Source organism: Medicago truncatula, chromosome 7 (assembly GCF_003473485.1).
Source record: "Medicago truncatula cultivar Jemalong A17 chromosome 7, MtrunA17r5.0-ANR, whole genome shotgun sequence".
NCBI lineage: Eukaryota > Viridiplantae > Streptophyta > Magnoliopsida > Fabales > Fabaceae > Medicago > Medicago truncatula.
In genome coordinates this window covers 7153962-7226050 of record NC_053048.1, presented here as the reverse complement: position 1 = coordinate 7226050, position 72089 = coordinate 7153962, and the positions used below count along the sequence as shown (strand labels likewise).

Below are 72089 nucleotides of genomic sequence, written 5' to 3'. Positions count from 1 at the left end.
GTATAACTTAAATCGTGAAACTTTATTCTAAATCACAACAATAATGAGTTTGAAAGAGACCATACATACCTCACTGATGGATAATGTAAATCAAGATAGAAGGCACACACAAGTGAAAGATGAATGAATGATGGTTGATAATGGCCTTGGAGAAACAGTTGTCGAAGGTTGATAATGGCCTTGGAGAAACAGTTGTCGAACTCGTTTAGGCTGGTATAAACAATAACAGTGGATAGAGAGTAGCCACAATGAACAATGATAAGGGAGGGAGAATAAGGAAGAAATATGGAAATAGGGTGTGTGGGTGCATACAAAAAAAGACGACATAGTTTATTTTGATATAGAGGCAAATCTGGTTGCCAGTGGCGGAGAAGAGTGTAGGCAGTGGTGGTTATTGGTGCTTGGTTGAGACCAGGCACAGATGCACTTGGTTGTAATTGGGGGCAGCTGACCCCACTTCAATTTTTTTTTAACCAACAACCTAATAATTTTACATGTTGACCCATCTTCAAATTATAAATTGTCCCCACACAAACTTATTCAATCCATTAAATTATATTGGCTGGAAATATCCTCAAGAGGGATGGATCAAACTCAATTGTGATGGAGCTTGCAAAGAGAATGGAGATCGCTCGGGTTGTGGAGGTTTACTTCGGGATGCTAATGGTAGATGGATCAAAGGTTTTGTCCGCAAGATTGGCGCGTGTGATGCTCTTCATGCAGAGATGTGGGGTATGTACCTTGGTCTAGAGTTGGCTTGGAGGGACGGTATTTCTCAGCTTTGCGTTGAAAGTGATTCAAAATTGCTTATTGACATGATAACAAATAATTGCAAGATGAATGGGACAATCCCTGTGCTCATTCGGCGTATTCAAAATATTTTGAATCGTAATTGGCGGATTCAGGTTCATCACACTTTGCGAGAAGGCAACAGAAGTGCTGATTGGCTTGCCAACTTCAGCCTTACCATGGATTCATGGAATTTTACTATTTTGGAGACCCCTCCTAGTGAGCTCAATAGTCTCCTCTTTGATGACATCTCTGGTGCTTGTATGCCTAGAAATGTTCGTGTAATTGTTTAGTGTTCTCTTTTGGGCTTCGGCCCTCTCTTGTACCAAAAAAAAAAAAAAAGACAAACAATTACACAAATATTATTAAAATACTAGGTCTACAAAGGGAAGGGTTACGAAAAAGTGGACGAAGTGTTTGCCAAAGAACAAACAAATAGTGGATGGAGTGATTATGATTAGAAGGCTATATTTTTACACAAATTCCAAATGCTATTAACAATTTAGCATTAAAATAATGCATTGTTTTAAAAAAAAAGAAAAAAAAAGAAAAATCGCAGTGCGTTGGTTTGGTTTGAGAATTTTAATATGTTTTCTCAGCATCACATTTTTTTGACTTCTCACTTCATCCCTTCACACAATAACATATAAAATGTACACCCTTATGCGAAATGAATATCCCGGTACATATATAGAAAGAGTGATATGTTTTTTTTAGGTTTAATAGCAGTTTTAGCCCCCTAACTTTTCCAAAGTTGCGATTTTGGTCCCCTAAGAAAAAAAACTACAAAACCGCCCCCTAAGTTTTGCAGCCGTAGAATTTTGACCCCCCAAGGCCAATTTGGGAAAGTTAAGGGGCTAAAACTGCTATTAGGCATTTTTTTATTAAATAATCTAGTGGCAAGAAATTCACATATAAGGTTAATAAGTGGGGAATTTGAAATTCAAACACCGGTCTTTATATATATATATATATATAATGCGGCAAATTCTATGGTACACCCAATATATTTGAGTGTATCGGTACACTCACTCTTTAAATTAATGGTTAAATGAGTTGTTTTTTTGAAGAAAAATATTATTTTCTATCATTTATATTTGTAATAACTAAATCTTATTCATCAAAAGTGTTAACGAAATAAAATTAATTTTTTTTTTTAAATTTTTAGCACTCAATATTGATTATATTTTACGATAATATGTAAAAAAAATACTATGATTCTTATAAACAATAAACTGATGTTTTTTCTTGTGAAATGATGTTCTATAAAATATAAATATTGATAAAAGCTATTTATTTCATAAAAAATGATCGTTACTTTATAAAATTATGAAAAAAGAGTACCGGTACACCTCATTTTGTAAGTGTACCGTAGAAGTTCCCATATAATGCAATGTGTCTATAAAATGAGCTAATCTCACACTGACGAAAGATGATATATATATATATATATATATATATATATATATATATATATATATATATATATTTGATAATGTTGAAAATGATTTTTTTTACAATACTTTCAAACTATGGTGAATATATATATTAGTATAAATATTTATGATAGCTGACCTCGACCCCACTTATTAGAATTTTTGGATTCGTCCCTGGTTGAGACAATGATGAACACGAGTAAATGGAATGAATTGATCTAGAGTGTTTGTGTTAAAGACACAAAAGAGAGGATTTGGCTAGTCTTTTTATTAAAAGGATAAAAACATAGAAGGACGAAATGAGTTGAAAGTCTGATCATTTGCTAAATGACAAAATAAAACCACGTGTCGAGTTTTGGTTGGATGGGACCGTTGCACGACCCCGTTCATGTTGAAGGAAACCCCTTCATGTTATTCTTTCACAAAGTTTATAACATATTTTTTTTAAATATAGTTATTGTTTCTTTGTTTTTGGAATAATCTGTAGTTTCTTTTCAGATGCCTACTAGTTCAAGAGTTCAAGTAAATCTTCTATCTTTTTTTTTTTTGAGGGAAGTAAATCTTCTATCTATAATTTTGTAGCGTACCTCTTCCATAAATACGTTGAAACTTCAACCGTGTTTGTTGGCATGCATTTTGGATTTGATGATGAAATAAAGGTAAAGACGGTTGAGTTTTCAAAAACAGAAATACTATAATGTTTCATTAAAAATTAATTAACTTCTTCCTAATCGTTTGACTTGTTTTTTTTTCTTCTTCCAGCTTCTTTGTTTACTTGACAGTGACAATGGTGAAAAAATACGAAGGATGTGCTGTGGGAATAGACCTGGGAACAACATATTCTTGTGTTGGTGTGTGGCTTGATGAACACAATAGAGTTGAGATTATTCACAATGACCAAGGTAACAAAACCACACCTTCTTTTGTTGCTTTCACCGATGACCAAAGGTTGATCGGTGATGCTGCTAAGTATCAAGCTGCCACCAACCCGCAAAACACTATCTTCGGTAAACTTTTCTTGTCCTATCTTTGAACATTTATTGTGTGTTTGCTAGTTTGTTGAATTTTGGACGGTTTTGGAGAGGAATATTTTTTAGGGCTAAATCTATATTTTAATATATACTTGATATTTAAAAAAAAAAATGAATCAGCAGCATGATACATGAGTGTATAACATCATGTTTTTCTTGTAAGTTTTTTGAAATATCAAAATATAGACGTAACCCTAGAAAATTCTCCCCTCTAAATGAATGAACATAAATAATTATTAATGTTATTTTTTCAGATGCTAAGAGGTTAATTGGTAGGAAGTTTAGTGATTCTGTTGTTCAAAATGATATGATGTTTTGGCCATTCAAGGTCATTGCTGGCGTCAATGACAAGCCCATGATTGTTGTTGAGTATAAGGGTGAGGAGAAGCAACTATGTGTTGAGGAAGTTTCGTCTATGATCCTCACCAAGATGCGGGAGATTGCTGAGAAATATTTGCAGTCAGAGATAAAAAATGCAGTTATTACTGTGCCTGCTTATTTCAATGATTCTCAACGGAAAGCCACTTTAGATGCTGGTGCCATTGCTGGTCTTAATGTTATACGAATAATCAATGAACCAACAGCTGCTGCTCTTGCATATGGCCTTGATAAGAGAACTAATTACGGTGGAGAAAAAAATATTTTCGTCTTCGACCTTGGTGGTGGCACTTTCGATGTGTCTATCTTAACAATCAAAGATAAGGTCTTCCAAGTTAAGGCCACCGGTGGAAACACTCACCTCGGAGGAGAGGACTTTGATAACCGATTGGTAAACTACTTTGCAGAGGAGTTTAAGAGGAAGAACAAAGTGGATATTACTGGAAACTCAAGGGCCTTAAGAAGGTTGAGAACTGCGTGTGAAAGGGCCAAAAGGGTACTCTCTTTTGTTGTCGTCACTACTATTGAGGTAGACTCTTTATTTCAGGGCATCGACTTCATTTCATCACTTACTCGGGCCAAGTTTGAGGAAATCAATATGGATATTTTTAATGAGTGTATGAAGACCGTTGAGAGTTGTCTTGTTGACGCTAAGATGGACAAGAGTATTGTAAATGATGTTGTCCTTGTTGGTGGGTCTTCTAGAATTCCCAAAGTGCAACAACTATTGCAAGAAGTTTTCATGGGAAAGGATTTGTGCATGAGCATCAACCCTGATGAGGCTGTTGCTTACGGTGCAGCTGTCCAGGCTGCTTTGTTGAGCGAAGGCTCTAAGAGTGTTCCAAACTTGGTGCTGCAAGATGTTACACCGTTGTCTCTTGGTAAGGCAGTAATAGGAAATGTCATGAGTGTGGTGATTCCTAGGAACACTTTGATTCCCATCAAGAAGAGGAGAGAATATTATACAGTTTGCGATAACCAATCCGAAGTCTTCATTGAGGTTTATGAGGGTGAAAGACCAAGAGCCAGTGATAACAATCTGCTCGGTTCATTTTATCTTTCAAACTTTCCCCCTGCTCCTTCCGGCTATCCTTTTGATGTATATTTTTCTATTGATGAAAATGGTATTTTGACCGTTTCTGCTACTGAAAAATCCACGGGCAATATGAATGAGATTACCATAACCAATTACAAAGAAAGGTTGTGTAGTGACGAAATTAAAAAATTGATTAAAGAAGCTGAGAATTACCTCGTTGAAGATAAGAAATTCCTAAAGCGGGATGAAGTAAGGAATGTTTTAGATTACTGCATTTACAAGACACGGAATGCTTTAAAGCAAACAGAGCTTAATTCAAAACTTTCGTCTCAAGATATCGACAAGATCAATTCTGCACTCACGACAGCGTCAAATTTGCTTGATAGTAACCAACAGGTTGAAATTGATGTTCTTGAAGGTCATCTGAAAGAGCTTGAGAGTATGTTTGAGTCCATTATTTTAGCCAAGAAGGAATAGTTTTCTTTCTTTTTTCTTTAGTGTTTCTTGCTGTTTTGGTCTACTAGTGAATGGAAACTGTCCTATGATTATCAAACAGTTAAGTTACAACCAGGATTTGGTTATTCCTGTTACCTTGTTTCATTTGTTTAGTTTACAAGTTTCTTTGATTAGTTTCATTCGTTGATTAACTTGTTGGTGCATGCGAATCTTTAAATGCATGATCACGAGCTTATGCATTCTTTTCTCATTTACTTTGATATGCTGATTATTTGCTTGTTTTCCCTACAAGTTGACCACAAGAGACCCTTTTTTGGTACTCATGTTTAGACACTTGAAAATGCATGTATAGCTAGATGCAAGTTGCCAAAACTATGTTCAGTTTCACTACTAATAATGTGACCATATCAATATGTAGTTTCTTCATTGATTAATTGTCACTATCTTAATTTATATTTCTCAAGATCCTTAAAAAAAAAAAAAACTTTATTCTCAAGATTGATTGTAGTTTTATCCATTATACTCAAAATGCAGTGCTTGTAACGGAAACAATTTATCTTTCTATGTGCCAAGTATGAGGAGAATGTTGAGAAGTCACTAAACAATTATGGTTTTGCATATGTAAGTGCTTTTTGAACCTTTAGCTTTGCCCTGATGATCAAACTCAACTCAGCTAAAAAAAAAAAATCCGAAAAAGTTCTGGCCTTTCCTTGTGATAGGAAGATGAAAATAAATTCAGTTTATGGTTTCAAGATGCACACAAGATTAAAGATCTCACATTCATATAATTTTCAAATTTTCAATTTGAATTGTAACCTAAGTATTCATGTACCGAAACCAAACACAAGACTAGATTCAAAACCAGTGGGCCGAGGCCGTAGACGATGTAGGTGGTGTCGACGCTCTAAAAAGTTTGAAAAAAACGTGTCGGACACAATGCGCTTGTGAGATGGCTGTCAACGGTGATCTTTTGGGGGTATGCCAGTATTGAGTAGGTGGTTAGTGCTGTGGTTGGTTTCTAGGATGGTCACAACGGACAGCTGCATGTGGCCAAATATTGACGGGGAAAAAGCGATGCCAGTACCAAATGCTGCCTCCGGCTGCGCTAGTGAAGTATTGAGATAGGTCACATGCTCAGATCCTTGTATGGTATCATGCTCTATCGATTCGGATCACTCACTATTTATATTCACGCACCAAGCTCAATAGTGTTGGGCGTAAGTGAGTATATTGTGAAAAAAAACCAAGTCTAACGTAGAATAAAGATAAGGTATGACATGAAGGAGAGGATCCGTTTTCCATGACATGATCGTTTATAAATAGAGAAACATTTTTGAGTGGATTAGTTATGTCCAATATAAAAACTTAATACAATAATATTCCTATATTTTCTTTCTCTTCCAAAGTCTAATTTCAGATCATATATGGCCAGAAAATATGAGGGACCTGCTACTGGAATTCACTACTATACCTGCTTATTTGAATTTTGAACTATTCTCAGCAGAAATCCACAGATGATGTCATTGTTATTGCTGGCCTCAATGTGAAGTTGATAATCAATTAATGAACCTACTGTTGCTGCTCTTGCATATGATCTTTATAAGAGAGCAAATTTTGTTGAAAATAGGAATATATTTATCTTTGATCTTGGTTGTAGAACTTTTGATATGTCATTCATCACACTCAAGGATGGCAAGATTGAAATAAAGGCAATGGACGAGGAAACTCTCTTTGGTGGAGAAGATTTTAATAATAGAATGGTGAACCACTTTGTGAAGGAGTTCACGCGGAAGCACAAAATGAACAATAGTTTGCATTCAAGGGTGCTTATGAGGATGAGAAACGAGTGTGAAAGGGCAAAAAGAACACTTTCTTACGAATCTAAGGTTGCAATTGAAATTGATTATACATTTCAGGGTAAAATAAGATTAAAATAGACAAGTGTAGTGTAGATGATGGTTCTTCTAGGATTCTCAAAGTGAAGCAGCTGTTGCAAGATATTCCAATGGAAAGGATCTATGTATGTGCAACAACACTGATGAAGTTTTTGCTTATAGTGAAGCTATGCAAGCTGCTTTGTTAAACGGAGGACTTAAGAATGTTCCAAAGAATGTTCATCAATATCTTACTAGGTTGTCTCTTGCAGAACCAGCACAATGAAATATAGTGAATGAAAAAAAGTAAATGTTACGATTGATGATAACAAACCTAATGTCATGATTGATTTGATTTTAAAGTGGGTCCGGGAATTACAGTTAATGTTCACGGTTAGTTTAATAGCTCAGTTTCTTCTACTCCTCAAGGCCTTCCATTCAATGTATGCTTTGCGACAGATTAATTCTGATGGTATTTTAAATGTCTCTGCTGAGGTACAAACCATTTCAAAAGAGATCATAATAACCAATGAAAATGTAAGGGTAGAGGTGCGAAATCTGTGTTGAAAGCTTTCTTAGTTCTATGCTTCCCACACTACCACATGAAAACAAGATCAGTTCTGAAGTCATGAAGGGTGAATATTTTCTTGATGGCACTAACAGGAAGTAACTTATAATGTTTGTGCACTGTTTTGGGAATATTGAGAATTAACATGTTTAAATTCGCTTCACACCTGATCAATAATGGTTGTGCTTGAGGGATTTAAGTATTAGTTATTTGATTTGCATTCATGAATTTGAGCTTTCTCATATACTATGTTTGAGCTTTCTTATACCTAGCTTGCCTAGCTGTCTCTTTTTCCTTTATTTTCTGTTTTAACTTATGATCATTGTATCTCCCTATATAATACAGCTATTTGTTCATTTGTTGTTGTTGGTTCACCATGAGGTGCTGCAGAAAATAATACACAACAAACAATGCCGATGACATTATTGTCATGTATTATAGGGGATGGGTTTATGCTTATTGATGTAGCCACATTCTGATCGCCGAACCAACTTGGTATTTCACTTCCTGGAATAACAATTTCAATCCAATGACAGGAGGTAGATGATTCTTGATTTGCTAGAATGAATTGTTTCATCCATGAAAAAGTTATGTCACTGCAACGTTCCGTCTCACCCTCATGCAATTCAGGACAGTTGAAAATATACATTCCCACGCTCCAATATTCACCGTGCTCGATGAGAGCAGGTACAGGAAGATCAGGCAAATATTTCAACAACTTGCAGTGATCCAAGTTTAAATATACGAGTTTGGAAAGCTCCTTCAGGCTAGGCAATGTCACAAAATGGTTTCCCCCTAAATTTAATCTTTGCAAACAACTCAGAGATCTAATAGTATCAGTGAGTTGTCTTAGACCACAAAAACTAATATGGACTTCACGCAAACAAGATAAGCTAGCCAAGGAAGGTAACTACAAATGACTTTCATTCGTAAACGCTTTAGAACAACTGCAAATGTTTAAATATTCGAGAGAGTTGAGATCAGATATGTCGTCCGGTATGCATGTATTGTAAGACTTTTGCAATTTTTCATATTCAAGAAAACAAGCTTCTTTACAAGACCAATATATTGATCCAACTCCACAAGAGTTACACATCCTTCAAGGTTTAACCGTTCAAGATTGATGGGAACAACTTGGAGAGTGTGGATTTATGTTGTCATCATCTTTGAGAAGATTTTGAGGATATGGTGTGGTCGTTGCAATAATATTGATAAACTCGAATTCATACTTTAAACTTTAAAGTATTATCTTTGGTCCCCCTTTAAATAAAAATTAACATTTTGGTCCTTCTATTAAAATAGTAACAATTTCTTTTTGGTCCCCCGCCATTTGAATGATGTGGCGCTGACTTGCCATTAATGATTTGGAAAATATATTTTTTATTTTATTTATATATTACAGTATATATTAAATAAATAAAAAAATCCTTCATCATCTCAATCAACAGGCACACAACCATGGCTTCACACAAGCAATTCGAGACCTGGGATTTTAGAAATATGGAACCACAGCTTTCTTGCATTCAACAAATAGAAATAAGAAAAACATGAGTTTCACAAGAAGCAATTTTACTAAAAAAAAATTGAATATATGGCTTGGTAGCATAGCTTTGGCCACTGCATTTTCCTCTTCTCTCATTGTCGTTTAACAATTTTGTTTTCCGCATACGAGTGTTTATTTCTTTCTTTTCGCCTTTTCTTTTTAACTTTAGTACTTGCAAAACTTCTAATAAATGAGAAAATATGTGTCTTTGGAGAATACAATAACTTTCTTGATTAACAAATGTAAAAAAAAAAAATTGCATTGAAAATGTTCGCTTTGTCTATAGTATAAGATAAGATTAAAGCATAGACAGTGATGAATATTTTACATGTTTAGCATCAAACTATCTTTATTGGTGGCTTACTACTTCATCTAAGACAAAAAAAAAAGGTAATTACAAATTAAAATTGTATTTAATGGTTAGGTTTAGGGTTTTGAGAAATTTTGTTTTTCTTTTTTGTCAAGTTAAAGTTGCAGTTCTTTTTTTGGGACTAAACAGTGAAAGTATCATAAATTTGGAACGGAAAGATAAAGTGAAACCTAGCCGCCTGTCACCACACTCACAGACAAGTAAACGACGGAAGTATTTTTCATTCCATTCCTAAAGCTAATAAAGTATTTTTCTCTATCTCTATCAACTTCATACGTCAATCATCATCATCATCATTATCATCAACAGCTTCAGAAGATTACCAGTAAGTTATTAGTGTTCTTAATCTAAATTATTAGCTGCATTGTGCCAGGCAGGGAATATGGAACGTGCTCGCTCTTTGTTTGATTTTTTCATCGGGAGAGGATTTACGCTCGTCGTTGTAACTTATACAATTATGATAAAAGGTTATTGGTTGAATGAACCGCTTGCAAGAAGCTCGTGACCTCTTCCAGGATATAAAGAGGAGAGGGATCAAACCTAAAGTAGTTACCTACACAGTTCTACTCCATGGGAGATTAAAACAAGCATATTTGAAAATGCATTCCTCTCCTGAAGAAATAAAAGGAAATGATGCAACGTACAATGATTCAACTATATTGAGAGACATGGAGGAAATGAAAGTTAGTCCAAATGTTGATATTTACACTGTTTTGATTGATGGACACATAAAGATCTATAACTTTGAAAAGGCAGTTAGATTCTTTAATGAAATTATTGACCAAGGACTAAAACCAGATAGAGTAACATACACTGCTCTAATTTGGGGCTTGTTAAACGGAAGGCAAAAGGAGATAGCAATTATATACTATGATGAAATGTCTTCCAAGGGAATGACAAAACCCTTGCTTATCCCAAGTGGTGACAAAAAGCTTGCAAAGTTTTTTTTATGACAGAAAAAAGCTTGCAAAGTTAAAACTGTTGAAATTTGGGGCCTAACTCATCCTTACAAAACCGGCTTGTAAGGTGAGGATTGCCTCCTCTTTATAAACTCTTCTCAAGAGTCTTATCTATCCGATGTGAGACTTGGGTTTTTCCCAATACACCCCCCTCACGCCCAGCACTCTTTGGGCTTGGTGCGTGAATAGGTTTAGGCGGCCCTTGAATTCGACAAGCTCTGATACCATGTTAGAAATCGTGGTTGAGCCTAACACAACCCCACAAAACCGGCTTGTAAGGTGAGGATTGCCTCCTCTTTATAAACTCTTCTCAAGAGTCTTATCTATCCGATGTGAGACTTGGGTTTTTCCCAATAAAACCGTCGAATTCTACAAATTATAAAGGTGCACTTTTGCCTTTCAAAAAGAAAAACTGACTTGGGATAACTCAAAGCACTAACAATCAAAACTGACTCACTACTTTTGAAATCGCACCTTTCTTTTTCTTTATGAAAGGCAAAAGTGCACCTTTATAATTTGTAGAATTCGACAACTTTGGTGTTAGGAGTGGCCCTAACAAGTTTGAAATTCTATCAGATTGATACCTAGAGGTAAAGGATAATCAATATGCTTTGGATTATTTTGCTAAGACTTCAAACTGAAACATTGTTTTTTGTATTATTTCATGAAAAGACTGTGTTTGTTTCTTGTACAGATTTGAAAGGGAAGACAATCACAGATAGACTACCAGAATGTCATAGTATGTAGGTATGCATCTTCTTTATATAACTTGAGAGTATTGTATTTGAACTTGAGAAGTTTGTGTTTGTGGCAATTTAAATTCGGATATATAAAATAAAGTAGCAGTGCTGGGATTCAACCGATTGTTTGAAGAGGTAGGGAGGTCCGCCTGTTTTGGCGGGGTGGGGGAGCTGTTGTTTTTTGCAGTGCTGCTGATCAGACCTGGAGTGTTCTGTTTGTTCGGGTTTTTAGTGGCTGGTTTTCTGTTGCGGCTTCTGCTGTGCTGTGCTGCTGCTGCTGCAGAAGTTTTCTGCCTGGCAATTCAAGCGTTTGCTGCTAAAGTGCAGACCTGTTGCAGCCAGGCAGTTTTTCTGTAGTGCGCGTCTGTTATTGCAGCGCTGTGTGTGTTCTTGCAGCGTGGTTTTTAGTGTTTCTGGGCGTTTTTGGGGTTCCTCCCAATTTTTTCTTGGTTGGTGTTTGTGCTTTAGACCTTTTATGCACTGAGCTCTTTTCTTTGTATCTTTGGCTTGTTCCGCGTTGCTACTGCGTGGTTTTTTTGATGGTGGTCGGGGTTTTTTTTTTCCGGGGTTTGAACCCTGGACCTTGCATATTTTATGCATTGTCCATACCCACTGAATTTTCAATAATAAATAAATAAAGTAGCAGAAGTACCTGCTAACTTTTTTACTCATAATTTTGCCTAATTGAGACTTATATTTGAGACCAAAGTAGTAATTGAAAAGGATATGCTCATACTAAAAATTAAATTTTACATTTAATTATCTCAAGCTAACTTGTTGGCTTTTTTGAGTTTGCACATAGAAGACTATCTGATCTGACTATGCATATTTAGTTGCATAGATGATTAGGACTAATTTGAAGCATCCAAGCATTTAATTCAGCTCAATTAACATTGGAAGACTCTTGATCATTTTCATGTTTGCCAATAAATTATGCATCATATTTTCACTGTTGCTAAGTGATTAGTCGGGTTTTTTATTGGTGTACTTTTTTTAATTAAACTTCTATTTATTGGGATTTTTCATGTTTCCCTTCCATAGCTAAATAATGTTCCAAGCTTTTCTGTAATATTTTTGTTAAGGTCCTTTTCTTGTTGCTTTCTATGCATTGTATCATCATTGCCTTACCTTCCATAAACAAAAGTCTGTTCTGTAAACTTATACAAAGAGCATTTGTTCCCAACGTTATCATTGAAATTATCATTAGTTTTCTTGCATTTACTTGAAAGCTTGTAGTGCAAGTAACAAATCTTTGGCCTGTCCAAATTCCTTCCAAATTATCATTAGTTTTCTTACATGATTTAAGCGTCAATGTAGTATTAACATGATTTGTTTGAGATTTTCCATTGTCTTGATTGGAGCTAGTCATGTAGAATTAACATATTTTTGCCGATCATCAGGTGATAAATTCTGATGAAGAACTTCTGAATTTTGCAATCGTACCTGTTTTATGTATATTATTTTTTTGAACAAGGCAAAATTAAATATATTACAAGCGAAAAGACATTCTCCCTAGCACAAGACATACCAGAGTAGGACACAAAGTTTAACAAACAAACAAGTCAGAAAAAATAACAAAAGGAAAACTATTAACCAATGCCCAAACAAGCAAAAGGGCAAAGCCGCCAACTATATATGGTAACCAAAAACAATGTTAACATATTTTACCTTCAACCACCAATAAGAAAGTAACTTAATGTTGAAAGTAACTTAATGTTATGAAGAAGTTGATGAGTTGAATTTTCCTTATTGTTAAAGATCCTGCTATTTATTTCTTTTAAAATTACCCAAGCGCGCACAAGAGAGCCAAATTAATTGCATTAAAGATTGTCGCGCTTTTGAAACACCTGCCCAGTGAACAAACTGAATAAAATGATGCGAGATTCCAAAAAGATCAATCAAATACATACCAACCCAATGCCAGAGTGGTAAACTTTGAAAATTTGCAGGTGGTGAGCATGAGTTAAGTTTTTCTAAATTTATTATGAAAAAAAATATCAAGTTTTGGCGAGTATTAGTTTGTCATGCTGTCAAGAGCTCAGCGGGGAGGAATTGGAAGAAGTTAAAGAAATGTTTTGATCAAGTAGCCTATTGACTAGAAATCCATCTATTATGTGAATACATGAGAAATTCAGGGTTCGAATTCCAATCCTTGCATACTACATACAACGTCTCTATCAAATGCGACAAAGAGGAGATCTTTTTAGTTAAGAGAAGTTTTACTATAAGATTTTGAGCTTATTCGGTTATACGAGCTGTTTAAGATTGTGAGGCATACTTAAGAATACAATGTTAACAATTGAACATTTCTTAGGTGACTATTTAAAATTTGTTTTTAGAGATATATAAAATCTTCATTAAAGATTGTCCCAATAAGATATTGAACAATTTTAATCTAAGTTCATTAATCTTATTAATTGGTTTGTACAATTTTATAGAATAATAACTTGAGTATTTACCCTTCATTAAGCTAAGCAATTATGCAAATTAAACACTACACTACTTCCCAAATGCAGGAAACCAAATAAAGTCCAAAATTGCGTAGAACAAACAACCAAACCTTTCGCTATGAGATAGTACATGTAAAATACCAAACTTATAAATTATTCAGTTGAGAAAAAGAAGAAATAAAACACTATGATGCATGAGTATACACATGAATGTTTTATAAATCGAGTTCAAGTTGTATCGGCCATCATATCAAAATTTGACATGAGTCAAACTCAACTTTACATAATCGAATCGTATTCTCGTAAGATGAATATTGCACTGACTTGTAAACTCATATTCATATCATATCTTATCTAACGCAAAGACTCGTAATACATAAAATAACCATCATATGTTTTTCAAGATTAGTGTATAAGTCTAATTAATAACGGTTGTTGATAATAATAAGGCCAAATACCCTTAAAAAAAAATAAGGCCAACTACCTTGCCACGGTCCTTTAATTGATTTTTTTGGTAACAAATTGGTCATGTAAGTCGTAATATTTTTACATTATTACCCTTTTTTATTTAACTTCGTTAAAAAGTGCTTATATTACCGCTCAACATTGAATTAGTGCAAAAGTGCTTATGAAACTAAACATGGTTACTAACATGGTTACAAATAAATGTTTTATGAACAAAGTTATAAATCAAGAAATTGATAAATTTCTTTTTAAATCAAGAGTGAATAATACATATATAAATCCTAAATTTGAGATCAATGAATTTAGATACACTAACTTAGCATTAAACAATTTTTAAGTGAGTTTGATGAAAAATATTAATGATGAACATATTTTATTACTTATCAACTTGTTGCAAAACAAAGAAAAACTTAGATGACTAACTTGTTAAAACTTCGGAGGTGTTTCACCTAATAATTCTATAAAGAATAGAAACTTTAGTGAAGGTCAGACTACACTTGATTTATAAAGAAATTCAATAAAGAATAGAAAATTTAGTAAAGGTCAAACAAGAAGAAACACATCCTAGACTAGTGTCATCTATCAAGTGAACATAGTCCATTCACTAACAAGCAGCATGAATTAATAAACAGAAAGGTAAACAAAACAAAAAGAAACATAAAAGCATGATAAATCCAAATAGCCAAATTTCATTCATTCAAATGCCCATTGATTTTCCCTACGAACTTCTTCCTCTTCCTCCGGAGTGAAATCATTCTTGATATTAAAAGTCTTTCGAATTTCCTCCGGTGTCTTCCCTTTGATCATGTCCGCCACAGACTGGCATGTAAGATCCAGTAGACTCTTGATATTCAAGTAATTTGCAGCAAGAATGAGATCGAAAAGTGTATCCTGATCAACCTTCACGAATTCAGCATCCCAATTCTTAAGATCATCTTCTGAAGGTTTTTCATCGGAACTCGCGGCATCAACATGCTTCTTACAGTATTCAATCACCTTCGCCAATATCTGACCGGTCACGTTAGGAACTGGGATTCCGTTGTCGGTACAATCGTCCTCGATCATGTGCTTGATCGTCTGCGATTCAAGTGCCACAGCCTCGGGAACCTCAAAGGTTTCGTTGTCGGAACTCTTGAGAGTCATCTTCTTGGTGGTTGAAGACATGGTTATCGAGAAAAGGTGTGAAATTGCTAACCCTAACTTTTTTCTTGATTAGTAGAAAATTGTGAGACTGATCAGAACTTTGAAGCGTTTTTCTCTTATTTATAGGCGTTTTTGTATCCATATTTTTTAACAAAATCTTTCTTAGTTTCCGTAAAAAAATATATAATATAACAAACTCCAACAAGATTTTTTTTTTTTTTGGTTACAAAAAAAAGAAAAAAGCTTTAAGTTATAACAAATTCATTCATCATCATCTAAAAAATAAAACATAACAAACTCATTAATATTTGAATGATTTCAAATATATATTTTTTTGTGAGGAAGATTTCATATATATTTAAAAATAACAAAGTCAATTGTTTTTTGGTACAACTAAGTCGCATATTCCTTACAATCTCCTGAGAAGTACTGGCACTTTATTGCCTAGGGAATAGTTAGTTTTTTTTTTTCCTCTTGCCTTTATCATTGTAACAAAAAAAAAAATTCTTACAATCTATTTAAAAATAACTAATAATTCTCCTAAAAAGGCAAATATAATATTAATTTAATTAGTATACTTTGTCGATGTATAATTACTTTATACATGACTTCTTTAAAAAAAAAAAAAAAAAAATTACAAATGATTGCCCAATATCTAACTATCCTGCACATTTGATTGGAATTGCACTTTTGGTAAATTCAAAGCACAAAGAACTTACTTTTATTTTCATTTGCTTATCTCAGCTTCATGTATGATACTCTTATTGTTATTTCAATTAGGCATCTGGATCAGGATTGGTTACATGATATATATTTACTGCAGTTGCATTCTATCTCAAGGTACATCCTCACTAAGAACATTACAACTTCAAGTTTTATTCCTAATCTTTATGTAAAATTGATATCCTTGTGTGAGTAACAGGTTCATGATGTGGGAGCAGTCTCAACACTTGCGGTAACCGGCATATTGGTATGGCTACATTATCTTTCTCTGCTGATGCCTTTTTTATATGTATATATGAATTCATGCTCTATGTAACATTGCTCTTTCTACTGCTGATATTAGGTCTACATAGGATCGTTTTCAATAGGAATGGGAGCAATTCCATGGGTTGTGATGTCCGAGGTACTCCCCCATCCTTTCTCCAATTTCAGTTTTTAGTATCAATAAGATGAGAACAAGAGAAGAGATGCAAATTAGTTAAATTAAACAGTTTCTTTTCCAAAAACAAGAGTTGCACTTAAGAAGTAGCAAATGTTGATCCCCGACGGGAACTGTTTTTATTTTTCTCTGACCTGGGGAGAATATATTTATCCGTGTTACTGTGCTAAAATAAACTTCAAATTCGCCTGTTACAAAATGCATCCTCTTAGTATAAAGACGACATAGACTTTGCTAAATAATTACCTTATGTTGCAGATATTTCCAGTCAATATTAAAGGGCAGGCAGGAAGCATAGCAACAATAGTGAACTGGTTTGGTGCATGGTTATGCTCCTATACTTTCAACTTTCTCATGAGTTGGAGCTCCTATGGTAAATACTAATACATTATTTTTCAGCTTTATTTCATTTAAAAGACTAATGATCACTGATCAGCATTATTATATGATCATCATTTTCCCATTTAGTTCAAGAAACCTCTAGAACATGAAAGTATACTTGTATTTATGATTTTCTGGTACTTTCGTTCTCTACGTTGCAATCAATGCACCGGCTATATTATTTATAGTTGCAGTAGTTCCAGAAACCAAAGGTAAAAGCCTTGAACAATTACAGGCAGCCATTAACGCGTAGGAAGTCTGCGGTTTGTGTAGTGTTTGGTAGAAATTGGAATAACAAAGGATGAAAGTTGATGATTACATTGCATAACTAGCCATGTTTTTTTATAGTCTGTTAGCTTCAATATTGATGATTGAATTCACTAGCCATGATTTTGTTTATAATTCGTATTTGTTTTCTTAATGTCGTTGATTCATGAAATATACTCTAAAAAGCAGCCTTAATAGTATAATGCATTTCCCCCCTAACTGTGGTTTCATAAAGAATGGAAAAACCTTCCCTCAAACTAATGTTGAATAACCTCTTGATATAATACATAATCATGTCTAATGACCAAATAATCTTTCAGTTACAATATATTTCTGGTTTTCTAACATACTTATTAGTGGCTGGTTTTCTGTTGCGGCTTCTACTGTGCTGCTGCTGCAGCAACAGTTTTCTGCCTGGCGATTTGAGCGTTTGCTGCTAAAGTGCATACCTGTTGCGGGCAGGCAGCTTTTCTGTAGTGCGCGTCTGTTATTGCAGCGCTGTGTGTGTTCTTGCAGCGTGGTTTTTAGTGTTTCTGGGCGTTTTTGGGGTTCCTCCCAGTTTTTTCTTGGTTGGTGTTTGTTCCGCATTGCTAGTGCATGGTTTTAAGCCCTTTTAATAAATTTGGCTATTTCAAAAATAAATAAATAAAGTAGCAGAAGGACCTGCTAACTTTTTTACTCATAATTTTGCCTAACAGATACTCCGTTCGGATTCAATTATAAGCTAAAATCATTTAATTTTCTTGATGTAATGAAAAAATTATTTTTATTTCCCCAATACCCTTTCTTTTCATTTAATTTTGTATAAGAACTTATTTCATTGAAGGGTATTTTGAAAATAATGACTAGCATTAAATAGGATAGTATTAGTTAGAGAACCATAAAATAAGACTTATTTTAGGCTTATATTTAAGACCAAAGTAGTAATTGAAAAGGATATGCTCATGCTAAAATTTAAATTTTACATTTAATTATCTCAAGCTAACTTGTTGGCTTTTTTGAGTTTGCACATAGAAGACTATCTGATCTGACTATGCATATTTAGTTGCATAGATAATTAGGACTAATTTGAAGCATCCAAGCATTTAATTCAGCTCAATTAACATTGGAAGACTCTTGATTATATTCATGTTTGCCAATAAATTATGCATCATAATATTTTCATTGTTGCCAAGTGATTAGTCAGTTTTTTTATTGGTGTACTTTGTTTTTAGGGAAATGTTAACGGCACTCTTTTTAAATAGTAAATATTTATGGAAAATTGTGCATTCAATGCATCGGAAATTCAAATAGTGAGATTTTTCAAAGAATAATTTATTAATTGAGAAACCTTAAAGAGTGCCCTAAGGACACTCCTTAACAAGACCCTTTTTTTTATTAGATTTCTATTTATTGGGATTTTTCATGTTTCCCTTCCATAGCTAAATAATGTTCCAAGCTTTTCTGTAATATTTTTGTTAAGGTCCTTTTCTTGTTGCTTTTTATGAACAAAGTTATAAATTAAGAAATTGATAAATTTCTTTTTAAATCAAGAGTGAATAATACATATATAAATCCTAATTTTGAGATCAATGAATTTAGATACACTAACTTAGCATTAAACAATTTTTAAGTGAGTTTGATGAAAAATATTAATGATGAACATATTTTATTACTTATCAACTTGTTGCAAAACAAAACAAAAAAACTTAGATGACTAACTTGTTAAATCATCGAGAGGTGTTTCACCTAATAATTCTATAAAGAATAGAAACTTTAGTGAAGGTCAGACTACACTTGATTTATAAAGAAATTCAATAAAGAATAGAAAATTTAGTGAAGGTCAAACAAGAAGAAACATATCCTAGACTAGAAAGTCACTAAAAAAAAGCAGAAACACAAACTAGAAGAGAACACATCCTAGACTAGTGTCATCTATCAAGTGAACATAGTCCATTCACTACCAAGCAGCATGAATAAATAAACAGAAAGGTAAACAAAACAAAAAGAAACATAAAAGCATGATAAATCCAAATAGCCAAATTTCATTCATTCAACTGCCCATTGATTTTCCCTACGAACTTCTTCCTCTTCCTCCGGAGTGAAATCATTCTTGATATTAAAAGTCTTTCGAATTTCCTCCGGTGTCTTCCCTTTGATCATGTCCGCCACATACTGGCAGGTAAGATCCAATAGACTCTTGATATTCAAGTCATTTGCAGCAAGAATGAGATCGAAAAGCGTAGTCTGATGAACCTTCACAAATTCAGCATCCCAATTCTTAAGATCATCTTCTGAAGGTTTTTCATCGGAACTCGCGGCATCGATATGCTTCTTACAGTATTCAATCACCTTCGCCAATATCTGACCGGTCACGTTAGGAACTAGGATTCCGTTGTCCGTGCAATCGTCCTTGATCATGTGCTTGATTGTCTGCAATTCAAGTGCCACAGCCTCAGGAACCTCAAAGGTTTCGTTGTCGGAACTCTTGAGAGTGATCTTCTTGGTGGTTGAAGACATGGTTATCGAGAAAAGGTGTGAAATCGCTAACCCTAACTTTTTTCTTGATTAGTAGAAAATTGTGAGACTGATCAAAACTTTGAAGCGTTTTTCTCTTATTTATAGGCGTTTTTGTATCCATATTTTTTAACAAAATCTTTCTTAGTTTCCGTAAAAAAATATATAAGATATAACAAACTCCAAATAAAAACTATTTTTTTTTGTTACAAAAAAAAAAAAAAAGACTTAATTTATAACAAATATTCATCATAATCTAAAAAAAAATATAACAAACTCATTAATATTTGAATGATTTCAAATATATATTTTTGTGAGGAAGATTTCATATATATTTAAAAATAATAAAGTCAACTGTTTTTTGGTACAACTAAGTCACATATTCCTTACAATCTCCTGAGAAGTACTGGCACATTATATTGCTTAGGGAATAGTTCTGTTTGTTCTTTTTTTTTCCTCTTGCCTTTATCATTGTAACAAAAAAAAAAAAAACTTCCTTACAATCTATTTAAAAATAACTAATAATTCTCCTAAAAAAACAAATATAATATTAGTTTAAGGCTTAATACATACTTTGGTCCCTTAACTTATTTTTGAATTTCATTTTGGTCCAACTTTAAACCGTCTCAATTTGGTCCCATAACTTTGCCTCCGTTTACTTAAGTGGTAACAGAAGGGACCACTTAAGTAAACGGAGGCAAAGTTATGGGACCAAATTGAGACGGTTTAAAGTTAAGGGATCAAAGCATGTATTAAGCTTTTTTTTTTTTATATACAATAATTAAGAAGCAAATGATTTGTTATATACTATGTAACATATAATACTTCAGATTGAAAGGTTGTTCAGTTTCCAACAAATCAAAATATATGTTTTTATTCAATAAATTATTTTTTTTTCTCGAGTTATTAATCGTGTTGATATGTGCCTGCATCAATATTTTGTGTCTATGTTAGTGTTTCATAGATTATATTATATGCACATGCAAATCCTGAAGCAGAAGTGATATCTTTATCTCTAGTTACTTATTCTTATCATAAGTATATTAAAATTTCAAAGCTAATTAATTATCACAATAAAAAAAAAACCAGAAATAAGTTTAAAATTACAACATTTATTAACATTTATTTTTGAATTTCATTTTGGTCCCTTAACTTTAAACTGTCTCAATTTGGTCCCACAACTTTACCTCCGTTTACCTAAGTGGTCCCTTATGTTAAAAAAAACTAACAGAAGGGACCACTTAAGTAAACGGAGGTAAAATTATGGGACCAAATTGAGACGGTTTAAAGTTAAAGGACCAAAATGGAATTCAAAAATAAGTTAAGGGACCAAAGCATGTATTAAGCCTTAATTTAATTAGTATACTTTGTCTATAATTACTTTACACATAACTTCTTTAAAAAAAAAAAAAAAATTTACACATGATTGCCCAATATCCAACTATCCTGCACATTTGATTGGAATTGCACTTTTGGTAAATTCAAAGCACAAGGAACTTACTTTTATTTTCATTTGCTTATCTCCGCTTCATGTATGATACTCATATATATTGTTATTTCAATTAGGTATCTGGAGATCAGGATTGGTTACAGTATGTATATTTACTGCAGTTGCATTCTATCTCAAGGTACATCCTCACTAAGAACATTACAACTTCAAGTTTTATTCCTAATCTTTATGTAAAATTGATATCCTTGTGTGAGTAACAGGTTCATGATGTGGGAGCAGTCTCAACACTTACGGTAACCGGCATATTGGTATGGCTACATTATCTTTCTCTGCTGATGCCTTTTTTATATATAAATAAAGTAGCAGAAGTACCTGCTAACTTTTTTACTCATAATTTTGCCTAATCGATACTCCGTTCGGATTCAGTTATAAGCTAAAATCATTTAATTTTCTTGATGTAATGAAAAAATTATTTAGTTGCATAGATAATTAGGACTAATTTGAAGCATCCAAGCATTTAATTCAGCTCAATTAACATTGGAAGACTCTTGATAATATTCATGTTTGCCAATAAATTATGCATCATAATATTTTCATTGTTGCTAAGTGATTAGTCAGTTTTTTTATTGGTGTACTTTTTTTTAGGGAAATGTTAGCGAGTACCCTAAGGACACTCTTTAAGGACTTTAAATAGTAAATTTTTATGGAAAATTGTGCATTCAATATATCGGAAATTGAAATGGTGAGTTTTTTCAAAGAATAATTTCTTAATTGAGAAACCTTAAAGAGTGTCTTAAGGACACTCGTTAAGAAGACCCTTTTTTTTATTAGACTTCTATTTATTGGGATTTTTCATGTTTCCCTTCCATAGCTAAATAATGTTCCAAGCTTTTCTGTAATATTTTTGTTAAGGTCCTTTTCTTGTTGCTTTCTATGCATTGTATCATCATTGCCTTACCTTTCATTAACAAAAGTTTGTTCAGTTTGATTTGATCTTTTAGTATGAAACTTATACAAAGAACATTTATTCCCAACATTATCATTGAAATTATCATCAGTTTTCTTGCATTTACTTGAAAGCTTGTAGTGCAAGTAACAAATCTTTGGCCTGTCCAAATTCCTCCCTTATCTACTACAGTGGAAATGATTTTGATGGATGTCCTCTTTTATTCCCATCAATATAAATTTTACTTTATGATTTGTATCTGATACGTGTTGGTGTCGACACCGACATGACACTGACACTTATGATGTCATCACATCTTTTTCTAAAATTATTATTGATGTCTACATGTCAGAGTTAGTGTTGGTGTCGTTTTGGGTGTTTGTGTCGAGGTTTTATAGACTAAGAACATGATTACTACATCTTAAGACAACACAGTATAAAATTAATGACCTACAACAAGAAGTATTTAATTAGTATTTTAGTAGTTTTATGCTTTTTTGCATAGAAAGGATGCGGAAAGTTGCTGCACGTTTAAAGAACGACGAGTTCTAATTGAAAAACATTGAGAAGTAGGAGTGATAATGAACCCTTACCTAAGCAATTCCATAATAATGAACCCTTGTCTATAAATTATTTAATATGAAATTCTTTTGTAGGTTTATTTATCAATAAATTGTGAGGACTATACTTTGCAGTTTGCAAAGGAAGATCATTGAAGTGTTCTGGGAGGTGAGGAGAGGTAGAAATACAGTACAGGTTCACAAACCACTAATAAATTCAGGTTTACTAAAAAAATACACACTATTGTAATGGTATGACATGGATAAGTAATGATTCATATTGGATGTATGTGTAAAATTAATTTACACAGACATAGCATTTCCAATAAACTCAGAAATATATTATCGAAAGAAGAACGATTTTGGCGAAATCTATAATGTACATGTTGTACTTGAACTGAGTGTGTGTAAACATATTTGAATTGAGTTTGAGTAAGCATACTTGAATTGAGTTTGTGTAATGTACTTATGTGAACTCAATCAGCCGCGGAGCCAGGAATTTTATAGAGTTTGGGCAAAATTTATAGAGCCATAAATTCTTGTGCGTGCGCGTGTGAAAATATTGAGTTTGCCCAATTTTGTATTTTTTTTAAGTGGGTTAATGGGCTATTTAGTTGGGAAAAATATAAAGAAAATATTGATTGAGCCCAGGCAAATGCCCGGGGTCGCCGGGTGGTGGTTCCGCCCCTGAACTCATAATTTACATGTTGTACTTGAACTGAGTTTGTGTAAAGTTTGTGTAGGCGTACTTCTATCCAGTTTAAGTGATGTACTTATTTGACCAAGATATTTGAGTAAGATCAAGATATTTATAATGTACATGTTGTATGTGAACCAAGTTTGTGTGAATGTACTTGAAAACAAGAATCTACATATGTCATTACTTGAACTAAGTTTACATAAACGCACTTGAATTGATTTTGCGTAAATTTACTTGATTAAAAAACGTACTTGTGGAGAAAACATAGGAATTTTCTTTTTAATCTTTACAATATATATTTTTTGGTTGATAACGAAATGACAAAGTTGAGATATAAACTCATACACATAAGTGAAAGAGTCGGGGTTTGAACCTCGATCATGACATCAAGTCTAACATCTTTGGCATTTTTATGAGTTGAGTTAGAGCTTGTGAACAATCTTACAATATTTGTTTTTTGTCATGTTGCATATTGGCTAGAAATTCACCTCTTAAATTAATAAGTGAAGTGTCTAAGGTTCAAACCCCGTCCCTTACATATTACAATACGTTGTCCCTACCGATTGAGTTAAATTATCAAAAAACAATATTTTTATTTATGGAAAATGTTAATACTCATTCTTAGAACATTTGTTAAGAAAATACATTTAAACGAATTTTTTTTTTTGAAGTCCAACATTTCTTTCTATTCTTAGTTTTTCCATAACAAATGAGTAATGAAAAATTATGTTTTAAAACAGTTAGAATGAGTAATGAAAAGACAGTTTTTTTCTTCATGCATATAGAAACCTCAACCAATATTAAGAAGAAAGGGAAAACAAAAAAGGATCAGGTGTGAATTGTATGATCTCACTCATTCATATATGAATTGAGGAAAAACAAAAACTATTTTTTTTAAAAAAACTAAAATTACTTACGTTGAACTCCGAATTGTATGATTCAATCAAACAATCAATGATCTCTGAATATGTAAAACTGAACCATAACCCAATCTGAGTGAGAGATAAGAGAAAAAGATGAAAATAACCGATATCGACCATATACAACAATGATCTAACGTTAGAACTTAGAATTAGATGGTTTAAATTTAAAGTAAAAATTGACTTCTTTTACATTCAAAAGTAAAACAAATTATTTTTTGAGATGAATTAAAACAACCCAATTCTGCTATTCGCAAAGGTGTTAGGGTTCAACTCATCAAGAATGGAAAGAAAATTGTTGTCTTTGTGCCAGATGATGGTTGTTTAAACTAATAACCTTGAATCACACTGAGAATGTCAGGTCTTTCCAACCTTGAAACTCTAAGTAGCATTCCCAATGTGATTCAAGGTTGTGAAGGTTTCTGAAGTTACTCTTCTTGATATGGTCAAGAAGATGAAGATCGAGCTATGTCACTAGACGCTCTAGAATAACTTGAAGAAGAACAAGCAAAAGATCATATATGGAAGTTCAGATGCTGAGTTCAAAATATTAAGATTTTGTTTTATTTCTATTTCTTAGTTTATTAAGTACTCTATTTTAAATATATTGTAATTGTTTTAATGAATAGTGTTTATCTATTCTTATAATATATTTAAGTTTTTTTTTTAACCTTCTTTTGCATTTTTACACTTTTTATGCATCTTTAGATAATATAAAGTTTGTTCCTATGAGATTAGCTCGGTTAATAAGAACAATGCATAATATATGCAAGGTCTGAGGTTCGAATCTCGGACACCATCAAAAAAGATAATATGAAGTGTGTTAAGTGAGAGATATGTCTATTATCTTATGTTTAAAACTATTTGTATTAATAAATAGCAATTAGGGTGCGTTCTAAACCTTTCTTATTCTCTTACTATCTATTTGTATATTTTTATTCACTAGCATTTGAAAGTAACATTTTCTTTTTGAACCTATCACTTTTATTTAGAGGGGGCACGGGACGCTAGTAAAACATAGTAGCAAAACTCGCGCACACGGGAGTGGTTAGTGAATTTTGAGAAAATTTTTAATGGAGAGAATCTAAATCCACTTTATTACAAGCCTCTTTGATAAATTTCACATTTAAAAAAAGTTAGTAGTGTAATTAATGTGTGTGAATATTATTAAATTGTCTTTTGTTATTATGTGTATTTTTGACTTTTCATATTTCAATATAAGTTAGTAATAATATTAAATAAGGATACATTTAGAGGAAAAAATAACAATAAATGCATTCAATACTCCCTCTGTTTCGATAACTGGATTCCTACAAATCACAACTTTAAAATTCTTACCCCTGACACGACTCAAGATTCTAATAGACTAGTCAAAGAACTTATTATCAGAGACACTCTTAGATGGGATACAGATATGATCAGATCCCAATTCATATCTTTAGACCAAAACCACATTGAACAAATTCCTATCATTAACACCACCAATCAAGATGAGCTTATGTGGATGTATGAATTAAATGGGATTTATTCAGTGAAGAGTGGTTATCAAGCCATTAGAAGCTGGCAAATACAACAAAAGCATAATACTACACCTAATTGTAGTTCTGAAACAACTGTGTGGAAAAAACTTTGGAAACTTCATACTATTCCCAGACATAAAGTTATTCTCTGGAGAATTCTCCATAACTCTCTTCCGGTCAGAAGTGAGCTTAACAAAAGGGGTATTCATTGCTCGATTTTATGCCCTAGGTGCAACTCCAAAATGGAAACCATTACCCATACGTTTATGACTTGTCCTAACATCCTCAGAACGTGGTTTGGTTCTTCCCTCACTATTAAATTCCCAGATCAACCCAACCCAAATTTCGTTAATTGGTTATTTGATTTTATTCTTCATGAGGATGAACAAATCATAATTCAAACAGCTGCTATTATATATAGTATATGGTTCTCGAGAAATCTTAGCATTTTCGAAAACAAAACTTTACCTGAAGAAGATATCATCCTTCGTGCTGAGCATAGCATTCAAGAGTACAAAGCTGCGACCAAAACTGATCCAGGACAAGCTGATTCCATGACCCGTAGCTCCAACGCTTCTACTACCCATAACAATTCGACGGCTTGTACTACCCATAACAATTCGACGAAATGGCGACGTCCGGAAACAGGGTTTGTCAAAGCTAATGGAGATGCTAACCTTAAATATGCAGGTAGTTGGGGAATTGGTGCAATTATACGTGATGAGGAGGGTTTAGTCATGGCCGCCGCTACTTGGAAGGTCAATGGTGGAGAAGATACGCTTATGGCGGAAGCTCACGCCCTTATTAGTACGATGAGGCTTGCAAAAGATTGTGGCTTCAGAAGGGTTTACTTTGAAAGTGATAACAAGAGATTGATAAGTTTAATCAAAGAAGAACAACTGAAGACGGAAGAGAAGAGGAATAGATCTTACACAGGACAGATGATAAAAGAAATCTGGAAGCTTCAATTATCCTTTGACAAGTGTAATTTTATGTTTACCCATAGATCAGGCAATAAGGTAGCAGATCAATTGGCCCATTTAGCTCATGAAAAACCAAATATGGTTTGGATTGAGGAGGTGCCGATAGAAGCAAATACTTTGTATTTCCATGATTTATTGAATTAATCTCAATCGTTTTTATTCAAAAATAAAAATAAAAAAATACTCCCTCCGTTTCAAAATACATGTCGCAATTTTACAATCTGCATTATTCACATAACTTATTTTGACCATATTTTTTAACTAATGTATAAATGCAAATGTTAGCATGTAAGATGTTGTTTGATTTGTCTCGATGAATATTATTCAAAATATCAAATTTTTATAATTTTTTTTATTATGTATAATTAAAGATATTAATGGTAAAAGTTGTGTGTTGGCATGTATGCAGTGATTGAGTGCAACATGTATTTTAAAACGGATGAAGTAGTTTGTATAAGAGCTATCTTTTTTCATAAGGTGTTTTTTTTTTTAAGGATAGGGTGCTTATAATTAAAGACAAAGGAAGTACATGACATTAAATAATTGGATAATAGGTTGATATACAATAAAACTCCATAGTTTTTTTTTTTTTGAAGGGAATAAAACTCCATAGTATCATCAGAGTGTTAACATTTTTTAATTAGTGTCCAAGCGATATCAGCTCATTGGTAGAGTTTGATTTGGCAACTTCAAAGAACATTATTCGAATCCAACTCAAAGTAGTTGTAAAATAACTATTACGATTGTTGTTATTAATAATAATTTCCCCTTTCCCCAATTTTTTCTAAGAAAAAAAAAATCATTCTTGAATTTCTTGAACTTTCAAAAAATAAAAGACAAAAATAAGACTGAATGAATGTAGAGTCTGTGAGCAGTATGAACATATGGCGATTTCCTATATCAACCTCACAGAAGCACGGGAAAGAAGCAACAAATGAGAACCAACATACATAAATAATTCAGCTAAAAATTTAATAACAGACACATAGAATTGTGCACATTGTATTTACTCTCAAAAGTTTTCATCTATGTCTTATATGAACAACCCTCATCAGAGCCGGATCTTGGGGTATGCAAATCGCTCGACAATTGCTGTTCTAACATTCAATGTGTCTTAGAAACACAAGTAAACGACAAAAAAAACCCAGCGGCAGTTAACTGCTGCCGTACTGCTAAGTGTTAGGTGGGTGTGTTTTTGGAAGGGTGGTTTGAGGTTACTCTTATATACGGTAGTGATTTTCACCTTTGGATGTACGGCTTATATACGACACCTTGTATTTATCTTTTAAAAAATTTAAATAGAACATTGTTCTTTAAAAAAAACTTTTTTATTTTATTACGAGCCTCTTTTCATCTACAGAACTGAGCCTCCGGATTCGTAGGAACAACCCTGACCCTCATACCTCCACCTTGCTAATGAGATACTATGAGCCTATAGCAATCTGGATATGTAATCATTCCTTTGTAACATGACTCATTAAGGAAATTACAATTGTTGAAATAGTAAATTTGATATCGATAAAATGAATGAAACAAATAAAGAATTGCGAATTGGGATTATGAAATCAATGGAGATTTAAGAATAGAGAAACGTATTGAAACCTTGAAATGAATGAGAGTGTGACTGAGGTGGATATGACACTCAGAATTAATTTAGAAGTGTGTAATCAGGATCAATCGACATATAAGATGAAGAGGTACACCATTAATTAAGATATCTTAACACAATTTAGTCCTTAAAGAGGGATAAATCTACAAATTAATTGATTTTTTCCTTTTTAAATGATAGGTAAAAATGCATGGCATATCAATGGATGGCTAGTTAGAACTTGAATCCACTACAATAGCTAATTCATTTAGGCGATACAAGACATATTGAATATAGATCAAATAACCAATAACATGCCAACAACTGAGATCACTCACTATCCATGTCTTTGAGTCAACATCCAACCACATATCATCATAGTCGACCCATATATGATGGTTCAAAAGTGACTACAAAGCAGAGCTTCAACTTTGTTGCATGTTAAATGTTTTCTCACCGTGGTTCAAAACATGTGTTATATTTATCATAAATGTTCAGAATAAGAAGATTTGTTGACAGGATACATTGGTCCATCACCAAAGTTTTCATCAAACATTCATTTATAATTTATCAATATATATTTGCTTTAAACATAATATTAATATTAATTATATACATTTGTCTACATAAAGAATGTGCTCAATTTTGAAACGATACATTTTTGATTCTCATGTACTCAAATACTTTCCTTTCCAATGTTTCACGGTAAAACTCAAATACATTTGATTTGAGGTCCAAAATTGCTTGAACAAACGAGACCTAATATTTCTTTTTCAAAATTATAGGCTACTGTTAAATTTCATTTCACCATGTTTTCAAACACACACTATTTTCAAATTCATTATAGTTGTCACAACATTCAATTAGTCTAAAGCATATCAGATAGATATCAAATAAACAATATCCTAGGAACTACTCAGCACATTCACTATACATGTGTCTGAATCTACATCCAACCTCATCTCTTGGTTCATCAGCCATGGTTCCAAAAAGTGATTGCAAATCATAACTTCATTCAATTCAGTCGTACGCGTTAAATTCCCTTTCATCATTTAAAAATTAGTCCCTTAATCGTTAATCATGGCAAATTACTTTTGCAAACCTTAATTATGGCAACTTTGGGTTTAACTGATCAAGGTTTGCAAGGGTAATTTGTCAAAATTAATGATTACAGGAACCAATTTTTAAATGACCCCTAATTGCAGCAGGGACGAAACACATATTTAAGCCTAAAATATCAGATAAAAATTAAGCAACAAACATCCAAACAACAACTCAGATCATTCACTTTACATATGTTTCATTCTCGATGGTTGCAAAACGAAGTTACAAATCACAACTTTAACTTTCAAATACAGATTAAACTCCCTCTAACGTAGTTAAAAAAAAAGCCATAAACCATAACTCTCACCGTGGTTCCAAACATACACTGCAATATCAAACCATTAAAACTCCATATCCAATCCTCTAGTGGCTCTATCCCCCCTTTCTGCCTTCTGCAGCAAAACTGATGTTTTGTCATGCTCATATTTGATCTCACACCTATATAAACACACACTTTATATCTTCTTCTGATAATAATTGTTGATTTAACAGCACATTATTTTTCACATTCTCTCTCTCATCTTTCCCTTTGAACAACAAGAGAGAGAGAGACAGATCCAACGGCGGGAAATATATTTCATTTGTAGAATTTATAGTGAAAAAACTTTCACAAACATTTTCTCAAACAGTTTACGAACACTTTTTCATCTTCTCTCTTTCTCTCTCAGAAACTTCAAAACCCTAAAATTCTCGAATTCCTCTTTCATCTTCTTCTTCTTCTTCTTCTTCTTCTTCTTCTTCAATGGCGCTTCCTCCACAACCCGAATCCAACAATGGAGGAATTGTCGCCAACGCCACCGAAGAAACCGACGGAACTCCCATTCGTTACCTTCCTCTCGATCATCTCTACTCCGCTACGTCACCTTGTAGCGGTTCATCCAATGTCATGTCCAAAAAAGTTAAAGCACGAAAACTCTCCAACAACAACAACGAAGACAGCGAGATTCAGTTCAGTAATGGTGAAATCGATGATTCCCCGATTGAAATTGAAAAAACCTTGTCGAAGATGACGTTGTTTTCTGTGGAGGATTATCCTAAACCGCCGCTTTTGTTTGTTTACACGCGCCGGAGACGGAAGAGAAGTTCAATTGAGGTTGATTGTGAGAGGACGGTGTTGAAGAGGAGGAGAATTGGGAGTAATGAGTTGGAGAGATTAGGGATTGATTTGAATTTGATTGGGAAAATTGATGATGGTCCTGGATTGAGAAAATGTCGAAATCAAATTGGGAATTTTTCTGAGAATTGTGATTCTGTTGCTAAGAATTCAAAGTTGGTGCCTGAATCTTACACATTGAAGAGATGGGTCGGGTAATTTTGCTTTCCCTTAATCTCTTGATTTTTTTTGTTTATTTATTAGTTTTTGTTTGTAGTTTGTTAAAGTTTTGTTTTTTTGATTCTAGAAACTTAGTTTATTTGAAATTTAATGTTTTTTGTTTGTTAGTATTGTTAGTAAATGTTAGTATTATTATATATGCAGAGAGTGAGGATCAAATGCTCGACATACTTAACCACGTTACGAAACCTACCTTATATATATGTATCCTCTAAACCAACCATATATCCCTTATTTGAAGTTCAATGTATCTTATTAGCCCTATGAGTTGGTTTTTGGGTTTATGGTTTATGATTCAATGTCTCTTATAGGGTGTTTGGTACTGCGGCACTTTAAGAAAAAATGCGGCAAAGAGGCGCGTTAACGTGGAAGCCGCATTCTATAGCTTCTCGGTTTTCACGTTAATAATGCCTCGGGACACGAAAATGGTGCTGCAGCCGTGAATCCAAACAGTTGCTTAGATGGTTAGATTATGTGAATGTGAAATGTTGCCTGTGGTTGGTTTCTGAAGAGGAATTGTTGTTTTGTGATTTTTTCGGAATGTAGTTTTTGTTTAGACTGCAGCTGAATTTTGCTTGAATGTGTAGGGATTTGAGAGTTTAGTTTTGTGAATAAGGCTGAGTGATGTTGTTCATGTGTTGTCTATGGTTTCTGTGTGGTCGGGAGAAGGAAATTTTACATTAATGTTATCTGCACTTATTGCAGGTTGAGTTTTGATGATGCCAATCCGGAGGCTTTTGTTGGTTTGAAATGCAAGGTAATATTATGCAACCTTTGGTTTATTAATTGTTGGGCGGGATATGCGATGCATTTGTTTTTGAATTGTGCGCAACATACTACTGCCTAGATTGATTTCAATTGACGAACTTACAACCATTAAACTGTAGGCTAATCTAATGTTTGTAATATATGGTGCACAGACGTGCGCCATTTAAAAATGGATGTGACGTAAATGATCTTTTAATAATTGTATATTCATTCCGCCGACTCTGGTTTATAACTACAGTTCACCAATTTCAATCTCATTTTTGCAGGTTTACTGGCCCATGGATTTAAAATCATACACTGGCCTTGTCAAAAGTTACGACAGAGAAGCTAAGATACATCATGTACGCCCTTAGCTAAATTATTGCTCAAATGATTTGAATAGCTTCAAAAAAAATGTTGTGCGCAATTACGATCATGTGTATTACACGATGTTGTACATGTTATTTGAGATTTCATCCGTTCATTATGTATATTTGCAGATCGAGTATGATGATGGAGAAGAGGAAAATTTAATTCTTTCAAATGAAAATGTAAAATACCATGTTTCCCGTAATGACATGGAACGTTTAAAATTGAGTTACGCCAAAGTTCATGACAATAATGTCTCTGATTATAATGTTGAAGAGATGCTCGCACTGGCTGCAAGTATGAATGATTGTCAAGACTTTGAGCCCGGGGATATAGTATGGGCTAAGCTTACAGGTATATGCTCAATCTTGTTCAGTTGTCCCATTCACAGATTATTGTATGTGGATATCTTTTATTGAATTGATTTATCTTGATTTTAAAATTATTTACAACGGTCTTTAAGACAACTTTTATAATTTTTTGTTTTTTGTTTTGAAGGAGTTATTATTATTATTATTATTATTAATTATTATTATTATTATTATTATTATTATTATTATTATTATTATTATTATTATGATCATCATCATCATCATCATCAGCAAAACAGTTAGATCTGTTAATTTTGTAACTGCTACTATGGATGTGCCCTTTTACTGTTTTGTTTATGTTTATTTTGCAGGTTATGCTATGTGGCCAGCAGTTGTTCTGGATGAATCACTTGCTAGCAGCTGTAAGGGTTTAAAAACGTTCATAGGGGGGAGATCAGTTCCTGTCCAATTTTTTGGCACCCATGACTTTGCAAGGTTTTGTGTTCTGTTAAAACTAAGAGAATTTTATTTTCAATACTGAGCGAGAAACTGTCTTCTTTTAATACGAACCGTGCCCTTCCTTCTTTCAGAGTTCGAGTGCAACAGGTGAAATCATTTCTCAGTGGACTTCTAACAGATCTACACTCAAAGTGCAAGAAACCGAGTTTCATTGAAGGTTTAGAAGAGGCAAAAAGGTAATACTAATCATGCCTTTTCTTTTCTCTTCAATAATGGTTCTCACACTTAGTAACTAGAACATCAAAAGCTGGAAACATTTTGCTGGTTCTGCTGCTTCAGGTTCACATTTATTAATATGTTGACAGTACAAGTCTTTATTCTCTGTAATGTAGCACTTTGGGTTCTTTGCTTTAATACTCAATTTTGAATTATTTTCAGATGGTTGCTATAATTTTGTTGGTTTTGCAACTGTTTCACTTAAACAGGTATCTAAGCGCACAGAAGCTTCCTTTGGGGATGATAGAATTGAGGAAAAGATATGACTGTAACAATGTAAGTGGAGAGGATGGAGGATGTTCAGATTCGGGTGAAGACTATGTAAGTGACAAAGGGGCTTGGGCAGCACTTCAAAAGATCGACACCTTTCCTTATGAAGTGGGAGACTTGCAAATTCTAAACCTTGGTAAATTTTTAATATTACTAGTACTTTGTCTTTAGGAATTTCTTCAGTTAGCCTTTTAGATTTCTGATAGGATCTCTCTTTTTGGTTGATGCTTGCTTCATATAACTGCTTTCTGCTTTTCCTTGGTGATTCCAAGAGAACCATCAAAACATAACCTCTCAGTATTTTTAGTTCACTTCAAACCTATCTATTCTGCCACTCATAAAATAAATTGAGTGTTTAGGAAAGGCCACCTTTAAATAATTTGATCATTTTATATGATATTAGCTAGAAAGAGCGGTTAGGAGGCTTGTTAATAATACGCCAAACAATTTTCATTTATCAACCAAGTTATATGATGGCATGTGTATAAAAAACTGTTAACTTTCTATTGCTAGTTCAATGGTTTAGCAACTCCATCAGTGTGGCTTTCTTGTTTCCTGAAAGCGCATAGAGTTTTACACTGAAAATAGATAAAACTTGAAGTTTTTAATATTGTATCCGAGATTGAACAAGCCATACAGTACAATATAGAGGATGCTGCATTTTCATTTTCAACAAAATTTGAGGGCGGGTTTTTGGGGTCACTGTGTTACTTCTTGGTCATTGGCAATGGCAATTTGGTGAAGTCAAATGGACATCTAACCACAGGAATGTTAAATATTTTTTCTTTTTCAGGAAAAATAGTTGGAGATTCTACAGCTTTTCGGGATGGAAGATCCATCTGGCCTGAAGGGTACACAGCAGTGAGGAAGTTCACTTCAGTTACTGGTGAAGTTTTTTTCTTATTTCTTTAGGATGTTTGCATGTCTTTCTTTTATTTGATTTTTTTGAATGCTCTAAAGAATATTAAATACGCCATATCGTTCTTATTTGAATATTTTAATTCCAGATATTCTGATTCTTTAATTTCCCCCCCTCCTTAATTTTGTGCTTTTTGGTTGTTTAGACCCTGAAGTATCTGTCCCTTACAAGATGGAGGTTTTGAGAGATCCAGAATCCAGATTCAGACCACTATTTAGAGTGACAGTTGATGGTGGTGAGCAGGTTGGTTTTTACTACAAGATACGACTTTGCATTTGCAGACATGCATTTCTCTGAAAATTCTATATTGAATTATCTGATGCTTATACTTCGATATCAATTTTTTGGTATTATCCTCGAGGGATATCACTTTTCACCTTTTCTGACACATGTAACATAAATTAAGCAGAAACTTTAATAACCTTAGAGTCAAGACTCTATTTTTTTTGAGAGGAGATTCAAGACTATCTTCTGAAAAAACAATTCTCAGCTTTACGCAAAAGAGAGCAGAAATCACACCAGAAGCTGTTACAAATCCTCCATATAATTAAAAGAACATACAATTAAATATTTGCTACATAACTGTCCTACTGTTAGATTTTCCTATTACTAATTCTACCCTGTTTATTTTCTACTTGGAGAATACACAAGCCGTATTTTAGGCTTGTTTTCTGCATGATCCAGGACATGGCCCACATTTTTTGACTTCGGGCTCTAACTGTCAGTTTTTTTTTTCCTGTACTTTTTAAAATGTTATTTTCTCTTCAGTTTTCTGTGTCTGAAGAAAAAAGTATGTACAATGTCACTTTGATAGCAGGATTTCTGGGTTTGTTTATTAATTGTTAGATTGCTTAACTAACTTTAAGTTTTGACTTGGTTTTTCCCTTGTCTTGCAAGAGATAATATAAAATAACCTTTAATGCCCATGATTTGTATTAATTAATCTTGTTTTAAATGTTTTGCTGCAGTTCAATGGTTATAAACCATCTACTTGCTGGAATCAAGTATATGAAAGGATAAAGAAATTGAAAAAGGCCGTTTCTGAAGGTTCTGTTGTTGACAGCGTGGTAGAAAGTGGCTACGAGTCTGGCTCAGATATGTTTGGTTTCTCCAATCCTGAAGTGGCTAAACTTATAAAGGTGTGCTGTTTAGTTATATGTTGATTTTTATATTTGAACTGGAACATTAAGTCAATATTTGGAAATTAGCGAATTACCCCGGAATTCCCATTGGAGACTTGGTGAAATAATGATAGTTTGGATTTTGCTATAGCTCAATAGTGTCAACTGTCAATCAGTTCATATGCTTGAATCTACCTTGGGGGGATAAGACCTGGTTATTCTTGTATCAAGAAGTTTGAACTTTGCAGTTGATGCCAATCTACTCCCCTTCTCTCTATGCTAGTTCTTTTTTTAAGCTTGTTATTTTCTGCACCAGGATCTTTTTTTTAGCTTCCCTATTCTATAAAAAAAGTTTAGCTTCACACTCTCTCATTTTGCAATAGGCTATCTTCAAGTTATTGATCTAACCCGGTATTGTTTTTACTATAATACACATACTTTTTCAACTTGTGTACATGATCCTTGATATTCACTGAAAGTAAGTATTATTTCCAGGGATTATCTAAATCCAAAGTCTCTTTGAAGAAATCAAGTTGCAAGTCAGGTTCCAGATTGCCTGTTGGTTATAGGCAGGTTCATATTAATTGGTTTGATCTCGATAAGTGCAATGTGTGTCATATGGATGAGGTACTGAGCCGCCCTTTAATCCTTTAGAGTTCCTGTTTTTTTTTTTTTATTATGTTTTGTATTTCTGTTTTTTCCCTTACCCTGTTTGTCAAATTTGTTCAAGGAAAATAGAAATATTATTTTTCTTGCTTGCTAATATCTTAGTCTATGCCGCGCCTGCTAACTTCGAGTTATTTATGTCGTAAGGAGTACGAGAACAATCTCTTTCTGCAGTGCGACAAATGCAGAATGATGGTATGACCCTCACAAATCTTTATACCTCATTTTGTATTCTCTATAATGGATTATGTAACACCACTGAAGGGATTTAACATCTGTTCTGTACTGTTTAATGTACTGATAAATCTCTACTAATCCATTTATTGATATGGAGCTGTGAATTGTGATGTTCATCCAGGTCCATGCTAGATGCTATGGAGAACATGAACCTGTTAATGGAGTGCTATGGTTATGCAACTTATGTCGTTCGGGTGCTCCTCCCCCACCTTGTTGCTTATGTCCACTCATAGGTATTCTGGGACTCTGATATTCTTGCTGTGTAACTTATTACATGTTATCGATTATTATAATGGATTTTCTTTTAGGTGGTGCAATGAAGCCTACAACGGATGGCCGATGGGCTCATTTGGCTTGTGCCATGTGGATACCTGGTGTGTTTGTCTGACTTTATGTACTCTTTTAGACTCTAGTTTGCTCATATTTGCTAAGAGTTATAATTTTTTTGGCAGAAACTTGCTTAGCTGATGTCAAGAGAATGGAGCCTATTGATGGTTTGAGGAGAATCAGTAAGGTAGGCCTTTATAGCTAATTATGCTTTGGACATTTTCATTATTTTTTTATTTTTATTTTCTTCAAATTGCTTGTGTGTCACACTGATCATGTTGAGTTCTATATCAGTAGTCAGCACATATGATCAAACCTGTTTTCTAATTGCTTTCCCTTTAATCATGTAAATTTTGCATCTGAACAGGACCGTTGGAAGTTGTTATGCAGCATATGTGGTGTATCTTATGGTGCTTGCATCCAAGTAAGTTTTTTTGAGTTTTTAGATAAAGAATAATAGCTTAAGCGTGTTTTTCCTTGGTCTATAGGCCAAATCAACCTGAAACACCACATTTACATTGGAATGAACTAAACAACAAAAACCATCTTATGCCTGAAGAAACATTCAAATTAAAAGAGTTTCTCTGTAATTTTTTTAAAATGTTATATTTATGTATTTACGTATCCATCTATATTTGTATGTTCAATATTAGCTTCATTTGTCTCTCAATTGATACACCATGTATGCAAGAACACATGTATACATTAGACAATGCATGGAGCTTGGCCAATATTTTTGTACTAAGCTATTTCTTATAGTTTACTAATGCTTTTTTTTTTTTTTTTTTTTTTTTTTCAAATGTCAATTTGTCATAGTGTTCAAACAATTCTTGTCGAGTAGCATATCATCCACTCTGTGCACGTGCAGCTGGTCTTTGTGTTGAGGTATTTTTTCTTTTTCCTATACATATTTTATAAATTATTTGTTTTGACCTTAAAAGTGTGGTGTTGGCTTTGATACAATAATTAGCTTAAAAAGTTTATATGATTGTGCATTTATTTATTTTTTATAATTTTATGATTTATAGCTTGAGAACGAGGATAGGCTCTACCTACTTTCTGTAGATGATGATGAGGATCAGTGCATCCGCTTACTTTCTTTCTGCAAGAAACATAGGCAGCCATCTCATGATCATTCTGTTGCTGATGAACGTGTCCAGGTTATTGGTCAATGTTCAGACTATGAACCACCACCCAATCCATCTGGGTGTGCCCGAAGTGGTATGGTATTTGCAAGCTATTTTACTTGAGCAATTTTATATCATTTTCTTGCTTAATCTCCAGCAACCAATGTAAAACTATACAGAAGTTGTGTGTGGTGACTCCTAGTTAATTTTCTGTTTTACAGTTCTACTGTCTATCTGTGACTTCACGTCAGTTTTAGTTATTCCTTGTTTAGCATCAACTGAATTGACTTTCAAATTATATACTGTGGTCTACATCAAACTAATGACCTGGGCCCTCAAATCACAGCTTGCAATTTGTGGTCTTTCACTTTAGTAATTGGGTTAACAATCAGGTTTGAATTGAAGAGCTTTTTATGGACACATTTGGAAAGGGAAATAGTTGTGTGCTAAGAGCAGGGTGTTAGTAATAGGCCTCCTATCACTAGGACTATGTTAATAAGAAGCATAGAAATCAAATTAGTGTTGGGGCAGAAGTTATGTAATATTAGTTGTCAGTTTATTTTACTATTACTATAATTAAATGTTGTATGTGTAGTAACTGCTATGTAACTACTGTAGAAAGGTAGAATAATAAGTATAGGCTGAAAGGGAAAAAGGAGGGCATTCGGTTGTTTTATGCTTGGTTGCTTGTGAGAGACTATTATCTCTAATTCCTAGAGGTTGGGCTATCACATTTCTTCTTGTTCTTTGCAGAATGTTATTCTCAGAGTGTTGTTGGTTACAATATAAGTTATACTGTATTCAGTATGTACTCTCACTCATTTACCCGTAAATTCTAGATCTATCACCGGGTTGCATAGTATCTGAGCTGATGAGAAAAAATGTTCGCCACAAATTTATTGAGATCAGTAAACATAGTTTGTGTTGGGCTACAACTTTGGTAGATTCTCAACTGTAATCCTGGCTTATTAATGATGAAAGCTTTTTTTAAAGACCAATTTTGTTTATCAAGAGTGTATGTGGCTGTATCATCCTAATCAATACACGAAACCTCTAAATGTATTTCTCAGTTCATTGGTGTCATTTTGCACCGGTTTGATAAAATGCAGGAATATGACATGGGACATGGATGCAATACCCAACAACGTAGATACAGAATTTTCTAAAAAAAATAGGGCGCAATCATACCATAGTGCATCAAATTAGTATAAAATTAATAGAAAAGAATAAATCTCATTTTAAAAGAGAAAATTGGCACGTATTATTTCAGACAAAATAAGGTATGGTACTTAATATAATTATTGGAATAATATTCTCATCCCTATTGGCATAAAAGTTGTAAAAATTGAAGGAAAAATAATCATAAAATACAAGTACAAGTGTCTAAATCTGTGCGACATGGATACCACACAACACTGCTACTGTGTTGAGGTGTTACTGCTTCCTCGCCGGTTTGAAGGATGCTCATTCTATTTCTTGCTCAAAATATTAGTTGTCCAGCTTATTGCAGTATTTTGTTGAGTTGATTGATGTTTGAATTGTCATTTGGTTAAGGCTGTTTTTGGCATTAATACTTCTTTAATTCAACCTGAGGCCATGACATACATAAGATTAAAGGATGTATTCCCTGTTTGTGCATTGAAAAGTTAAAGCTTGGGGAAAAGGGTGTGGACCCCTATTGTTCATTGCTTGGGGGATGGAAGGTGAATTGGAATATTGGATGCTGGGTAAATAAGAACAGTCACCTTTTCTTTATGAGAGTTTTTGCTTTTTAGGATGCATTTTTTGAACCAAATATTTACTGGGTGTTCTTAATTCTGTATTTTAGTTCTTCGTTCTATTTGTTTTGGTCTTTCTTCCTCCTTTATAATAAATTGTTCAACTCAAATAATTAAAGATGAGTTTGATTAACGAGGTATGTCTTTATTCTTTTTGGGCAGAACCATACGATTACTTTGGTAGGAGAGGCCGAAAAGAACCTGAAGCACTTGCAGCTTCATCGCTGAAACGTTTATTTGTGGAGAATCAACCTTACTTAGTTGGTGGATACTGCCAACATGGATTGTTGAACGACTCAGAGCCTTCTGGTAGAGGCGTCTGCTCAAAATTCTTTTGTAGTGAACAAAGGCTGAGAACCTCTATGGTTGATGCTGCAGACAGCATACTTACTGTTGCCGAGAAATACAAGTACATGAGCGAAACCTTTCGGAAACAGTTGGCGTTTGGTAAGAAAAATTGTTTCTAATATTTTTGAAAGTAGTGGGGAAAAGGGATATTTTCTTTCTTAGTGGAATTTTGACTTTAACTGGCATGGAGGGGTATTATAATTTAAGATTTAGCCATGGAGTGATCCCGTCTTAAAACAAATATTTGATTTTGTCTTATAAATTTTAGGGAAATCAAGAATTCATGGATTTGGTATCTTTGCAAAGCATCCATATAAAGGTGGAGACATGGTAAAGACAAATATTTCCATTTGAATGAGTCTCCTTTTATTATAACATTTCACTTTTAAAGGATGTGCTTATTGATTTAGTTTTATTCAGGTGATCGAATACACCGGTGAACTTGTTAGACCTCCTATAGCTGACCGGAGAGAGCGTTTTATATACAATTCTTTGGTGGTAAGTTTTTTTTTTTTGAATCATCAAATGTTAGAAACTTAAGAAAAGAATTTGAAAATTGATGAAAAGAAATAACATGTTTTTTTATTGAAAGAGTAAGAATAGGAGAGAAGTCTCTCCTCCAAGGGTTTCCTCTTCTAACAAAGGATTTCTCCTTCACAAAATTCTATCAAATGTACATAGTTCCCTCTTCTATTCTTACTTCTGCTATTTATAAACAATATCCCTTCTACCTAACCAACTACCCTAATATCAAATGTACTAGTATAAAAAGTGACATCAAAGAGACATCTTATTTCTTTGGAAATGATGTGTCAATATGTTGAACTGTTTTGGAACCTTTGATTCTCAACATGAAACAGAGATGTTACGACTATTATACCTTCTGGAATGTTAAGTATATGCTTGTGCAGGATTAGTGACTTGTGTCTCTTTCCCTTATGCAGGGTGCTGGAACGTATATGTTTCGAATTGATGATGAACGAGTCATTGATGCCACTAGAGCAGGAAGCATTGCTCATTTAATTAATCATTCCTGCGCAGTGGGTCCTTTCCCCCTTTTTCTCATTTTCCTATTAATCCATTTCCTACTTGTTAAAAATTGCCATTTCAATCTGCATTCTTAATTTGATGCATGGGATTCACTTGATTTTTTTTTCAAAGTTGCAATTTTTAGCTAACTATTTTAGAACTGGAGCGTTGAAGGTTTCTAGCTTATAATTTTGGGGATATGCATTCTTGAGAAAACTTTAGCCTTGTCATGGCATATTAGCAGATTTCTAGCTTCTAGACATTTTTAAATAACCTTCGATGTATTGCATTTTGTGTTGAACAATTTGATTAGTACCCACAGAGCTGTGACCATACACAAGTGCCAAAATATATTGCACCTAATCCTGTTGTTAAACCTACATTCTCCATTGACTTCAGTTTGGAAATAGTGCAATTCAACTTATTTATTTGGTGAAGAATCTTTACAGCCTTTTTTTCATTGCTGAAGAAAATAATCAATTGCTTATTTATATCTTTTTTTTTGTTCTTATGCAGCCAAATTGCTATTCAAGAGTCATTAGTGTTAACGGCGATGAGCATATTATAATATTTGCCAAGAGGGACATTAAACAATGGGAAGAGCTCACATATGATTATAGGTTTCTTTCTTCTTTGAATAAGATACATTCACAAGAACCATACAAAACTTTGTTTTATGTTGGTTTTGATTGTGTGTGTAGCATTAAAATTTCCAAATATATTATAATTCTCCGTAATTTAATAGTGTGCTGACTTTCTTTAATTCTTGTGATAGATTTTTCTCAATAGATGAGCGGCTTTCTTGTTACTGTGGCTTCCCAAAATGTCGAGGTGTAGTAAATGATACTGAGGCAGAAGAGCGAGCGGGTACCCGATATGCACCACGAAGTGAATTAGTAGATTGGAAAGGAGAATGAGGTAAGCAACATTTATCTTGCCTGTCTGACATCTTTGTCGAATATTGAACTTCAAAAATCGCTTTAATTGACGTGGATTGTAAGGTGGGGGGTTGTCAATCTACAATTTAAGCAATGATGCAAAGGGACCAATATTTACTATTGTAAAATTTGGAGATGACCTCTGTTTTGGGGTCTTTGGAGAGGAACTTTCTTAGGCTTATGGTTCACTTTTGTGCTTAGTCAAACTTTGAGGAGGCTTGCTGATTATTGGGAAAAACCCAAGTCCCACATCGGATAGATGAGATTCTTGATGAGAGTTTACAAAGAGGAGGCACTCCTCACCTCACAAGCCGGTTTTGTGATGATGAGTTAGGCCCCAATTTCAACATGGTATCAGAGCTTGTCGAATTCAAGGGTCACCTACCTATTCACGCACCAAGCCCAAAGAGTGCTGGGCGTGAGGGGGGTGTATTGGGAAAAACCCAAGTCCCAAATCGGATAGATGAGACTCTTGATGAGAGTTTACAAAGAGGAGGCACTCCTCACCTCACAAGCCGGTTTTGTGATGATGAGTTAGGCCCCCATTTCAACACTGATTATTGTTGTTTTGAGTGGTAGTTGAGTTTTTAGTGTGGTTTGTTTTTTGTACTAATACTCTGTACAAAACTTTATACTTTTTTATTTTTATTTTTCTTTCTGTTGTTTGATATCGATCCCTTGGTTATGATTTCTTGTGAGGTTTTCCTTTTGGCTTTGGAGATTCTTTTTGGTTAATTCTTTCTTCTAATGAGGATATGCTGTCTCCTAAATTATTAAAAAAGATCTGACATGAACATAATAATTCCCAAAAACATGGTTTTTAACATGGATTTGATTGTTTATTGGCAACGCTAGCAGAGTCATAATTTGACTGTGATTCTAAACTGGTTATGTTAAGATTCTTATCGATCATATAGATATGAATGGTTGAGTTTGGCCTAAAGTCCACATGCTAAGATAGTAGTGGAGCCTATTCTAGATTTGTTATTAGGCCACCTTTATTGTGCATGTTATAGATGTCCGACTCTAGACATGAGGGGCGTTGTTTTTGAGTGACCCATATTTGTCCATGCTCTGGATGTTTAGCTGTAGATGTGAAGGGGTGGGTTGAGATCATTAATCGACTACAAATACATCAATACGACCAAAGTAGTCCTTAGATTGCTTGACAGTCTGTACCTCTTGTGCTAGCTTTGCGGGTTGAATCCTAAAACCCAAATTCTAAGTGATGGCTAGATACAACTGGTCTATATGAACTTGCTGAACCATATTAGCTTTTATTTTGAGTAACTTGGCAATGCTTATGCATGTTACTTGCAAGACTTTGTTTTCAATGCTTATGCCAATGGTCCCCTGGAACCTTAAGCTGTCCTGTTTCTCATGTCCTTAGTCTGATGTAGCAGGTCATGTCTTTTTCCTGTGGCGTGTATTTCTCCGAGGTCTCTTTTCTGCTTTGAGTCAACATCATATATGTCTGCAAACGTGGTGATTAAATTGGTTCTGCACCACTCCACGTGTCCACATCTTTGTTTTGCTGTCATTTCTTGTCAATATTTTGATTTCAAATTCAGAAGTTATCTACTTTTGCTAGTCGTTATTCCGTCATACCTCTCCACTTTTCATTGTTTTTCTTTTGTTTTGCAGATTTTTAATCCTAAATTATGCCATGGATTCTTGAAGATAGACCGTTTGTCCAACAACTTCTGTCATGAATTCTGCCATTTTCCGAAAGTACAGTGTAGTACATAAGTCATCTGATTCTCCCCATTAATCCATAACCCCAACTGAGCTGTTTATGTTGGCTCAAGGTGGTTTCCTCAGTATTCTGGTTATGGTAATTGGAAAGACAGCATTTTTTTTTTACAAATGATTTCATATGAAATTAATTCATTATCACAATTAAGGCTTCTGTTTAACCTCAACCAACTTGCGGATATTGTAACTTGCCATTGAATAGGTACAGTTGAAGTTACATTAAATGTGCAGAAATTGAGAATGTGAATTGTAATTGCTGATTGTGTCAAATTGCCTCCTGCGTCATTAATGAATCCAATACTATGAATCCATTGAAGGTCAATGTATCTGGTTTTGGGCTTACTCAATTTTGTAAAACCGGCTTGTAAGTTGAAAATTTCCTAAACTTTATAAATCCTGTTTAGGTATTATCTTTGGTCAATATGAAATTTGAATTTTTTCTATATACCTCCGAAGCCAAAGGCTATTAGGCCAGAGAAGTGGATAATATGGGTGGTCCAATAACGGATCTAGTACAAACTCTCATACCATCTTAGGTTTAAAGTTTACTCAACTCCACAAAACTGACCTGTGATGTGAGTATTGTCTAAGCTTTAGTAGTTTTATTTAGGTTATATCTCTAGTCCATGTGAGACTTGTGTGTTTTTGGATAAGACAAATAAAAAAAATTGGGGCTTGTTTTTTAAATTTAATTTATGATGATATTATAGAATCGTTTGATCTATTTGGTTAATTTTACCTTTTTATGATAAAAGCTTTAGGTGTTGATTTCATTTGTTTATTGAGACATCAAGATTTCCTGAGTTTAAAAATTATGCAATGATAGTGTAAACAATTTTATGTCCAGTCATTTTTAAACATTTTTTCACAATATAAATATATTTCAAAAAGTAATACTATGATATTACACAATGGTGGATTATGATTAGACATCTGAAATAAATGTCAACACTATCAAAGCATAATTATTAAACTCATGAATGTTTATTTAGTTAAAAAGTAGGGCTTTTGGTTATTTTAAGGGTATGTTTGGTTAGAGGGGAGAGCAGGGGAGGGCTTAGTTTAAATTTTAGTTTGGTTTAATTTTTGGAGGGGAAGGGAGTGGAGCAAATCTCCTGAGCCAATTTTAGGTCCTCTCCAAAAGTGGGGGAAAGTGAGGGGAGATAATATTTGTTTAAAATATGGACTTAAGTACCCTTTTATTTAATATAATCGTAAATATTATAAGGGTGGGGAATATAACTTACAATCCCCCTTCATTAAAATACCTTCCCTCCTCTCATCGAACCAAACACAATATTTTAAAATCTCGCCCCTCTTCCTTTCCCCTCCCATTCCCTTCCCTCAGTTGAACCAAACGATCCCTAAATGTTTTGTTATTTTGTCAATTTAGTTTATATGAGTAATATGATATAAAAAAAGAAAAAGTAAAATGATATAATAACATTTGTTTTTTGTGTTGCAGTTATGTTTTAATATCATAAAATTGTATATTTGTTAGTCCATTAAAAGTGTTGTCAGTTACTCCGTGGTAAGGTTTAACCATATCAGACTATTTAGATATATGGCCATTGCTTTAGTTTAGGTTAGGTTTTGGAAATTAGCCAGATTAGTTTAAGGTAAGTTTGGCCTGTCTTGATCAATTTCTATTTTTTATTTTTATGATTTTGTGAGGATTTGTTTATTTCAGTTTTTGAAAATAATCATAATATGAAGAACTATCTTAATGGTAATGAAAAGCAATTTTAGTAGCGTATGAGAAATAATCTATTTGCAATGAGTGTGATAGATGATAATTAATGTTAAATAAGTAATTTTTATGATTGTAAACAATTGCAAATTGGTTTTAAATTCAGATAAAATCTCAACAAATAATCACTTGGTTATATTATGTAAAAATCAGTTTTTCAATTTTATACAAACAGTCTCTTGGTGTAATGGGGTACAATAATTGCATTAAAATGAATTATCTTGAGATATTTAGGATTTTAGTTTTTCTTGGTTAGAGACAGACATGTATAAACTGAGCCGAAGAAGGTTTTTCTTAAATGAATCCTCTCCAACAGGAAAGTTTGAAGTCCAAGTCTAATTTTGTTGTCTGCCATACGTTTCTTTAAGGCCACTTTAGACGACTTGGTCTGACTTGTTAGTCCACTTAAAGATATGTTGTTATAGGTGAAACTATTTTGGGTTTATAATGTAACATCCCAGACACGCTTAACTGTGGAGTAGTCTTTGCCTCTTTGGATGGGTGATCTACCAGGTATTTTTCGGTAAGTGTGCGAGTGAGGACAAAACACGCTGAAAAGACTCGTGTTGGTTTGTAGGGTCAGTCGGCAATGCTTAAAGTCGTCTGAGAGGTTACAAAATGGTATTAGAGCCGACCTCTTCCAGTATGGTGTGGTTCGGGGATAGTACGATGTGATTCGGGGACGAACCAAGTGGAAGCTGGTGGGCATGTAACACCCAAGGCTGACGAGGGCAGGGAGTGGTCGCCGGTGCACAAGGCATGACAATGAGCGGCTCCCGACAACTTCTAGACAAGCTGAATCACATTGGAATGAGAGGGATCCTGAGGCCGTGTAGGTATGATACTACATGGTTGAAGGAAGGATTATAAGAATTGTTTGGTACTACCTATATCAACAAGATGCATCTTCTTTTTGGTAGCCTATTCCATAAAAACTCCACAGTTAAGCGTGCTTGACTTATCGTAGTCTTTGGATGGGTGACCTATCGGGAAGTTTGCTTGCGAGTGAGGACAAAACAAGTTGAAAAGACTTGTGTTGGTTTGTAGGGTCAGTCGGCAATGCTTAAAGCAGTCTGGGATGTTACATACTCTCTCCGTTTCAAAATGAGTGTCGTTTTAGGTGTTTACACACATATTAAGAAATGCAATGATTAAAAGAAAGAGAATGGTTATTTTACCAAATTATCCTTATTAACCATTGGTTAGTTTTAAATGTAATACTTTGGAAGTAGTGTGCAGAGTATTAATTGGAGGGTACAATTAAAAAGAAAAGTTATTATTGCATTGGAAACTGAAAGTGACATTCGTTTTTAAACAATTTTTTTTTTACTAAAGCGACACTCATTTTGAAACGGAGGGAGTATAATATATTGAAAGTGTTAATAACCATATGATTTATCGTAAGATACAAAATCTTGAGATATTTAGGATTTTAGTTTTTCTTGGTTAGAGACAGACATGAATAAACTGAGCCGAAGAAGGTTTTTCTTAAATGAATCCTGTCCAACAGGAAAGTCTGAAGTCCAAGTCTAGTTTTGTTATCTGCCTTACGTTTCTTTAAGGCCACTTTAGAAGACTTGGTCTGACTTGTTAGTCCACTTGAAGGTATGTTGTTATAGGTGAAACTATTTGGGTTTATAATATATTGAAAGTGTTAATAAACATATGATTTATCGAAAGATACAAAATCTTATACAACAGTAATAGCCAAAACATATCTTCATTCACTAAAATGAGTTGCCTGCTTGTTAGGCATTATAGACTCTTAGGCTTTGTTTGTGAGTTTAGAGGGGAAGTGAGGGGAGGGATTTGGAAAAAAGGAATGAGCAAGTGGAAGTAGAAGAAAATGGGAGGGGAGGGCTTTGGGGGGTTAATTTTTCTTTATAATACAAAACTTTCCTCATTTGGGGGAACTCAAAAATTGTATTGGAGGGGGGGTTTGGAGGGTTTATATGAATTCTTCAAATTTAACCTATGTTGTTATAATGATCTTAAAATTAAAAATATAGTAATCATAAACATTAATTTATTAGTCTAAAAAACTAATCTTTCAAAATATTTGAAAGATTTCTCCATTTTCCCCCATATTTTCGACCCCCCAAAACCCTCCATTCCCCTCCCTTCAAACTCCCAAACAAAGCCTTAAATTTAGGTTGGCCTAACTCGACCTTACAAAATTGGCTTGTAGAGCGAGGACTGTCTCATGTCCAAGACTGAACATGTGGAGCAAACCCAAGTAGCCCAATAGAGGAAACCTGGTAGCAGGTGGTCCAATAGATATTGGATAAGATCTGATACTATTTTAAAATTTGGGTTGGGCATAACTTGTTGTACTTCTGATATTGGATTTCTTTTTTGCTTTTGTTCTCTCTGTTGGTTTGATTTAGATTGGTTTGGTTCATATCTTTGCTGATTTGATTCGATTTGGTTCCTCTCTTTGGCTGCTACTTCTCTCTTTATTGGTTCTTCTGTTTGGTTGCTCCTATCTCTATTGGTTTTTCTCTGGCTGCTGCTTATCTCTTAGTTGGTTATGATGTTAGTTGGTTTGGTTTGATTGCTTACGTTTTGGTTTTATATTATCTATCTATTATTGAGTATGTTTTCTTGTTTGGCAAACTCTCGTTGTTCATGGTAATGCATTGTGAGTTTGAGGGGAGATGCTAGATAATATGTTATGAGGCTTTTGTTATAATTGGGCTAAGGGTAGTTTAGTTTATTTATGTTCTACCATATACTCTTAAGTTATATTCATATTATCGATACCATAAAATAATAAAACGTGTTAGGAGTCCTACATTGGATAAAAATAAAATAAAATGTGTTAGGAGTCCTACGTTGGATATAAAGCTTGAATATAAGTTTATAAGTGGGGGCAGACCTCACCTTACCAACCAGGTTTTGTAAGGTTGTGTTTGGCCCAACCCAAATTCTAATAAAGATTTTTTACGTAGCTTGTAGTCTAAGCTTTTCGGTTAAATAGACTTTTAAAAAAGCTTTGGCCTGGCTGATTTAATCAATAAATTTGGTCTGATCTAATTTGATGCAGACTAGGTCATGTACCCCTAAAAGTGGTTTGGCCTATTTCTATCATTAGATGAAATTTTTGGCTTTACAAAATGAGTTAAGATAAATGATTTGATGTATTTTTTACAATTTTTTCTTACTATTTTATTTATATGATTTTAGAAATTATCATGTCTGCATGTTTTGTAGATTGTAATTATAATTATTACTTATTCTTTCTTTGTTATCCTTGACATAATTTTCTTAGACAGCTTAGTAGTTTCTCAATTTCCCTTTGGAAAAGTTTTCTCATGAATATCAATATGTATATGTAAATTGAGTACATAGCTGCTTTTATGGCACAAACTTACTCTTCATTCATTGTTGTTGATACTTGTAAATCTATTTGCTTTCCTATCTTACCCCACATATGTGAGATATTTGATTTGATTTTAGACTCTGGTGCCTCTAATTATATAGCATGTTATCCCTCTCACATCTCTAATATGACATCTCCCAAAACACCTCACCATATTACATTTTTTTTAATATTGGTCAAGGTTCACCCCACCATCAGTGTCTCTCAGTTTAGTCTTATTTGTACCTGACTACTCCTTAACTTACATGTTCTCTCAATTGATCCATAACCTATAATTTTGTCTCTTTCTTTATTCAAGACCCAAGTACTGAACAAGCGATTGGAACATATGAATCATTAGGTTTCTTGATATCATTCACTGTCTGCTTGGTCAACCAAGTTTAGTTAAGTAGAAGTAGTTGATTTTTCATTTGAACATTTGAAGTCCTTAGAGTGCAAGTCATGTTTACTTGGTACACATGAAGAGTCTCTTTTTCCTGTAGTGTCAATCATGGTAGTCAAATCAGGATACGATCATGTATCGTTCGATCACTTTTTTGAATCGTGCAGCGTATGACTTGAACTTTCATATATAAACTCCAAAATACTTCAAATATCATATGTACATATAAACTTTAAGATACTTCAAAACTCAATAAACAAAAATAAATAACATAAAGCGTCCTTAATTCAATCAAAATCAATTAGGTTCAACAACACAACAATGATCTCATGTGATATCACGGTCTCTCGTCTTTTTTTTGTTTGCCCTATCACTGAATACTTTAAGAACAATAGAATGGAACAGGGTAACAGAGCAGAGGACCAGAGAAAGATAGCAAAAAACAGAGAGATAGAGAAATCGAGATGTATAGAAACAAAGTGGGTACTGGGAAGTTGTAAACAGAGAAATAAATCATTGAGATGTGGGGTATTGGATAGGTTACAAGTTACCTAAGTCTAAAAGGTTATAAGAAAGTACTAAATCGTGGGGTATTGGAAACAATACAAGTTATAGGAAAGGTAACAACTGAATCCCCTTAATAACCAATAAACAGAAAAATAGGAGGAACAGTAAAAAACCTTAAAAAAATCTAAAACCGAACAGTATCGCACGATACAGAGGAGTATTACGATACAGCCGATACGGAGGCGATACAAGGTGTTTTGGGATGCAAAGTAAGATACATACGGTGAAGGGTGTTTTCATATCGTATGTATCCCACGATACAAGATGTTTTGGGCTACAGAGTAAGATACGTGCCGGTGAAGGTGTTTTCGTATTGTATCACGATATGTATCATATGTTTTATAGGATACCTACTACACTGGTGTCAATAGTAGAGTTACTTTTCTGGACATTGTTCATATGTTTTGTAGGATACAAGATGTTTTGGGCTACAGAGTAAGATACGTGCTGGTGAAGGTGTTTTCGTATTGTATCACGATATGTATCATATGTTTTGTAGGATACCTACTACACTGGTGTCAATAGTAGAGTTACTTTTCTGGACATTGTTCATTATAATGTTTGGGGTCCTAGTCACGTGCTTTCTATCTTATGACACAAGTATTGTCACTTATATATTTGTATTTATCCTCAAGGCTTACTTAGATAACCTTAGTGAGAGACTGTTTTGAATTATTTGGTGTCTTCCAATCGTTTGCTCAAAGATAGAGAGACCAAAATTGGAAAAAGAATTCAACCCTTGAAGTGAAAATGCTAAAAATTTCTTTGAAGCTCTCCATTAAACTTCTTCATGGTTTCTTATGGCAGGTTACATTAGTCTAGATGTCCCCACATACCACAATAGAATGATGATTCTAACTAAATATCGTCATTTGGTTTATTAGAGTATACTGTATGTATGGTAGACTACACCTAGAGTAGCTACACTTCTGTGTAACAAACTGTAACTAATTAGTGTTAGTTACAGTTGCATATTACTTACTCTGTGGGATAGCAGTAGCTTAGCAGAGCCCTGTAACTAACCTCTTGGAGTTAGTTTATAGGTTAGTTGGAGTTCTAGCAATCTATAAATAGGATCAGTGCTCATTGTAATAATTGGGAATTCATAAATCAAAGATCAACCACAAAGTGCTCTTTAAGTTCTCCCAATAATCTATGAACTACATGTTCAACTTCTATCATGGTTGATTCAACTTGGGCTTTGTTGATCAATGCTTATACACCTTTAAAATTTAAAGTTGATGTCATTCTTAATGCCTTTTATTTGATAAATTGCATGCCATGCTATCCTCTAGGCTAGATATTGATGTTATGGGGGTTTTATTTTAGATGAACTGAGAAATACTAACTTGATATAAAAGTGATATAAAATACTAATCCGTATTTTAAATAAATAGGTAACTTAGGAAACAAATCATGATTAAAAATAAGTAATATAGAAACTTCTCTTAGGAGATATCTAAAATACTATCAGAAACTTATCCTAGAAAATACTGTAACACAATATCACATTCTAAGATATTTCATATATTCTAATACTCTTCCTCACATTAAAGTTTACCAAGCTTTAAGCTTGTTACAAGAAAATAATGCATTACCACCCACCCCCCATCCCCCCTTACATAGAAAAATCAATAGAAAACCAAACAAAATTAAGCTCCACCAAACAAGTGGTTGGAAAGGCAGCTCAGTGATGCTAGAGAAATTGAAGAGAACTCCTAGAAAGAGAGCCTATACTATTGGAGGCAATGTCCGTCATTCTCAAGTCCACATCTAGAAGCTTCAAACCAATAAAACAGTAGACTGTAAACACAAGTCATAGAGATGCTTTTGCTCGGGCCTGTCAACCTTTTTCCCGGATGGGTTGACCCTAAGTTCATCATGCACTGGTCTCGTCATGGAGAATAAAATGCTTTTGAAAATATTATTTCTTCAAGTGACATATTACTGTCACAAGACTCTGAGGCCTATAATGGTATACCAAAAGAAAATGTCCAAGAGTCCATTGAAATCCAATCCGATTGTGAATGTGGTTCCCACAAAATCTGGGGCGACAGTTTTAAATCAAAACCATGAAGAACAAGTTCTTGATCCCACGGAAATGACTTATTTAAAGTGACACAATGCAAGTTTAACAACAGTGATCATACTCGAAAGGGAAAAGTCTTTGAAAGAAGGAGTCATAAAAAACGAGAATTCATTCTCCAGCCCTGCCAACTCATCGTGCTGACACAGGTAAGTCCTCTTCCGGTCTTTGGAGTCATTGATAGTCTTTTGACATAGATGTTCTTATAGCGCTTAGAAAAGGTATCGGGTCTTGTACTAAATCCTTTGTACTCAAATTTTTCTTCTTTATTGGCTGAATTTACCTCTCAGTCATCAGCTGTAGAAATTCTGAAAAATGTTCAAGAGGCTCTAAAAGTTCAAAAGTAGAATTTAGTTGTTCTTAGGAGATGCGAGGTCTTGAGAAGAATAAAATTGGAAAAGAATATTGTGGCCTGTATATGGATCTTCTCTATAATATATAACTCCGATAATATAGTGGAAAAGTAGAAGGCCGCTCGGTTGCTTAAAGGTTTACTCGAACAAATGACATCAACTACTCAAAGACCTTTGTTCTTGTTGCTAAAGAAAACACAGTTTGAGGGTCTGATTGTGATGGATTATAAAAAGTGATTTTGATACTCAATAATTTAGAGATTAAAAAAAAAGACACAGTTTTGTGCTTGTTTATCAAGAATAAAAATCACTTTTTAAAAAATCAGTTATAAAAAATGATTTTCTTGCCAAGCTACTAAAATCAACTTCTCCTTTGAACTAGTTTTTATATATATTTTTTCTTTCAATTTCTCATTTTTAAAAATCTGTAGCAAACCGATGAAAACTTATAAAAGTGATGATTTTTTTAGAAGAGTTTTTTTTTTTTTTTTTTCACGAAAAATTTGTAACAAACCAACTCTTAGAGATTTTTAAAAAAAGTAGAAGTTGTTGTGTTTGTTTACCATCATAATTTTTTTCTTGAATTATGAAAAAATAATTTTTTGAAGATGCTATTCAAACCATCTTTTCATTTGAAGCAGTTTTTAATTTTTTTATTAGATTCAATTTTTTTAAAATTTGTAGCAAACAAATGAAAACTTCAAAATTTTATTTTATTTTTAAATAGAGATTTTTTCACAAAATAAAATAAACAGTAACTAACGGGCTCTTTGTCTTCCTATCCTTGGCAATGATTAAGTATACATGCATGGATAGTCTTCCTTGCTTCAAGACAAGTTTGGTTCAAATGTGTGCTAATTACAAAAGTTCCTATATGATCTTAGAATTTTGGTTTTGCCTGTCTCAACCCTATAAAATCCGCATGTAAGGTGAAAGATTCACTCCACTTAAAAACATATATTCAAGCCATATCTCATCCAATTTGAGATTCTCACGCCTACAGCTCGAAATCTGGAGCGTAACCTGAGTGATCCGATAGTTGTGTCCTAAAAGCAGGTGGCTCAAATATCTTGTATAGGCTCTGATACCAATATAAAATTTGGGTTGAGCCTAATTCAATGCTACAAAATTGGCTTGTAAGATGAGGATCGTCCCTATTTATAAACATATGTTCATGCAATACGAGACTCTTATCGCACCCTCTTACGCCTATGACTGAACATCCAGAGCGTGATCCGAGCGGTTTGACCAGTGTGACCTAATAGTAGGTGGCCCAACAAATTTTGGATAAGCTCTGCTACTATCTTGGAATTTGGATTGAGCCTAATTCAACCTTACAAAGCTAACTTGTAAAGTGAGGATTGTCCTCACTTATAAACATATGTTCATGTCATATCTCATCCAACATGAAATTGTTATCAAGTCTAAAGTTACCTCCAGGGTATATTCAGGGACAACTAGACCATATAATATTTGCAAGAATTTTCAATGGGGATAAATTTGCAATACTAATTGTATATGTGGGTGACATTCTTACAGGAGATGACATAGTTGAGATGGAAAGATTGAAGAAAAGCTTTCGTAAGAATTTGAGATCAAGTAATGAGGTACACTCAAATACTTTCTTCGCATGGTGTTTGCTCACTCAAAGAAAGGAATTGCGGTCTCTTAGAGAAAGTACATTATAGACCTCTTGGAGGAAACTGAGATAAGTATGCGTAGACAAGCAAACCCCTATGAAACCAAATGCAAGAGTTCGGGTGAAAGGTAGTGTTCCATTTGATATTGGGAGATATAAAAGGTTAGTTGACAAACTTATCAATCTGGTTCACATAGGGAATTTGTAAAATATCTTCCAATTAGTCATTGGTATTGACAAAGCTTGTAACGATGTCACCTGATTAAATTTTCTCTCGGACAAAATGACAATATATCTCATTATGCTTGGTCCTCTAGTGAAAAATTGGATTTGAGGTAAACATGCAATGCGGCTTGGTTATCACAAATTAGTGTCGTTGGTCTTGCCTCTTCAAATTGAAGCTATATGTAACTATTTCTACCAAATGAGCTCACATGTTACCAATCCTCTAGTGAAAAATTGGATTTGAGGTAAACATGCAATGCGGCTTGGTTATCACAAATTAGTGCCGTTGGTCTTGCCTCTTCAAATTGAAGCTATATGTAACTATTTCAACCAAATGAGCTCACATGTTACCAATCCCTTGGCTTTGTATTCTAACTGGATCTTGGAAAAACATTTTGTTTCTTTCCCTTCGAAGATGTCAAACTTCCTCCACAAGTACACAATATCCAAAATTTGATTGCTTATCCATGGGTGAGCCTGAGCCTGCCCGATCAAATTTTGAGTAACCTACTATTTGAGTATGTCCTCTATCTTCATAAATGATACATTTTCCCAGAGCACCTTTGATGTATTTTACACTTTGGATTACAACATTCATGCGTTCTTGGCTAGAAGAATTTAAGAACTGACTCACCATACTAACTGCAAAGGTAATGTTTGGACGAGTGACCGATATATAGTTCAATTTGTTTAGCCAATCTTCTATATCTCCTTTAATCTGATAGAGGTTCCCCCATATTAGGTAGAATTTTGACATTTGGATTTATAAGAGTATCAACTGTTTGACATTAAATAGACATGTTTCTTCAAGAATATCTATAACATATTTCTTTCTTCATATTAGAAGACCATCATTGGATTGGGTTACCTCAATACCCAAAAGGTAACAAAGTTTATCAAGGTCATTTTAAATTGATTAGAAAGTTGTTGTTTAACCGGAGTATCCCTTGTTGATCACTACCAATTATGACAATATCATCTACATAAAAAATAAGTTAAATGCATCATTGGGCTGAGCGACAATAAAAAAACATAATGGTCGACTTCACTACGAATGATACCAACCTGTTGCACTATTGACCTGAATTTGCTAAACCAAGTTCGAAGAGATTGTTTAGGACCACAAAGAGTCTTGTGTAGCTGACAAACCATGGTTGATTACTCCTTCTGAGCATGTGGTTGCTACATTATACACTTCCTCTTCAAAATCATCATGTAAAAAAAGCATTCTTAATGTCAAGTTGACGGAGAGGTCAATGTTGAATAGTTGCAAGGGAGAGAAAGAGTCCAACACAAGCCATATTGGCTAGATGTGAAAACGTATCACTATAATCCAACCCAAAAATCCGTGTTAATCCCTTAACTGCCAAATAAGCCTTAAATCAATCAATCTTACAACCAGGAGCAACTTTCATTCTATAAAGTACGACAACTTACTAAAGACTTCTCGGCGGGTAGACGAACCAGTTCCTAGGTACCGCTGCTTTGGAGATCATACATCCCATCAATGATTGCTTGCCTCCACTCAGGGTGGAATAAGGCATTTGCCTGGAGATTTTTTTTTGTATAGAAACAGAAGACATGCAAGTATAATGCACAGGAGAAAGACAATGATAACACAATTTAATGTGAAAAGGAGAATGATTTTGAGTAGGATGTATACCTTTTTGAATAGCAATGGAAAGATCTACGATAGAATCTGGAAAGGTGGCAGCAGGGAATTTGGAACGTCATCATCAGGAGTAGGTGTCAGGACATGCACAATATTGGGTGGTTGATGACAATGACATGTCCGAATAGGTCATGAAATGGGAGGGTCTGCGGAAGGGATAATTATAGTGATCTCAGGTGAGACAAACACCATAGGTTGAAGAGGGACAATAGGAGGTGGGGTAGGTATGACAGTCGGAAGTGGATCAGGAGATACATGGGTTGACTCAAAGTGTGGAACAGTCTCAAAAAATGTAACATCAACCGAAGTAAGGTACCATTGAAGAGTAGGAGAGTAACAATGATAACCCTTTTGAGACCGACGATAACCGTCAAAGACACACTTTAGTGATCAAGCTGATTTGTCAAGACTGGGAGAGAGATTATGGACAAAACACGTGGACTCAAAGACACACGAGGTAAGCGAGTGTAGATGGATACTAAAAAAAAGGACCGAATCGGAGATTTGGTCACCTATGACAGATGTATAAGACTTGTACTTTAAGAAAACCAATGAGATGGACGTCTCTATCTTTACAACGCAGATGGGTAGGATATTGTCTCATATATTAGCATGTATATATAGTTTTATTTAACCAAGCAATTGGGTTCAAGTGGCTAATGAGTTCCACCAAGAACGAATTGTTTAGGAGAACCTGAGTTCGATTCGTGGGTGGAATAGTTCTTGGCCAGACTTTACCTACCTCCCGGTCGAACTCCGAATTACCTTTCCCCTTAGAACTAGAGTTAACATATAAAAAAAAAAACACATGTATAGTTTCATCCTATATATCAACATGTATAGTATCATTCTATATCAATACACCTATTCAATACTCTCTTTGTTCCTTTTTACTTGTCACTTGCAGAGGATAACATATCTATTTATTTATCATTTTCAAAGTTCAATGCAATATTAATTATTGTTTTATCAATAATACCCTTGCGTAGAGAGAAAAATATGTAGAATGAGATAATAAACAATTAATGGTATAGTAGATAGAAACAATAATTCTATTAAAAGTAATAATTTATAATTTTTCTTGGTATGTATAACTAATTCTAAAAACAATAACTAAAAAGGAATAGAGGGAGTATCATTTTTGTCTCATTCAATTTGTTTATTGAGATTGGAGTCTGGTAAGTGTGTTGTGTAATGATGAGATCAAGACTTATAAAGGGCAGCCCGGTGCACAAAGGTCCTTCGTACGCAAGGTCCGGGAAAGGCTCCACCATTTGGTGTATTGTATGCAGTCTTACCTTGTTTTTATACAAGAGGTTGTTTTGAGGACTTGAACCCGTGACCTTTCAGTCGCATGACAACAACTTTACTGTTGTGTCAAGGCTCCCCCTTCAAATCAAGACTTATGATAGGTAGAAATTAAGGTTACTTACTTATATATATATATATATATATATATATATATATATATATATATATATATATATATGGATTTACTAGAACGCACCCACTAGTTTTTATGTGGGAGTGTTTTAGTAAGCTACACCTTAAGGTGTACTTAACTACTTTTTAGTTATAATTTGTTAAAACACACCTTCTAAAAAAATAAGTAGGTGTATTCTAGCAAATGCCTATAGGAGTTGCTAACATACACCCACTTATTTTTTAGGAGTGTTTTAGCAATATTCACCTTAAGGTGTAGTTAACAATTTTTTAGTTATATCTTTGCTAAAACACACCTTAGTAAAAACTAGTGGGTGTATCCTAGCAAACCTTATATAGAATTATAATTTTTTTTGCATAGGACATTTTTTCTTGGTTGTTGTTGTATAGAATTATAATTTTTTTTATCAGATTGCTTCAGTTGAAATTAAACTGTAGAGGTCCAATCCAAATCTTCTACTGATAGTCTGATTTAACACCAATTATTACTATTGCTAGTTAACTAGTGAAATCTAGACGTGAAAGATCTTGTTCAATGTTAGTGTTGTATGCACTTGTGTGCCTGAAAGATTATAGATCGTGGTCCATTTATAAAAATAGCTCCAAGACGTATACTCCTGGAGTTCATCTTGGTTAATTAGAGGTTTTATATTCTAGCATGATAGAAAAGCTTTGGATTCGGGCTAACCTTTTCCTTTACATATTTTTCTTGCAGGGTATTACAAGATTGCATAAATGAAGATGACATCCTTGAGAAATCTATGAGTGGAAATGGAAACACTTGCACAAATGCCTTGTCAATTTGTTGTATTCTTTTAGTTACTTTGCTTAACAATTAGAGAATTTTTAGGCTTTTTAAAATATAATTTGTAAGAGCCTCATTTTAGAATTCAAATGGAAAAATCATTGATTATACTGAAATCGGATTGTGATTCATATTAAATTTTACTTCTAATATCAGAGAATAAATCCTGTGATTATATTTGTTTTCTGAAATCTGCTTCTCTTTATTATTTCATGATGCTAGTTATAATTGCTATGATTTTACCAAGAAAAATTAAATGATTACGAATCAAAATTTAGATAACAATATATGAGGAATGTTGATTGTGCAATATTGTATTACAACAGAATGTTCTTACAGCATGTAGCAGCAATGAGGGAAAAAACAGAATGTAAAATGCAAATAGGCATTATCTAAAAATGACAACAAAATTAAAAAAGAAGCAGAATGATCAGTCTTGTTTCATTAATCGAACATTAACTTAAGGAGTGCAAATTTTAAATTTTAGACAGCAAAGCCAAATCAAACTTCAAATTCAAGTATGAAAACCAATCACAGTAGCCACTACTCAGTGAGGTAGATACTGAAATGCAAGATGGTGTCAGCCCCATCTGTGGTGTGTTGGTCCTCCTTCAGTAGGTTCTCAATTGCAGCATATCCTCTAGCATTCTCATACTTCCCAGTCCCACCAATCACTGCTATCTCAGATTCTGGCGACGCCGTCCTATGAATCCCAAACAGACTTATAGTGTCATCAGCTCCATCATGATGCTCAGCCCCATGCACCAAAACAGTAAGCACAATGGTCTTACTAGTACCATCCAATGAGCTTGCCAAGTAAAACCCCTGTGCTCTTCCTATCACAGAAGAATCCAGCTCATGCTCTTCTGTTAACTGGTCATCAATTACTGTCACAGAACCAAACATAAGCTTCTGGACTGTAAACCCACCAGGAAGATTACCCGCCGAAACAAAAGGTTGATTGTTGCCTCCGGAAACAGTGTTACTTGTGCCACTGTTTTTGAATACAGTCGAGGATTGAGCAGCACTGAGACCTACAAGGTTTGGGAGATTGTTGTTTGTGACAATGCCATTGAGTTTAGGGTTAACTAATGGAATTCCTCCAGTAATAGGGAAGAGATTGTTGTTGAGCTTGGAGAATGGTAAGCCGGTTACATCACTGTTTGCTACAATTCCTGCTACCACTCTTGCTGATGGATGTGATCCACCAAGGATATCATGCATGAAGAAAGAAAACGACGGCTCTTTTGCTATAGGCTTTGCTGTAACCGGCGTTGCATTAGGAACAGCTGGGAGTGGTACCTCAGCTTCTGGCGGTGGAAGTGGCACTTCAGCTTCTGGTTGTGGAAGTTCTTCTGGTGTTTCATCTGTGGTAGGACTCACAACTGGAGGGATGTCCACAACTGGTGCTTCATTTTCTGAGACTAAAGGGTCTGGATTGATATCTCCACCAGAAACCGGTGTGGTAGTGGTGGTGGCAGTGGCTGCAGGTGTTATCGCACTTGGCGAAGCGGTAATAGGGCTTATCTGTGGTATGGTTGTGGCTGAAGGAATGGCAGCTCCAGGTCCTGGTAGATTGCCTATAGCTTGTGGTTGAGAGTCAAATTCATCTAGGATTCTTGCAGAGTTGGAAATCAAAAAAGTTGTGATTAGGAGGAAAAGGCAAAGTGTAGTTTTCCATGTGTTAGGATTGTGTATGAAAACATTGTCCATTTTGCACTCAAGAATTTGGATTGAAGTGATGGTTTTTGTTAGGATTTGAGAGAGAGGCTTTGTTGATGAATTAGATTTCTGGCTGTGTTAGTTATTTATAGATACACATAAAATTGGAGGGGGTGTAATTACTCTTAAACAAGTGGAGTTGATAGAATATTTGGTCAAGGAAAATGAACCTGAATGGAGTGGTTATGTTTGCTGTATTTGTTTTGGTTAAAACAACTCCTCAGTGGTTAGTGTTGGCATTTTTGGCATCAATATGATTTAATCACATCTCAAATTATCAAGACCAAATTCCATTTTCTTCATGATATGAAACATATAAGCCCTTTTTTTTTTGGTCCAAAAGCATATTAACTTCAAAGATCATATATTGGTGTTTAGATAGTTTATAGAAATGGAATCAAACGAAAGGTTTGCTTAGTTTCATATATTTTCCTATTGAAAACAAACACTTAAGGAAGAATATATTTGCTTCCATTATCTCAAAAAGTTATTAAAATTTCTTTGAACCAAAACCTTCAGTACAAAATCGGTACATACTTTTTTTTTTCTTTAAAAAAAATGACAGACAAAATCGGTCCTTAGAAGTCAAACTTTTTTTTTTGAATATTTATGCAAGATCTTTAAAAAACAATAGTTATATTATGAATAATATCGATGCCAGTTTTGATGATGAAATTTTTTTATATGAGAAAAAGAATTTGTTTTTTATTTGTTAAAGTCAAGGTAATTTCAAAAGTTTAGGGTGTTTGCAAGGGTAAAGGTATAATTGGGTGGCATTTAGAATACACAGGTGAAACTTTTTGTGTATCATACAAAAATGTGTTTTTCATCATTGATATAATATGAAATAATTCAATGGCTAAGATTGAAAAATGAGTTACTTGTTTATCGGGTTTGGTGTTCAAGTTCGGTATTTGCAAATATAGTGTGCAATAATAACGTCACCGTATAACTGATGGAAAATTTAACGCTCTTTATTGGTCTAAACAAATGAGTGAATAGGCAAAAATCTCTCTGAAATTGTAACTTTCGTCAAAAAAAACCCTGATTTTTAAGAAACTTAAAAAAAACTTTGAAATTGTCAAACGTTAGCCAATTACCCCCTTCGTTTATTTTGGCTGTTAAAACAAACGGAGGAGGATAATTGACTAACGTTTAACAATTTCATGGGAGTTTTTGAAGTTTTTTAAAAGTCAGGGGGTTTTTGACGAAAGTTATAATTTTATGGAGGTTTTTGCCTATTCACTCCTAAACAAATGCTTTTCTGTAAAAAATTAAAAAGTCTAAGTCAGTACATGCATATCATCATGAATGAGAATTGCTCTTTAGGCCCTCTCAATTTTTCACAGGTTCCTAAAATTTTAAATTGCCCTTTTTATATCGATCAGGAGTTACGATTTAATAGCATCGAAAGTTATCATCTGCTCGTTGTATATCAGAAGTTACGTTTCGGTAGGTCATAGTATCACACCAGAACATGAAGGAAGTTTCTAATATGCATTATTTTGTTTGTTTTGAAACTTCAAATACTTGAACTCTAGGCACAAAACACTATTCTTCATTCAACCATTGATCTTCTTCAAATTGATGTCAAAGATATACTATTCCTTCTCACATTCCTTCTAAAACTCAACAAGTAATTGTTCACTTCTTCGTATTTTGTTTTTGTTGAAGTTTAGGATTTTTTAGTTGTTGATGAAATATAAATTGTTTAAGGTTTGACTAGCAAAATATAATAATAATATTTAATTAAGTAGTGCTTTTGTATTTATATATTTAGTTGTTGTTTGTAATCAGTGTAATGTGATATTGAAACTTTGTTTAGGAATTTGAATGTTATTTTTGTGTTTTAAGTGTTAGGCGAAATGTTTGAATCATTCTTTTGTCCGAACTATGACGAGTTCAAACCACATATGTGCTAGTTCATTCTTGAGACATGTGTCTTTCCATCTCAAATTCTTCTTGGTTCATTTGTACACACCACCCCTTCCATAATCTTGTACAAAAAATGGCATTCTTCGTTCAGAACCATCATCAGATTAGTCTATAATTATAGAAAATCCTACTTTAATATGTCATTACAAACACAATTAATCAAATCATCTTGAACTTTATATTTCTTATCTCTCTTATCTCTGTAAAAAAAAGTATTTCGTACTATCAAAAGTCATTTTTTGTGTTCAACCATAAGTTCAAATACAAATACATCATAAAGGCAAAAACAATAAATTAAAACCTAAATACTTCCATATAATAGGAAATGCAAGACTATTGTGCAACTTTTGATTTTATTTTTTTATCTATCAGAAGATAGGTACCGATCACATATTAGATGCTAACTTTCAATCTTAGTTGTTGTTTATAATTAGTGAGATGAGATATCAAAATTTTGTTTAGGAATGTGAATGTTATTTCTGTGTTAGACGAAATGCTTGAATCATTATTTTGTTAGAGGGTGTTAAAGATGGTCATAGGAGTCAGTGTATCAGAGCTTATCTACTCTAACTAGATCGTTGCATGACCTTCATTGATAAGAGTCAGCAATATGTTGTGCCCTACTTCAGGAAAAAATTTAAGAAACCTTAATACCATTGTCAGAACATTTAAGATATTCCCACATTTGTTTGTGACATTTTTTTAGGCTTTGATCGTAAAGCATTTTGAGGACATATGTTCTAGGGTACATGATCCGAACTATGACGAGTCCAAACAACAAATGTGCCAGTTTATTTTTGAGACCCGTGTCTTCTCATCTAAGTTTTTCTCGGTTCATTTGTACACACCACCTCTTTCATAATCTTGCACAAAAAAATTGCTTTCTTCGTTCAGAACCATTATCTAATTGGTCTATAACTATAGTAAATCTTACCTTTGATATGTCATTACAAACACAATTAATCAAATCATCTCAAACTTTATATTTCTTATCTCTTAAAAAAAGTATTTCGTACTATCAACAACATGCGCCTCTAATTTAGCAATGTGAGGTTCAACAATGTTTGATTTCAAATCAACAAGAGGTTCAACCATAACTACAAATACATCATAAAGCCAAAAACAATAAAGTAAAACCTAAATACTTACATATAGTAGGAAATGCAATAATATAAATGCAAATGTGATGGTTCAAAGATTGCATTCTTTGATACAAAATAAATGTAAAAACACATGTATGAATTAAAGAATGGTCATTTGAAACTCAAATTTCGTCAAAAAGTTTGAACTTTAGAAGGATTGAACGATTGCGTATAGAAGAAGAAGTAGTAGTACAAAAGCTTATGCCTGACATATATATTGGACTGACTGGAACGTAACTTCCGATACATAGCAAGTCGAAGATAAATTTCAATACTATCAGGTTGTAGCTTTCGATCGGTATTAAAAGGGGCATTTTCGAATTTCGGAGGTATGTTAGCAATTGAGGGGCCTAAACAACAATATTCATCATGAATTTTACAACCGAGAATGTTTAACTTCAATTTTTCTTTTTCAGCTGAAAGTTACTTTTTGCATTCCCATCTTTTTCATATATATTTTAAAATATTCATTTTCCAAATACAATTTTGGGAGGTGATTGTTAATTAAAAAATGAGGTTTGAACATAGAACTTCATGCATATTACCTAAATTCATTACCACAGACCAATTCTAGTGACCTTAATTTCAATTTTTTTTTTCTTCTGAAGTTAAATTTGTCTATATAAATTGACATTAGCGAGAATCAAATTTAAATGGAGCACATTCTAAAATCTCAAATTAGAACCACCAAACCAACTTTAATTTAAAAATTTTAATAGCAAAATGAAGCAAACACACAACAAAAGTATGACTTGTCAGATTATTTTTTTTTCCTTGCTCAGGTTTGAACCCAAAACTTTCGACTCTTAATCCATTGGCTCAAATAAGTTGAGTTACTAAACTCTTGAATCCATTAGCTCAAATGGTGGCATTTAGCATGCACAACTAACAAATTTGTGCACCATGCACAAATTTGTGCAGTAATATAAATTTTGACCATTGGATCAACTAAAGAACATATTTTTATCGTAGTCCATCAACAGGTGGGGTTTAGCATGGGAAAGGGAAGTTGTTTCCCACCATGGGGAATTTTTTTTGTCCATTGGATCAAATGAGAAACACAATCTTATCATGGTCTATAAACATTTGATTATTTTTTCACTTTGTCTTTCACTCCAACTCTCTCTCTCTAGTCTCCAGCATACCTCAATCACCCACCAACAACATCAAGCATAAAATAAAATCCTTGAATGACTTACCATCATAAAGTTCCTTTCACTTGACTCACTACGAAAGTTCTTTCATTCATTCATTAAATCGAAAGCAAAAACTAAAAAAAAAATTATGAAAGGTAGTGATGGAATTATATTAACAATCAATAGCAAGTGTTGTTCTTTAATTTATTTTTGTATATCGATTACCATTACTGCTTTTCTTATAATCATTTTTGTTTTTCTTTCTGGAGTTTTTGTTCCTTCATTGTTCTTTCTTTATTGTGGTGGGTTGTGGAATCTAGGTTTGAAAAGGGGGGAAAAAATTAAATCTTGATGGATGGATATAGAAGCAGAGAGCAATACCCAATACAAATTAAATCATGATGGAATGGAACAGTGGCTTTTGATTTTTAGGCTCTCTAGCGTCCAGCTTATGCTACTAGGCTGCTCTATTGTTCTTGTTGCTGAGTTTTCCTTTTAACAATGGTGGAGAGAGAATTGTACTGAAAGATAAAGTAAAAAAATAATTAAGTGTTGATAAACCATGATAAGATTGTGTTTCTCATTTGATCCAAGGGACAAGAAAAACTTTCCCATAGTGGAAAACAATTCTCCTTTCCCATGCTAAATCCCACCCCATCAACAATATATCCTTTCTCACTTAAATATCTCAAACCCATCTTTCCTTTTCTTCATACTTCTCTCCCAAACCCATTTTTCATGTTTTACCAATCGGCTTATTCATCAAATCATATGAAATTTTGTATTCAACCTGAGTTTGTTTTCACATATTATTACTTGAATTCACAAGAAACCTAAAAATCCTAAAATACATAATTGTTCACCGCATTCATCAAGATTGTAGTTGTTGTTGTTGTCTTGTTAATTGTTCTCCAGTGAAAACACTTATCCAATATACAAAGTTTATAAACTCTTCATTTAAAAATAATATAGTGTGGATAGACTACAATAATGATCAATGTTTCTCTTTGATCTAATGGTTAAAAATAATATTTCTTAACTTGTGTATGGTGCACCCTAAATGCCACCCAAATTCAAACTGAACTAAAGTTAATCTAGTTATACAACTTGTGCCGTGTATTTTTGGCTACTTAGAATGAAGAATGATATATGAACATCATTTTTGTACAACCAACAACTTCTTTACTATTTTTAATATTTTTTACTTACTTTGATTTGCGTGCTCTTCATATTGTTAATCACGTTTGAATCACATTCGAGTTTATGTATAAAAGAGATCTCTATTTTACAAGCACTAAGTGTTAGGATTAACAATTAGCAATGTGAGTATTTGTTAATAAATTAAGAAATTAAAGTCATCTCCTAGTCAGCAAGCCAAGCTAAATTTTTTTGGAAACCATATAATAATATAAGGCACAAGAACTTTTTTCAATAGTTGTGAATGATGATGAAGTTGAGGTGATGATGGATAGTGCGAAATAAGAAACATTGGAATGGAATATTTAGTGTTCGGTGACATGCAAATTAAAAACGTAGTACATTGTCTTTATGCATATATTTAGTTATGAATACTATAAAATAATACTTTTACTTAAATATGATGAATTGTTAATTTGTACTTTGGATCTAAACAGCGGCAAGCGTGACCTGCAGTTCAGTCATGAATATACTGAACGATTCTAGTTACACCAGAGTGGTGGCAGCATCCTTATATTTATATCTACCATGTTTTTCTATTCAGGAATATGTCATAGGGTTATGTCGACACTCATCTAAAAATATAAATAATTCATAAATTTTATGGATAAAAAGTTACTTGTTGTTGTTTTGATCTTTTGAATGCACTATTTTTAGGATATAATTTCCACTTTAAACTTCTAAACTAATGCCTTACGAATATATTTGTTAGCATTTTTCTATATATATTATGTTTCTTAAAACCGTTTAAATCGGTTATCTTAATATGGTTTGGTTAATTGAATTGTTTAAAATTTGTGGTTTAGTTCGTGAGCTCTTTGATATGGTTTGGTCTTTTATCATAAATTGTAGTTCAATTAACCATATTTTCGCACACTCTAGTTGATGGTTAACTACATAATTTTCTAAGATACTATTATTAATTATATTTGATTATTTAACAAGTGTTGTAAGAACCCTTGATATCATTTTGACTTCCCTATATTTTAACTCAATGGATCAAACTAACTTGTGGTCTATGGACGCGAGTTAATGAATTTAAAAAGAAAGGAGAATATTAATGAGTGCTTCTAGGATATTGGTTAAAGTACTTAAATAGGTAAGTTTGTATTAAAAATGGTATTAATTATTTGGGAAATGCTAACAAGTGTTCTTGGGGTTCTTGAAAATTGTGTATTCAACAGATTGAAACTTAATAAAAGAATTTTTTCTACATAAAATTTTAAATAATTTTCTCTTTTGAATTCTTAAGGGCAAAAGACACTTGTTAGCATAACCCTGATTATTTTCATGATAAAAGTAAAAACTTGTACTTACAAGATAAAGTTTCTATTAAATGAATTTCTTAAACAATACCTTAGGACATTCCTTAACAAGACAAAAAGTAATATATATTTTGTATTAAAAATATAAATGATTAAACTTTTACAACATTAAATACACAATTTTTTCTCAAAACTTTTATGTTTAACTTTTTAAACCGTGCCATGGAGACAAAGATAACATTTGCCAAACCTAATATATAGTTTAAATTTCACAAAAAAATGAGAGAAAAAGTTTTTAACATTTGACACTAAAAATAAATTAAGGATCATGTTAACTTGTGTCCTTATGGCATATGTTAAACATTAATTTCATTTCATTAATGGTAAATTAACACAATTTTCAATACATAATTTTTATTAGTGGAATTCTTAACTTGTGCTCTTAGGGCACTTAGGACACAAGTTAACATTTCCCATAAATTAATCGGACATTTAGATATTGTGCTTTCACTGCTTTAGTGTTGGTCCCTCCTTATTAAGGGGCGCCTACCCTATAGTGACATTGAAAAATGGAAGAGTCATCTAGTCAAATATTAAAACAAAGATCAAACATATAAGAATTAAAAAAGAAATTGAAGAATATTCTTGAAACGATGAAAAGAGGCTTTACTTGCATTTGAAAAGAAACATGCAATGCAAAGTGTTAAGACAAAAGAAGGAATTTATAGAAAGTTGGCCCCCTTTTCACCCTGGAAATGAGTAATGAACACCCCAATATTCCACGACCCTGGAAATTGCTAGCTACCTTTGATTCAGAAGACTACTCCCTCCCTGTCACAGAATTGTAAAAAATAAAGTATGTTTGTCTTTGTATATTGGCACTGTTTGGCTCCTGCACACATGAAAGAAAAGAGCATGGCGCAGAATATTGTACCATAGTTGACAGCTTTTTTTTTTTCAAAAGAAAAAAAATAATGATAACATAGTATCTGCTAAATATTTGTCAAAAAATAATTGGCTTAATAGCTGTTTTTGTCCCCTAACTTTCACGAAGTTGCGATTTAGGCCCCCTAAGAAAGAAAAAAAAACTACAAAATCACCCCCTAAGTTTTGCACATGTGGCAGTTTTGCCCCCAAGGACAATTTTGACTCAGTTTACGCTGACGTGGCACCCTAAGTGAGGTGCCACGTGATATTTATTTTTTATTTTTTTGGCCTTGGGGGCCAAAACTGCTACAGTTTCAAAACATAGAGGGGGCTTTTATAGTTTTTTTCTTAGAGGGTCAAAATCGCAACTTCGTGAAAGGTAGGGGCGAAAACTGTTATTAAGCCAAAATAATTTATATAATTATTTTCTTGTAGCACTTTCGAATATTATGATGTGAATCACTAGTATAGTCACTCTTGTAGCACTAGTATACAATGGGATATATATATATATAGGGTGTTCCGCCTATATACGGCGTTTTTTGTTTGTATTCTCAGTTTCACCGATCTCTGTTCGTCTTGAGCAGAGATCTGGTTGTTTAATAAAATTTGTTGTTTCAAATATATATAGTTATTCAAAGGGTAAATGATAATCTTTAATCTAGAGGTGCCTTCAATTCCACCTTTTATTTGCGGAGCTTAGAAGCTACGTTGAGCACTGGATAAGAAAATAATAGTTTTTTTTCTATTAAAGATGAAGAATATTTGCTTCCATATATGACTGATCATGAGGCTATGTCATTTCTCCAAAAACTAATCAATTATTATATTGTGTATGCAATGCAATGCAAATGCATGCATGGTGATGACAATACGGTCTGTCTAATTAGCATTCTTGCAGTGGAGGACATTACCTAGCTAGGTCTGTCTATTTTCTCACTTCAAAAGTTACATAGGAAGTAGGATATGACCTGTTCAAAAAAAAGGAAGTAGGATATGATTAAACAAGCAAGCAATGATATATCTTTTGAAACCTAGCTAGCTAACTGCGTTTCCAAGAGGCTCACGGTGAAATAACATGCATGATGGTCATGTCTGCACATTATATATTAATTTGTTTATGAGAATTGATAAAACAAGCACACACCGTATATTTTTGTAAGGGGAACACATACCGTATTCCATGCAAGATCAGTAATGGCTTGTTATTGCATACGTTGTGGCAAAACCTGTGTCCAAATATCAACCCTCTTTGTTTATATATATGGTATTTAGGAGAAGCTTGACTAGTCATGGCAATTTTTATTTGTTGTAATAATCTTTGTGTTGATGGTGGTTAGAGCTATCGGAGTCGGAAGTACATCTTTTTGTAACATGTTTGTTGGTCGAGTCTATTTGATTTGGGGTGTCGACGACACTCTCAAAAGATTTATTTGTGTTGTTACAAAGCTTTAGTTGTCATTTCCGAAATGAAAAAGGTCTCTTGCTTGGCATGTAATTTTATGATCTATTTGGAAGGCAAGAAACGACATTATCTTTGAGTCAATGATGATCTCGAGTGAATAGGTGGTGGATTCCATCAAAAACTTGTACTGACAATGACGTTTAACAAAATTTAGAGATCCCTTGCTTATTCTATAAATGACTCACTTTCCCGCTAGCTAGATTGTATTCTTAGATAACAATATGAGTCTAGGGTTGTTGTTTTCTTTTGATTTTAGTGGGTAGAGTACTCTTTGTTCTTCGTCTATTGTTGAATTAAGTATCTTTTGTTGTTTGTTTTACCTATTTCTCAAAGAAATTTCTTCATTTGTTGTTAATTTTATATAATCAAACTGAATTTTAAAAATTCTACAATTACGTTTTATGGTTTAGAATACAAGCCTATTAGCCCTTTAGAAGGAGTTGATGCCTAGGGTTTAATGTGTATTTGTTGCATGTGTAGTAGAATTTGATCATTTACCTCAAGAGCCAACCCATCCATTCATATTAGTTGCTATAGGGTTTTATCCTCTTACAGTCTTCCCGATCATTGGCTTGGCCCAAATCTATAGAAGGTGAATGTCCTGATGAATATTTTGCCATGCAGACCAATGATTGGACATCACAAGGAAGGTGACTGGTCGGCCTATCTGGATGTTCCTTTCTTTGGAGAGTGGTCTATGTACTCTTTGATGGGGTACCAAGCAATATGTATAGAACCCAAGCGTCAAGGCTGATAAGGTGAAGGCTCTCTGAGGGTTAATTCCACTTTCTTAAATCGAAAGGTCATATTCCATTGGTCGTCCACTAATACATCACAAGGTCATATTCCACTTTCTTAAAACGAAAGACTTGTCATAAACTAATAATTATTTAAGGATTCCCTGATCACCATTATACTTCTAAATTACAACAAAGTAATCTCGCATTGGAAAGTACAATTAAAATCCTACAAACCACTTCATCTCTTTTTAATTCTATTATTTCTAACAATTTCTGCTAATTACCAAGTTGAATGACAATCCTGATAGAGACGATAACTTACTACCTTATTACTTGTGTATGATTTGGTGACACATAACTTAATACATGCATTGCGCATCCACCAGTAGCTGACCACTTTTGAATTCTTCTTAGCTACATGACATGCAACTCATAGTGTGCAACACACATCTACCAGTAGTTGAACCTTATGCTTTTCTTCATCTCTGTCCTATTTAATTTCTCCAATAAAGAACATGATACATCTTGTTAAAAGTATAGCACGACTACCTGTTTTGGGTGATTTAACACAATTCAAGGCCTTGTATGCACAATTTCTCTTCCATGATCATCTATTGATTTATTTACAAAAAAAAAAAATCAACTAAAACATACATAAACTTGCTAGAATGACTCTAAAATGACTCCTAATTAATGCTAAAAACACTATATGGCAGACCGTCAGCAATGTGTATCTTAAAATTTCTTAATATCTAAGATAATTGCTTTAGGACAATCAATAGTTCAAGCTTAGGGAGTTGATAACTCAATAATTTATAGTATCTTTTGTTATGTTTTATTTAATAAAATAGTACTTTTATTCAAGCTTTATTTTTTTTAGGTCAAATACCTCTCCGGGTCCTTTAAGTTTTATGTTTGTTTCAGATAGATCCGTTAAGTTTCTAAGGTTTTAGATAGATCCTTTAAGTTTCGAGTTTGTTTCGGATAGGTCCTTTAAGTTTCTAAGGTTTCAAATAGGTCCTTTAAGTTTCGAGTTTGTTTCAGATAGGTCCTTTCTATCAACCTCCGTTAAGCCAAAGTTGATTTGAAAGAAAGGACATATCTTAAACAAACTCGAAACTTAAATGACATATCTTAAACAAACTCGAAACTTAAAGGACATATCTGAAACCTTAAAAACTTTTTTTTTTAAAAAACTTGATATCCAATCCAAGAATCGACTAAAGGACCTATCTAAAATAAAAACGAAACTTAAAGGACCAGGGAGGTATTTGGCTTTTTTTTTACTACAGTTTCTTTTGTGTTTAATAAATAGGTAGGTACAAGAGATATACGAAGTAATGGTGCAAAAATGTGGCAAACCCTTCAGTGTGATGCCTTGTTAACCAAGACCAAAGTCAATCAAGACCATTTTGAATGATCAAAAAGTGGATTATAACTCAACAACACTTTAGATTTCGCAACATTAAGTTCAAAAACTGTCACCGAATGATGGGAGGATTCAAGTGATCAAGCCATTAAAACTGAAGCTACTACGACCAACCGTAGTGAGTGGCTACGACCGTAACAACTCAATAACTTCGATTTTGGTTGTTTTTCTTTTGGCACTTGAATGGACTAATGCTGTTATGCATGGATCTTATAATGCCTAGCCTATAAATAAACTTAGTCTTGCTTTGGTTGAGCACCACTTACCACCAAAGATCTCTTTTGCTTGCATTTTCATTAATTTTTAATAACTTTTTCTTGTTTTTACTTTGTTTATTTTATTTATTTTGTTTAGGTAGATCATTCTTATGATGAGTGAGTAGTTTACGTTGGTTAGTCTTGGGGTCATGGAAAAAAGTCTTATGACAAACTTACCATAAATCCGATTTCCTTTGTTTGGTAAATGCATTTCACCTAATCTAGCTTTATCGTGTTTTATCAAAATTTAGGCAATCATTCAATAAATAAAAATGATGAAAGATTGATGGAAATATAAAGCTAGACAAGAGGTTTAAAGCATGAGAATAAACTAAGATCTTTTGGAGTGTAAATGACTATTTGGTCGTAATGGGTTGCACTAACATCGATACCATGAGAATAGGGAGCTTTGTTAATGAGACACTTTTTTATTGCTAGAAATAGAATATTGATAAAAAAGAGATTATTTGATCCTTAGTCATGCATTTAAAAGGTAAAGGAAATGGATAGAATATTATTTATTGTCATATTGAACTCCAATGATTCAAATGTCTTTTTATCATTTCATATTTACAAAATATTTTCCAAGCAAATCCTAAAACATTCATCTTATAAAATTCAAAAACCATATTTTAATTGCATACTTGTGGTTGATATTTTATTATGACGGTAAAATTGTGCACTTGTGAAGATATCATGGGGAAAGGCACATGCGAAGATACTTTGACGCTCAAGTTAATGAGGTAGCAAGATGTTTTGAGGATATTTTTTAGAATGAGATGTGTACCTTATTTTGGTGTGGAACAATCTATTGTACACCCAAAGCGGTTATGTCGGTTTTACTCTTATGGCTCGATGGTCGGACGACCAGTTGATCATGTGAATGGCTTAGATATGATCTAATCTTACTATCCAGTGTATCACAACTCTTTATCAATATTTGTGGTCCGCAATTGTAGATGAGCACCTTATTGTGCCTAAGATGGGATAATCAAATCTGGATCATGAAGATCAAATTGGATCATCTCTTTCCAATCACTCTTTCCTTCTCGCTCCTTCCACAATCTCTCTCTCTCCTTTTCTCATCTTTTCTCTCTCTTGATTTTCACTTTAAAATTTTAAGAAAGATAGACACAAATTACAAAATAAGTGGAAGGAAAGGATCCAAATTCGGGCAAAGCCAGATAGATATACACATGAATATTAACAAAATGCACAAAGCATATATAATCTCCATCCTTCCCA

The 72089-nt window shown here is 33.6% G+C and overlaps 5 protein-coding genes and 1 long non-coding RNA gene across 11 annotated transcripts; 3 read left to right on the top strand and 3 right to left on the bottom strand.

Annotated features, from left to right (window-relative positions):
• The first annotated feature begins 3012 nt into the window (after positions 1 to 3012).
• Positions 3013 to 5147, top strand: LOC11443306 (heat shock cognate 70 kDa protein). The gene is made up of 3 exons (XM_039827812.1): positions 3013 to 3232; positions 3511 to 4130; positions 4182 to 5147. Exons 1-3 carry the CDS (start codon positions 3013 to 3015, stop codon positions 5145 to 5147), a joined length of 1806 nt encoding a protein of 601 aa, XP_039683746.1.
• A 9641-nt stretch (positions 5148 to 14788) lies between these two features.
• Positions 14789 to 15259, bottom strand: LOC11438280 (SKP1-like protein 1B). Of its 2 annotated transcripts, XM_024769527.1 has the most exons (2): positions 14898 to 15259; positions 14789 to 14816 (listed from the first exon to the last, which is right to left on the bottom strand). In XM_024769527.1, the coding sequence occupies exons 1-2, from the start codon at positions 15257 to 15259 to the stop codon at positions 14789 to 14791; spliced, it is 390 nt and encodes a 129-aa protein (XP_024625295.1). The 2 variants fall into 2 exon arrangements, with proteins under 2 accessions (XP_024625295.1, XP_003621661.1); XM_003621613.1 differs by having other exon boundaries at positions 14789 to 15259.
• Positions 15260 to 16160: 901 nt separating this feature from the next.
• On the top strand, positions 16161 to 16770 carry LOC11445842 (uncharacterized). Its single transcript, XR_005642860.1, has 3 exons — positions 16161 to 16208; positions 16305 to 16364; positions 16659 to 16770. It is a non-coding gene; the product is annotated as an uncharacterized lncRNA (long non-coding RNA).
• A 2306-nt stretch (positions 16771 to 19076) lies between these two features.
• On the bottom strand, positions 19077 to 19547 carry LOC11445600 (SKP1-like protein 1B). Its single transcript, XM_003621611.3, has one exon. The coding sequence runs from the start codon at positions 19545 to 19547 to the stop codon at positions 19077 to 19079; it is 471 nt and encodes a 156-aa protein (XP_003621659.1).
• Positions 19548 to 29636: 10089 nt separating this feature from the next.
• On the top strand, positions 29637 to 57806 carry LOC25497690 (histone-lysine N-methyltransferase ATX2). Of its 5 annotated transcripts, none has more exons than XR_005643130.1 (26): positions 29645 to 30623; positions 31354 to 31405; positions 31683 to 31757; positions 31896 to 32118; positions 32447 to 32570; positions 32666 to 32770; positions 33020 to 33216; positions 33874 to 33966; positions 34145 to 34242; positions 34968 to 35138; positions 35616 to 35747; positions 35934 to 35981; positions 36145 to 36256; positions 36332 to 36397; positions 36476 to 36537; positions 36718 to 36774; positions 37167 to 37235; positions 37379 to 37571; positions 39418 to 39702; positions 39872 to 39933; positions 40024 to 40101; positions 40548 to 40643; positions 41149 to 41252; positions 41408 to 41550; positions 43215 to 43404; positions 57540 to 57806. XR_005643130.1 is itself a non-coding variant. In XM_024771213.2 (25 exons), the coding sequence occupies exons 1-24, from the start codon at positions 30058 to 30060 to the stop codon at positions 41547 to 41549; spliced, it is 3210 nt and encodes a 1069-aa protein (XP_024626981.1). In that variant the 5' UTR covers positions 29644 to 30057; the 3' UTR covers position 41550; positions 57540 to 57806. The 5 variants fall into 5 exon arrangements, 3 of the variants coding, with proteins under 3 accessions (XP_013447777.1, XP_024626981.1, XP_039684009.1); XR_005643129.1 differs by lacking the exon at positions 57540 to 57806 and adding an exon at positions 43528 to 43648; XM_024771213.2 differs by lacking the exon at positions 43215 to 43404 and having other exon boundaries at positions 29644 to 30623.
• Positions 57807 to 57931: 125 nt separating this feature from the next.
• On the bottom strand, positions 57932 to 59418 carry LOC11437786 (dirigent protein 24). The gene has a single exon (XM_003621606.4). The coding sequence runs from the start codon at positions 59340 to 59342 to the stop codon at positions 58173 to 58175; it is 1170 nt and encodes a 389-aa protein (XP_003621654.1). The 5' UTR covers positions 59343 to 59418; the 3' UTR covers positions 57932 to 58172.
• Between the last annotated feature and the right edge of the window lie 12671 nt (positions 59419 to 72089).

Coding starts and splice junctions, on each gene's coding strand:
- LOC11443306 (XM_039827812.1), top strand. CDS start 3,013: ATGGTGAAAAAATACGAAGGATGTGCTGTGGGAATAGACCTGGGAACA. Junction 3,233..3,510: donor CCCGCAAAACACTATCTTCG/GTAAACTTTTCT, acceptor TTATTTTTTCAG/ATGCTAAGAGGTTAATTGGT. Junction 4,131..4,181: donor CGTGTGAAAGGGCCAAAAGG/GTACTCTCTTTT, acceptor TCTTTATTTCAG/GGCATCGACTTCATTTCATC.
- LOC11438280 (XM_003621613.1), bottom strand. CDS start 15,259: ATGTCTTCAACCACCAAGAAGATGACTCTCAAGAGTTCCGACAACGAA.
- LOC11445600 (XM_003621611.3), bottom strand. CDS start 19,547: ATGTCTTCAACCACCAAGAAGATCACTCTCAAGAGTTCCGACAACGAA.
- LOC25497690 (XM_024771213.2), top strand. CDS start 30,058: ATGGCGCTTCCTCCACAACCCGAATCCAACAATGGAGGAATTGTCGCC. Junction 30,624..31,353: donor ACATTGAAGAGATGGGTCGG/GTAATTTTGCTT, acceptor CACTTATTGCAG/GTTGAGTTTTGATGATGCCA. Junction 36,398..36,475: donor TTGTGCCATGTGGATACCTG/GTGTGTTTGTCT, acceptor TTTTTTTGGCAG/AAACTTGCTTAGCTGATGTC.
- LOC11437786 (XM_003621606.4), bottom strand. CDS start 59,342: ATGGACAATGTTTTCATACACAATCCTAACACATGGAAAACTACACTT.